At 46.0% G+C, this 64782-nt stretch overlaps 1 protein-coding gene across 1 annotated transcript; it reads right to left on the bottom strand.

Annotated features, from left to right (window-relative positions):
* Positions 1-26404: 26404 nt before the first annotated feature.
* On the bottom strand, positions 26405-47379 carry arrdc1a (arrestin domain containing 1a). The gene is made up of 8 exons (XM_084307844.1): positions 47236-47379; positions 41542-41652; positions 40192-40242; positions 38056-38210; positions 34905-35087; positions 33916-34092; positions 28075-28546; positions 26405-26588 (listed from the first exon to the last, which is right to left on the bottom strand). The coding sequence occupies exons 1-8, from the start codon at positions 47351-47353 to the stop codon at positions 26551-26553; spliced, it is 1305 nt and encodes a 434-aa protein (XP_084163970.1). The 5' UTR covers positions 47354-47379; the 3' UTR covers positions 26405-26550.
* Between the last annotated feature and the right edge of the window lie 17403 nt (positions 47380-64782).

Below are 64782 nucleotides of genomic sequence, written 5' to 3'. Positions count from 1 at the left end.
TGTTATAGTCATTATAGTACTACAGTTGGATAGTCGGTTTCTAATTAAAGTCTGATTATCTAGTTAGTGTGAAATAATTTAAAATAACAAACAAGCAGTTTTGATTTAAAAGTTGGTGTGGAAATTCATGCATGTGTTATTGTGTATTGTTTTTGCTAAAAGAAGGGAGATGTAACATACTGTGTGTTATCTCACTAACACACTGATGTGATTAGCTTTTCTGCATCCGTCGTGTCCCAACGGAGTTGCCGTAGGTCGCGACTGTCCATCAGAAATAAACTACACGTCTACAAGCTAAGTCGTGTCCGTGTCTGCTCGAGTACATTACACATGCCATCTTAAGAATGAAGTGAGCGTGTGTTATTGGAATGATTGATTGATTGGTTGAAAATTGTATTAATGTCCGCCTTGTTTCGAACTGGTTATGCGCATAGGGCCTCTTTCGAAGTCGGTTATAGCTTGTATAGCTTTACGCTCTGCTCTATTTGGAACTATCCCTTTATCCACTCTCTAAAATCTAAACTCTCTCCACATGCACACACCTATTACCTCCGCCTGGCCACACCCACATCCGCTCCTACATAAGTGGGGTTGTGGCCACACAATCAGCTCCTTCCCTACTTTCACCACCGAAAGTGTCTGTAACACACCACTTTAAGTTTAGTGCCGAAGTAGTTTGTTGGAGAGGAGCTACGTTGACATTGTATCTTTGTTTTTTCTCTCTCGCTATTTTATGAAAAAACAGAGATAATGTCTTCACCGTCGGAGGATCTAGACGACTACGCTACCCTCCAACAGCGCTTCACTATCGCCGCATCCTCCGTGTGTCGTGGGGCGTCTCTGATTCCACGGTCGTGGCAAACAGGTGCGCCTTGTCGGCGCCCGGAGGAGAGTGTGCTTCGCAGAGGGGCCGTTGAGCTCCCATCTCCTGTGAGGTGGTGGCCGAGTTCCGGCCCTGGTTCCCCCGCCAAAGGGCAGTCGGCCGATAGGCAGACAGTTCCTCTGGGGGCCGGGGATTTGCGTCGCAGACTCTTCGCCTCGGCTCGCTCTCGTCGTAAGACGGCAATCAGCGGGGGTGAACGGCCTGGTGATAGTGTTGTGCTGGAGCCGAGCGAGGGTTCTCTCGCCTCTTCTCCATATCCGATGGAAACTGAGGATTACATGGAGGGGGCGGGGGCTCTCTTGTTTGAAGGCCCAGGGGAGACGTGTCACTCTCCCCTTCAGGGTGTGGCAGGGAGTGCTACGTCTCCTTGGGGACCCTCGTACTCTGGGACTGGGTTAAAACCTCCACTCCGGAGACGAGATGCCCAGCTATCTGCCGCGTCGGACGATGGCGCCCAGTGCAGCCTCCCGTGCACGAGGGATGCGAGTGGCGTGGAAGAAGGTATGCAAGGGGAGTTGCTTGCCTTGTTCCCCGAGCTCATGGCGGCCGCCGCAGCCACTGCCGGCACCTGTTCCCGATGACATGATAGGTCATCTCTGGCAACGTCGTCCTGTGAGAGCGACAGGCGTCTGCCCATTCTTCCCAGCAATGGAGGCTTACGTGGCGCAGGGACAGGTAATATCCTGCATCGTTGGCCTTACCCCCGCCTACGTGCCAGTCACGCGAGTGGTGGGTTTGGTCCAGGGGCTAAAGGACGGGGTGCCTTGACTTGATAGCCCGATGGCATCTATCCTTTGCCCCGAGATGGTGTGGGAGCCGTTAAGAAAGCCAGTTCCCCTGGGGAAGTCGGCTAGGCAGTTGGCTTCGTGGAGTAACCAGGTGTACATCGCCTCGACACAGAGCCTGGCTGCAACCTCCAACATTGCGCAGCTGGCGCGCTACATGTCGGGGCTGATGGCGGGCGGGGCGGTACTAGATGACCATCAATGGTACCTCCACGCCCAGGCGGCTGGAGCCATCCTGCATCTGACTCTGACTCTGGCCACTCTCACCCAGCGCCACCTTTGGCTGGAGCAGGCGCGGGTGCCGGACCAGAGGAGGATTCCACTGCTCACGGCCCCCCTCTCCGATGCTGGACTTTTCGGGTCGGCCATGCAGCAGATGACGGCAGCCTGCAGGGAGATGGAGGAGGAGCGCTCCATGCTACAGCCCCATTTTCCCCGACCCGATGCCACCGGTGACGTGAGGAGGAGGCAACGCCGGCAGAGGCCTGCAGCCGTTGCCACCGTCACCACCGCCGCTGCTGGGCCTTCCGCGAAGAAGGCCAGGAGTGGAGGAAGTGCCGCTACCGCTGCAGCCAGTCGTCCTGCGCCCGGAGGGAACGATAGGGACCGACGTGACCAGGAGGCTCCTCGGCAAGACCGTCCCTCCGGGCCGGCTTCCCGTGAGGGCAAACGACGCTCTGCACACGGCAGGCGCCGCTAGTGACTCCCCTGTTTGCCCCCCCCCCCCCCAAATATGATTTTTGTTATTAAATAAAGGGTCCCTCCTGGTGAGGGACTGTTTTTTGTTGCAAAACGTGTGTTTATTCACTATATATTTGGGGATACGATGTAAACCCTCAACTACTGTTGGGGTTGTGTTCTTGCTTAGGGAGTGGGGCAGTTTTCTTTGAAAATAGTTTGGTCGCTATTATGTATGTGCTTAACAAGGCCTGTGGCTAACACTTGGTCGAGGACTTGTGTCTTCTCTCGTCATAAAAGACGGCATTCTTCTTGCAGTAGTAAGAGTGAATTTTTTGCCTTTTTTATTGTATGAAGGGGGTTGTGTGGTTCATGTTCTACGTTTAGGTAAACGTGGCATTGAGTCCACAGCTGGGTTGAGTGTTAGCCTGCAGAAGTGGCTACATATATAGCTATTATACTGAGGCCTTTGGACCCTCTCTTTGAGTCTGTTATTTTTCTTTACTTTAGGGTAAAGGTATAAAAATGCAGGTGGCAAGTTTTCGCACATGAGCCTAAGCCTTGTATAAAACCCGTTTTTTACACAAACGAGTTTATCGTCTGTGGCTGGCGTGCAGTATGTAAAGCTATTACCCTAACAGGTATATGCGCTTTCATGTAGCGCGCTAACGACTGGTGTCATGGCGCTGCTTGCTGTTGCATCGTATCAGGGGTGAGGGGTCATATTGGGTGAACTGATAAACCCCTCCCCCCTTTACTGATTGGCCAGAGGGTTGGCCTTCCTGTCCATCAGTCTCTCTGTGGGGTCAGCGCGTCACAGGGAGGGGGAAGGGGGGGGGGGATTCCCTGGTTCCACTCCATATTAGGATGGGTGGGTCACGGGATTTCCCCGGCCATGGAATACGTCACTGGGCGCATTTTCTATTGGCCATGAGACTTCAGTGAGTTTTTCAGGTTCTGTGCTGCAGACCGCTGTCATTGTCAGAGTTGGATGATGCGTTGCATTGAAAACTGTTTGTTTTTCTGCTCTGCTCTCTATTGAAATGTGTATTGGGCCTTTGGTCACTTGGCCCAATTATTACATATATCTTTTTCAATTGTTACTCACGTAGAGGTCTCTCTGGGGGATTTTCTGTCTTCCCCTCTTGTGTAAAGAGCAGAATTGACAGGGTTTGCCCTCAGACGCGTCATATGAGACCCGTATCTGTGTCTTATTGACCGGCTTCCTGCTGCCCGTCCCAGACAGCATGGAGGGAACGTTGTCTGGTGTTTCTTATTTGAATTCGCCATTGATGTGTTTTTGCATATAGCGCTGGCCCTGGGTGTTTTCAATGTGAAACCATGTTATGGGCTGGCGCGCCTTGGTTGCCCAATTCATAGAAACGGCGTTTTTTATACGGGCGGCTGGGAAGGAGATTTTATCTCTACCGAGCGCCAGTGCACTAGGTTAGACTCAACGGCTCACGTACATCTCCGGGGGGAGATGACGGAGTAGATCAATACATTGGCGGAGGGGTCTCACGCCCGTGAGGTGGGCCACCAGGAGCAATGCATTCGCATACTTGGTGGCGCCCTCTGTGGGGTTTTGGATCGACACGCACACCTACCCCCCTCTTAGGACTGGGGATGGCGGCGTGACTAGGACACGGGACTGGTTCTGGTCGCGCCGGACCAGGTCAGTTAACCCGTTGTCCGCCGGGGGCGCGCAGATCTGCTGTTCTGGTACCCCGAAGGACTTTGTGCTTTTCCGGGGGGGAAATGCCGGATCGGCCCGGGCGTCGCAGGGATTGATGTCATGGATGTGTGTGTCATGTGTATGCCACTACGAGTTACTCCTAACAGTGACGTGCTTGGTCCATACTGTGTTGTACCTTGCGCTGTGTTAGGGGGCCTGGTCCTTCTCCATTTGTTTCACCCCTCCCTCCCCCTGCTGGGCGGGGATGGGAGGGGGCTGTCAACGAGGTTGCTGTCAACCCCTCTAGGCATCCCTGTGTAGGTCCCGGTCCACCAGGCCCAGGTCTGTGCTCGTTCTCTTCAACCTGTTGGCCTGGGTTAACCCTTTGAAAACTGAAATACTTGTACTGCTTGTATAGCCTGTGTATACGCGTAGTTATGTTTCTGAGTTTTATTGGTCGGTTAAGGCAGTGGTTCCCAAAGTCGGGGTCGCGACCCAAAGGTGGGCCGCAAGCAGCCACGGGAGGGCCGCGAGATGATTTTCAAAAAAAATATATATAATCTTTTAATTTTTTTCTTTTAATGTCACTGAACTTAGAAGCAGGCCAGGACAGTGTTTCTAGTTGTAATCTAAAATTCTATTCTATTGTATTCTAAAATGTGACTATTATGGTTTTATATTAACTTAATAAATAAACAAAAACGAAAAATCTACTTATTTCAACGAACATTTCAAACTAAATAACAGATTATGCATATAAAACGCTGAAAACAACCGAAGCAACAATAGTATTTTAATGAGGCTATTATTATTATCATTATTGTTTTGCAACAAGTTAGCCCTCTCATAAATAGCACATATAAATGAATAACTAACTTGAACTAACTTAATAGGATTGAAGTGATATTTGGCTTAAAAAATCGGTCGCCTGGCAAAAAGAAAAGAAAAAAAAAGCCTGACGATGTGCATTGGGCCGCGGCTCTCCGACGCCTTATTTTCTGGGTCCCGGCCTGAAAAGTTTGGGAACCCCTGGGTTAAGGGAACAACCGCCCCCTGTTAAACTAAACATAGGGGGGTGGTTGGTTCCCCGGTGTGTTGGTAGCAGGGTCGACTCTCGGGTTGAGGCCGGGCTTGACCCCGTCTGCCCGAGAGTATGCCCCGCATCTTTCATGACGTCTGCCAATTGTGTCAGCCTCTTCTTTGAACCTCGACCCGCTAGATTGGGGGGTCGGGTTTGTGGAGGTTACGACATGGTGCACAGCATACCGAACGCCCCTTCCGCCGGGATACTGTTCTCGCAGTAGTCCCTTTAGGCGCCTGTCTAGTCAGCAGTGCTCCGGGCACAGGTCGAGTTCTGCTCTTGGGTCCTGTTGCCTGGATTGAGGGATCAACCTCCTTGGGGGTTGTCTCCCCGGCACGCCGGCTGGCCCCGCAGTGTTGTGGGGGGCTAGCCTCTTGAAGAGTGCTTCAGAGCAGCGTGCCAAGGGGGGAAGGGCCTGCTCTTGGTTTGGGCCCTGTCCGATACGCTGGCGATGTGGGGGGTGATGTCACCAGTGACCGTCTGGTGGGGTCCCGATGCTGCGGCCTCGTTGGCCTCACCAGGCCCCTTTTTTCAGGGGGTCCTAGCCCTTAGGTTGTCCTAGGGCTGGGACCTCCTCCGCACTCCACTGCTGCAGCCTTGCCACGGGTTGGGTTCTTGACCTTCACCCCGTGATGTTGGGGGCTGTGACCGGGGTGTTTTGTTCCTGTCCATTCCCTGGTGGCATGTGGGATGCACGCCCAAGAGTTCGGGGGTCCTTCTGAACGAAGGTAAGTCCCACGGTCTGCTCACCCTGTGCGTTGAGGTACTAAACCCTCTTCGCACAGTTGGATCCGATTCCCTCCCGTCCTCCTCTAGGGAAGACCGGGGGGCTCGGGTCCTCCTCTAGGGAAGACCGGGGGGCTCAGGTCCTCCCCGGTTATGATGGTTGTACCTCAGCGGGTACATCTGTCGAGCTTTTCGCTCTGCTCAGCTCCTGTGTTCCAAATAGAGCAGAGCGTAAAGCTATACGATCTATAACGTAAGGTTATCCTATAACCCTAGTTATATGAGTATAGCGAGCGCTCTGCTCTGACTCACTGAGGACCCCATGGTCTTCGCCTTCGGTGGTGAAAGACTTGGGAAGGAGCTGATTGTGTGGCCACGACCCCGCTTATGTAGGAGCGGATGTGGGTGTGGCCAGGCGGAGGTAATAGGTGTGTGCATGTGGAGAAAGTGTATTCATTATTAGAGTGGATAAAGGGATAGTTCCAAATAGAGCAGAGCGCTCGCTATACTCATATAACTAGGGTTATAGGATAACCTTACGTTATGCTTAGAGTTTATCTTTAGAGCAGGGCGATAGACCACCAGCCCTGATTCCAAACTCTAAGGCCATGGTTACACTGGGGTTTTTGTTTTTGTTGCTGAATGATTACGTTTGCATGTCCAAGTTAAAAAGAAACGCCGTTTTGGAAGGTGTTTTCGTTTTGGAAACTCGCCGACACTCGCCGACAATGGTGCCATGTAATCTGCGCAAGCCGGATACGGAGCCGTTCTGCCCAATGCCCATGCGCAGTAGAGACCCGCACGGTTATTTCCAGTGTTTACAGCAGAGCTGTCCCAAGTAGCTGCGGCTACCATGTGTTGTCAAGTTATCCGGCTCACATCCGGCTTCGACATGGGTGGTCGCATTTTAGGAAGCTCCCGGCTTAACCAACACAACAGAACAACAACAAAGTATTTTGCGCATTTTCTACTTTCCCTCCTGTGGATTATGGACTTGTACCTGAATTCACCACTCAAACAACAACTCCAGACAGAAGTTGAGGGTAGCGAAAACGCAAAACAGCAGTCCCATTGTGACTTCTACAGCGAATCCGGAACGCAAGAAATTACCCCAGACAGGCAAGTTTGATAGGAAATCAATGTTTCTATTATATTTGCTCATGTCGGGTGACATACACCAGAACCCTGGACCTGTAATGACACGGAACCAGAGACGACAGTTAGGTCTGCTGACCCATGAAGCGGCAGCTAGCATCGCTAGCATAACAAGACAACGGCTACCTACACAGACGGCGGCGGCTGGCGACACGATCAACGGCAACATTACTACCACCTCTACAAAAGAACCCAGGAGAGGCCACAGCGAGAAGGAATGAACCGGGGTTCACAATCGAGGCGCCCAGCACGTTGCGGGACCAAAACAGCGAGGCATCGCCCGATGCCCGTCGAGCTAGCCGGCGAGCTAACGGGGCTAACAACAATGGACAAAGGACCCCATCCCCCCCTCCCCATCTACCGCCACCCGGTCAACCAGACACCACAGACAATCAACACCTTGAACTCGACGACATAAACCAAATAACGAACACAAATGGACTTCATATATTTCACCTAAACACAAACAGCATGAGACCTAAACTGGCTGAAATCAGACAATTGTTTTTAAACGGTAAGGCAAACATATTAAAAATCAAAGCTAGACTCATCTGTACAGGATCCAGAGATTGAAATCGAAAACTATTCAATAGTCAGGAGGGATAGGAATCAATATGGAGGTGTGTATATTCACAAAGATACCAAAGTCATCAACCGTACTGACCTTAACCATGATGAATTTGAAACTGTTTGGATTGAAATCTTATTCGATAGGGCAAAACCAGTACTAGTAGGCACAATCTATAGACCGCCAGAACAGAGTGGCTTCTATGACACACTTGATGGGTGTTTAGCTGGGGTGGAGGGTGTAGAAACAATTCTTATTGGGGACTGGAACACGGATATGCTGTGTAAAGCAGCACCCGTCTTCAAGGCCTTCAGTAGGTTTTCTGATCTGCACGGTTTCAGCCAGCTAATCACCCTACCCACAAGGGTATGTGATTCAACACAAACCACCATTGACCTCATTTTGACCTCTGACAAGTCCATGATCTCCAATAAAGGGGTGATAGCATGCGGGTTAAGTGATCATTATATGATTTTCTGTACCCGCAAAAAGCTAAAACAGAAGGTCGGCTGTCACAAAACAGTCACATCTAGAGACCTCAAAACCTACTCTAGAGAGGCCTTTAACCAAGAACTGGAGAGCATGGACTGGTCAGATGAACTCAGTGGTACAGGTACACAGGTTGAAGAAACATGGCTTGGATTAAAAACCAAATTCACAACAATACTCAACAACATGGCACCCCTAAGAACCACCAGGGTTAAAAATCGCGCTGAGCCATGGATGCACACTGAAATACTGGCTGCTATGAAAACCAGAGACAAAAAATGCTCTGAACTTCATAAAAGTCAGACAAAGCTTTCCAAAAGCTCAAACAGTGAACCCCAAGCCCATGTGGTTGAACAAAAAATGTCATCAATGACAAAACTGAGGAAAACAAAAACAAACCACGTGAAATTTGGAAATTACTCAATAATCAACTAGGCTGCAGTAAAAAACTTAAAACCAGATTCTCAAACATAAACATAAAGACGGACAACACGCTCATCACAGACAAGCTGGATGTAGCCAATTACTTAAACATCTTCTTCACAAACATAGCCACAACACTGGTAAACAAACTACCCTCCCACTCAGGGCATTATGGGGTAGAACACATAGTAGCACACTACAAAAACCTAGGGCTCCGCAAAGATGACTTCAAACTAGAAATGGTAACAACCGATGAGGTAAAAACTGAGCGCCCTCCAACCTAACAAGGCCACTGGCCATGACAACATCCCCTCCAAATTCCTCAGAGACTCAGCAGCCGCCATCACCCCAGTCATCACACACATAATAAACCTCTCCATAAAACGTACGGTTATGTATATAACCATAGTTATATGAGTATAGTGACACTCTGCGTCATACTATAATACTCTTCCATATCAGTATTAGCACTGAATAAATTTTCACATGCACCTTTACACACCTCATCTGTCTGGCCACACCCCCATCCGCTCCTCTACATAAGCAGGGGTGTGGCCATACTAACAGCTCCTTCCCAAGTCTTTCACCACAAAGGCAAGACCACGGGGTCCTCAGTGAGTCCGACGCAGAGCGTCACTATACTCATATAACTATGTTTATATACATAACCGTACATTATACATCGTATAGCTCCGCTCTGCGTCATACTGTAATACAGGAGCTAAGCAGAGCGAGAGCTCAACAAATGTACCCGCTGAGGTCCCCCACAACCATCAGAACCGGGGAGGACCCGAACCCCCGGACCCCCCTAGCGGAGGACGGGAGGGTATCGGATCCGACTGTGCGAAGAGGAGTTTAGCAACTCAACGCACAGGGTGAGCAGACCGTGGGACTTACCCACGACTACACAAACACGCAACCCACACGCCACTAGGGAACGAACAGAAAGGAATAAACCCCTGTTACAACCCCTAATATCACGGGGTCAAGAGCAAAAGCCCAACCCTGTGGCAAGGCCGTAGCAGCGGAGCGCGAAGGAGAACCCAGACCCAGGAAGGGACTGGACCCCCCCGGAAAAGGGGGCCTGGAGAGGCCAACGACGCCGCAGCATCGAGACCCCACCAGGCGGTCACTAGTGACACCACCCCCAACATCGCCAGCGTATTCGGACAGGGCCCATCCAAGAGCCACTCAAAAGGCTACACCCACAGCGGGAGCAGGCAGCGCACCGGGGAGATGACCCCCAAAAGAGGTCGATCCCTCAATCCAGGCAACAGGCCACTCGACCTGAGCCTGGAGCACTGCGGACTAGACAGGCGCCAAAGGGGTCTGCTGAAACAGCACCCCGGCGGAAGGGGCGTATGCTGGCATGTTGTGCACCATGTCGCAGCCTCCACAAAAAAAACCTCGACTCTCTAGAGGGGCCGAGGCAGAGAAGGCTGACATGATTGGCAGACGTCATGAAAGGTGCGGAGGCACACTCACAGGTAGACGGGGCCAAACCCGGCCTACCCCGAGAGTTGACTCCGTTACCAACACACCAGGGAACCAACCACCCCCTTGGTTCTAACATGAGGCGGTTGTTCCTTTAACCCCCCAAGAAAAAACTCAACTGCGGGTATACACTGGCTATACCGCAGTACAAGTGTTTCAGTTTTCAAAAAGGGGTTAACCCAGGCCAACGGGTCGACGAAAACAATTTCGAACCCGGGCCCCGTGGACCGGGACGTACACAGGGATGCCAGAGGAGTTCTACAAGAACCACCTCAACAGCCCCCTCCCAGCCCTGCCTAAGCAGGAGAAGAGAGGGGCGAAAAAGAATGGAGAAGGACCAGGCTCCCTCAGCACAGCGCAAGGTACAACACAACATGGACCAAGCAACAGTGAGGGGTAACACGTAGTAACACAACCACGAACATCTTCATAACATCAAACCCTGCAACGCCCGGGCCGACCCGGCATTTCCCCCCCCGAAAAAAGCACAAGTCCCTCAGGGTACCAGAACAGCAGATATGCGCCCCGGCGGACAACGGGTTAACTGACCTGGTCCGGCGCGACCAGAATCAGTCCCGTGCCCTAATCACGCAGCCATCCCCAGTCCCAGGAGGGGGGTAGGTACGCGTGTCGATCCAAAACATTATATAGGGCGCCACCCAGACGGTCCCCTTCGTATCGCGCCCGGTGGCCCACCCCAAGGCCGTGAGACCCCTCTACCAATGCTTTGATCTATTCTGTTAACATCCCCCAGATATGAACGAGAATTCGTCAAGACGGACTCACTGAAGTCGTTTTTTTCACAGAAAAAAATACGGACATGGGTCCCATACGACACGGCTGAGGGAAAACAACACCCCGTCAACCATGCTCCATAAACGAGGGGACGGGGAGCGACGTACCTTATGACGGGGGGAATCCCATGACTCAAAAGACCATTATAGGCAAGGAGTCAGGGAACTCCCTAAACAATACCCCGTCAACCTGCTCCATAAAGGAGGGGACGGGGAACCCCCAGAGAGACTTCCCACGTGAGCAATAAATTGAAAAGCTTATGTAACATTGAGCCACGTGACCAAAGGCTCAAGATACATATATACCGAGCGTAGCAGAACTCTCGAGTTCCTATGCACCGCACCACCAACTTGACAATAACAGAGAACCACACATGGGGCCTGTAAAGAACTCACGGAAGTCGGCAACCAATAGAAACGCGCCCAGTGACGTATTCTATGGCGGGGGGAATCCCATGACTCAACCGACCATGACAGGCGAGGAGTCAGGGAATTCCCTACCCCCCCCTCCCTACCCCGTGCCGCGCTGACCAATCAGAAAAGAGGGAAGGAGGGGTTTATCCGGTTACCCCCTCATGATCCCAAACCCTGTATACGATAGTAAACAAGCCACGATGATACCTATGTAGCCAGCATGCTAATGGAACAGCGTATATCCTAACAGGATAAGCTAACCCAACGCACGCTAGCCACAGACGACAACACGTCTGCGAACAGGGTTTATAACAAGGCCGAGGTTTATGTGTGAACACGACACCCGTGTTTCATGTTTCAAGAAAAAACACAGAAGATCGAGAGAGGGTCTATAAGACCGTGGTACAAGCTACACACACGAGTACTTCTGCAGGCCAACACTCCAGTGTTGTGACTCAATGCCACTGTTTCAAATGTAACAGAACACACAACCCCCTCAGACAACGGTAAATCTTTACCACCATAGGAAGAAACATATTTCTTCAGGACGAGGAAAGAAAAAGCCTTTCGACCGAGTGTTAGCTACAGGCCTTGCTAAGCACATATATATGTAGCGACCAGCTAAAGACTAACAAGTCCTGCTCTCCTATCAACCCCACAACTAGGCGAGGGTTCTACACATCGTATCCCCAACATATGCAGTGAATAAACACACAGTTTGTAACAAAAAATAGTCCCTCCTTTTTATTATTGTATAAGAAAATCATATTTGGGGCGGGGAAGGGAACAGGGGTAATCAGGGGGGGGGGGTCACTTAGCGGCGCCTGCCGCGAACAGCTTGGTGTTTGCCCCCACAGGGAGCAGGCCCGGAGGGACGGTACTGGGGTGCCTGGTCACAACGATCCCTACCGTCACCTCCGGGCGTGGGTCGGCTGGCTGCGGCGGTCGAGGCACCCTCTCTCCTCCTGGCCTTCTTGGCCGAAGGTCCAGCAGTGGTGGCGGTGGCGACGGTCGCGGGTCCCCGACGACGTGGCCTCCGTCGAACCTCACCGGCAACATCGGGTGGGGGAAAATGGGGCTGGAGCACTGCACACTCCTCCTCCATGTCCCTGCAAGCAGCCGTCATCAGTTGCATTGCCGACCCGAAGAGCCCAGCATCGGAGAGGGGGGCCGTGAGCAAGGGAAGTCTTTTCCGCTCCGGCACCCGCGCCTGCTCCAGCCAAAGGTGGCGCTGGGTTAGAGTGGCCAGGGCGCGTACCTTCCCGGCGGCGATTGCCTGCAGCTGTATCAGGTGCAGGATGGCTCCAGCCGCCTGGGCGTGCAGGAACTGATGGTGTTCGTCCAGCACCGCACCGCCCGCCATCATCCCTGACATGAAGCGCGCCAGCTGTGCGATGTTGGACGTCGCAGCTAGGCTCTGAGTCGAGGCGATGAATGACTGGTCACTCCAGTTGGCCCTTGGGGAACCGGCTTCCGCAACGGCTCCCACACCACCTCAGGACAAAGGAGAGACGCCATCGGGCTATCAAGCCGAGGCACCCCTTCCTTCAGTCCATCGATCAAACCCACCACCCGCATGACTTGCACGTAGGCGGGGGTAAGGCCGGTGATGCGGGAGATTACCTGTCCCTGACGCACGTAGGCCTCCATTGAGGGGAAGAATGGGCAGACAACGCCCGTCTCCCTCACAGGACGACGTTGCCATAGATGACCTATCAAGTCATCGGGGACAGGTGCAGGCAGTGGCTGCGGCAGAGGCACGCCATTAGCGGCTGCGGCTGCCGCCATGAGCTCCGGGAACAAGGCACGCAATTCCCCATGTGCACCTTCCTCCATGCAGCCTGCGTCCCTCACATACGGGAGGCTGCCACTCATTGTGGTGCCACCATCCGATGCGGTTGATAGCAGGGCATCCTGTCGCCGAGTCGGAGGTTCTAACCCAACACCGGAGTACGAGGGACCCCAAGGAGACATACCACCCCCTGCCACACCCTGAGGGGGAGAGTGATGCGTCCCCACCGGGGCGTCAAACAAGAACGCCTCCGCTTCCACCATAAAATCCTCTGTTTCCATCGGACAAGGAGAAGCAGAAGCATCCTCGTCTGGCTCCAGCAGCTCACCCAAGCCAGGCCGTTCTCCCCTGCAGGCCACCCTCTTACGACGGGAATGAGCAGAGGCGAAGATCCTCCGCTACCAGAGGAGCCGTCAGCCTGTCGGCCGACCGCCCCCCGGCGGGGGATCCAGAGCTGGAACTAGGCCATCTCACAGGAGACGGCCTTGGTTCAACAGCTCCTCGGACAGGCAAACTCTCCACCAGACGCCGATCGGGTACGTCTGACTGCCACGACCGCGGAGTCAGCGCAGCCCCACGACGCACGGCGGAGGTGGCAATGGAGAACCTTTGGTGAAGGGTGACGTTGCGAGCGCTCGAACCCCCCGAAGAAGACATTATAACTTAGCTTTTTTCTCTTAAATTGTGAGAGAGAAAAAAACAAGAAACAATGTCAACGCAGCTCCAACTCCTTTCTTCAATATTTCAGCAGTCTCAAAGTGGTGTATAGAGGCACTTGCCGTGGTGAAAACTAAAGAAGGAGCTGTTAGTATGGCCACACCCCTGCTTATGTAGAGGAGCGGATGGGGGTGTGGCCAGACAGATGAGGTGTGTAAAGGTGCATGTGAAAATGTATTCAGTGCTAATACTGATATGGAAGAGTATTACAGTATGACGCAGAGCGGAGCTATACGATGTATAACAGGGACACGTCCCCAAGGACTTCAAAATTGCGAGAGTGACCCCTCTGCACAAAAAGGGCAGCAAATTAGACCCAGGCAACTACCGCCCTGTTTCTATTCTTACCTCCATCTCGAAAGTCATGGAGAAAATAGTCTACGAACAGGTCGAAAAGTACCTGGCGGAAGAAAATCTAATCTACGAATTCCAATCTGGCTTCAGAACATCCCACTCCACTGATACATGCCTTCTCTATTTGAACGACCACATCAAACAAGAGGTGGACGCGGGCAAATACTGCGGCATGGTCATGCTGGACCTACAAAAGGCCTTCGACACTGTCAATCACTCCATTCTGATTGACAAGCTAAAAGCAATTGGTTTGATAGTTTATCAGTGAGCTGGATGCAATCCTACCTGGAGGGGAGAGAACAGATGGTGGAGGTAAACGGTACTGTGAGCTGTGGTGTTCCACAAGGAAGCATACTAGGACTGCTACTGTTCCTAATTTATGCAAATGACATGTCGTCAGCTTGTGACTGCAACTTGTTCCTGTTTGCGGACGACTCAGCCCTGCTGGTCTCTGACAAGAACAAGTTGCAGGTTGAAAAAACCCTCAGCTCGGAACTAGGCAAAATCTGCATATGGCTCGCTGATAACAAACTATCATTACACATGGGCAAAACAGAGTCCATTCTCTTCGGTTCAAATAACAAACTCAGCAAGACCGACGGCTTCTCAGTTACAGTGGGTGACAATATTGTCACAAGGAAAAGATGAAATTATCTACCTGGGTTCCATCCTAGAGGCAAATCTTTCCTGTGACAAAATGGCATCCAATGTAATAAAAAAAGTCAACCAACGAACTATTCTTGTACCGGATCTCCTCTCTGGTAAACAAGAATACCCTGAAGACTCTGGCAGGAGCACTCATTCAAGGGTACTACTACGACTATGCTTGCACCTCATGGTACCAAAGCACCTCAAAGGTGCTAAAAACAAGATTACAAACATCACAAAACAAACTAGTCAGACTACTACTTGACCTTACCCCTAGAACCCACCCTCACCCCTGCACACTTTGACAACCTAGGATGGCTTAGAGTAGACGACAGAGTACAGCAACTTGCAATGGGCCTGGTCTACAAGATACACTATACGACTAAGGTACCCATGTACATGTCAAAATACTTCCCAAAGGTCAGTGAATACCACGACCACAACACCAGAGGAAGCTCAACAAATCATGTTAAACCCAGATTCGGCTCAAACAAGGGACTAAACACCTTTCGCAATTATGCCACATCAATGTGGAACGCCCTACCCAAAGCTGTAAAGGAATGTGAATCCCTACCCACATTCAAAACCGCTCTTAAAGAGCACCTACGGGAGGCTGCAATTCAAAACTGGCCACCGTAAATGTCCAAACCCCCCACCCCCACCCCCTCCTAATAGACAGTCTCCTCCCCACCGCATGTATATATTCTCTCCCCGCCGTATATGTATATTTCTCTCCCACCCACCCACCCCCTCCTAATGTACAGTCCCCTCCCCATCATATGATATACTCTGTCAGGATCTATGAGTAACAGTACTGTATATTTGAATACCGTATATGTCACAAATGTATCAGTACTAAATACCTATATGTCCCTATGCCATAAATGTCATGTATGTTGATTATGTCATAAATTTCAATATGAAATGAAAATGGGGGACCCTGATGTAAACAAGACAAACGTCTTTCTCTGGTCTGCATCCCCTTAACAATTGTGTGTATTGAGCCGTACTGTATTGTACCCATTCTGCAATCTGTTAAATAAAGTTTTCATTCATTCATACACGACATACAGATAGACAGTACTGCTACATCTATACATTTATGACATACCAGATTTGCAAATACAGTACTGTTTGTGATACAAAAAGAGTCCAGAAAAGAGAGTATATACATTTGACGTAGAAACTGTACATTGGAGGTGGTTGGGTGGGTGGGGGGGGGGGGGGGGGGGGGGGGGGGGGGGGGGGGGGTTGGGTAGGAGGGTGGGTGGGTGGGGGACACTGTACACTGTACAAGCAAAACTGTACATTGGAATATTGACAAAACCATACTTGGTAATTTACTGTACATTGGAGGGGGTTGGGTTTGGACATTTACGGTGGCCAGTTCCGAATTGCAGCCTCCCGTAGGTGCTCTTTAAGAGCGGTTTTGAATGTGGGTAGGGATTCACATTCCTTTACAGCTTTGGGTAGGGCGTTCCACATTGATGTGGCATAATTGCGAAACGTGTTTAGTCCCTTGTTTGAGCCGAATCTGGGTTTAACATGATTTGTGGAGCTCCCTCTGGTGTTGTGGTCGTGGTATTCACTGACCTTTGGGAAGTATTTTGACATGTACATGGGTACCTTAGTCGTATAGTGTATCTTAGGCCTGGACTGGCCATCGGGACGTTCGGGACGAATCCCGATGAGCCGGAAGTAAAGTGGGCTGGTCCAAAAATTAAAATTAAAAATTGTCATTTTTTTAAGGGGGGGGGGGTTCGACTGGCCCATTTAGTCCACTCCGATCGGCCCACTTTGGTAGGGTAGGGCTGAAAAAGTAAGATGTAAAAATGAAAATGGCCACAGAAAGATGCTTAAAAATAGCCTACTAGCTCTTGCAGTGATTTCAGTCATCTCCCAGGCTACATGGTCTGTACGGCGGGCCGGTGTGGGCCAGTGTGAGTCGGTGTGTGGGCCGGTGTGTGGGCTGGTGTGTGGGCCACTAATGTGGGCCGGTGTGTGGGCTGGTGTGTGGGCCAGTGTGTGAGTCGGTGTGTGGGCCACTAATGTGGGCCGGTGTGTGGGCCAGTGTGTGAGTCGGTGTGTGGGCCACTAATGTGGGCCGGTATGTGGGCCAGTATGTGGGCCGGTGTGTGGGCCGGTGTGTGGGCCGGTGTGTGGGCCAGTGTGTGGGCCAGTGTGTGGGCCGATGTGTGGGCCGGTGTGTGGGCCGGCAGTGGCGCCGGCAGGATTAAATTCCATAGTACGCATGCTTGCTCGCACAGAAACAGTCCGTCCAGATGATGTAGCCTACACAGCGCTCTACTACAGATACACTACCCAGAGTGCAACGACACACATAGGTGACAATAGTGTGTGTGTGCGTGTGTGCGCGCGGGCCGGAGTGACTCTGAACGTCTCAGGCTGAATTTGTGTCCCCTAGCCTATCCGTGACATCGAACGAGAGAAACTCAATGCCATTTGGAGCATATCAGTGTAGCCTAATTCTCCTAATTCTCTGACACCGTAGCCTATTCTCTGACAATATAAGCCTTCAGAAACGTTTTTTGTTGTCCTTTTAATGAAGGAATACTCTCCAAATCAGATAACACGGACGATTGCTTCTACTGTGCGAGCTGCCTGCCATTGCTGTTTGAATGAAGATTTGCTTCTGTGTCGTCTAAGGCTGCCCCCTATTAGTCGAATAGTCGACTAATCGATCGAAAGGAGCCGTAGTCGACTGCCAACCTCTTAGTCGAATGCAAAAAAAATAAAAGTTATTATTATTTTATCATTCTTTCCAAAAGAAAATAGGCCTAGAAGCGTGGCTAACACTAATGGCACGCATACCAGAGGCTAACTGCCTAATAAAACAGGCACAGAGGCACTGAGAGAGGATTTCACCCATCTAATGAACACACTAGACTAGACAAATATCAAGATGTATCCATCAGTGGACCAATTGCATGCTTTTGCAGAGGACAAGAAGCCTTTCGTCGACTCCTTCAGACATTAAGCACCCCCACAGCCCAAATGGAATGATAAAAAAAAAATATTATACTTTATTTTTTTCATAGTCGACTAATCGACTATCGGCTAATTTCGGCCAATCAAAGTCGACTATCCAAATCCTTAGTCGGGGACAGCCTTTGTCGTCAAATGTTGTGCTTAGTGAACAACGTGAGGCTGCCTGGAGATATAGCTCTAAGGTGGAAGAGCTGATCAGCAGAGGGAAGCAGTAATCTAACAACTGAGAATTTCAAACAGTATATCTTTCCTTCTTTCAGATTTTTGATACACTGTTTCTCCATCAAGAAAGCTTTTTCATAATTTGGATGGCATTTTACTAACTTCAGTGTCAATTCGAAATTGGCCCCTGTAAAAAAAGAAATGGTGGAGCTGAAAAGGCTAGAATTAAAAAACAAAAACAACAAGTGACTTGCTGCGAAACATGCTGGTGATGTAGAGTAGGACAGTTTAATTGGGGGAGAGACAGAGAGAGTGACAAACAGACAGACAGACAGACAGACAGACAGACAGACAGACAGACAGACAGACAGACAGACAGACAGACAGACAGACAGACAGACAGAGACAGAGACAGAAAGACACACAGAGAGAGAGACAGAGAGAGAGACACACACACAGAGAGAGAGACACAGCGAACAGGCTCTTGGAATGGGTGTCTGGTAGGAAGTGGGGGGTCTTTCGATGTCGATTAAACGGCAAGCAACTAATGTCATGAGTGCAAAATTAAAGGACAATAAATCGAATCTAACTGAAATTGTGTAGCACAGACCTTTCGATGGATCAAAACCTCAATATTATTATGGTGTAGTTAATACTTCATGTATCCTTAATCCCTAGGCTAAAAAAAATAAAACGTATGCCAATGACAGGAAGTAACGGTATATATGTGTGTGTGTGTGCGTGTGCGTCAGGGACGTGCACAGGACTTTAGAGCGGCAGGTGCTCAAAGGCTGAAAAGGGCACTACACTTGTGTGTATATATTAACATGTACTTCCGCGTTTCTCTGATTGGCCAGCGATCGGCCAGCCCTCTTTCCCCCTACGCCGGTAACGCGCGCATGCGCATTTCCTTTTTGACGGCACTCAAACGCCAAGCGAGGTTAATCGCGGAAATGTAATGTTATGTTCGGCTCCGTAGAATACATATTTATCAAAACAACATATTTATCAAAACAACTACCAGATTCACTCATAACGTTATTTCGCGTGACAACACAGCCCAGTGGCAACACAGCCCAGCTGTCAGAAACTGTACATTGTAACGTTATATAACGCAACGTTATATAATGTTATTTCGCGTTTTATTCATAACGTTATTTCACGTGACAACACAGCCCAGCTGTCAGAAGCTGTACATTGAGGCGGTTTGAATCACTGTACATTGAGGGGGTGCGAATCACTGTTTACACTCCCCACAACTGTACATTGTAACGTTATATATTTCGCGTGACAACACAGCCCAGCTGTCAGAAGCTGTAGCCTACATTGAGGGGGTTTGAATCACTGTACATTGAGGGGGTGCGAATCACTGTTTACACTCCCCACAACTGTACATTGTAACGTTATATAATGCAACGTTATATAATGTTATTTCGCGTTTTATTCATAACGTTATTTCGCGTGACAACACAGCCCAGCTGTCAGAAACTGTACATTGAGGGGGTTTGAATCACTGTACATTGAGGGGGTGCGAATCACTGTTTACACTGTCTATATGAATTGAAAATGGGGGACCCTGATGTAAACAAGACAAACGTCTTTCTCAGGTCTGCATCCCCTTAACAATTGTGTGTATTGAGCCGTACTGTATTGTACCCATTCTGCAATCTGTTAAATAAAGTTTTTCATTCATTCATTCATTCATTCATTCATTCATTCATTCATTCATTCATTCTTCATTCATTCATTCATTCATTCATTCACACTCCCGCCTTACTGTACCATGTTCTACATATAGAACCTCATCTCATGCACCGGTTTGAATCAAAGCCCTATCGAACGTACGCAAGCTCTACTGTCTTTAACTATAAATGTTTACACTCCCCACTTACTGTAGAACATGGTACATGAGTATATATAGGGATGTTGCACTTGAGCACCACAGGTTTCACAACGCAATTATTGTTATTATTATTTACAAGACTGGGCATTTATTTAAAAAACATACATACCCTAACCACATAACAGATATTTAAAAGGTAATTAACAGGCATGTTCTGCAACATATATCCACTCTTGAACAATGAAAAACTCCTTTTTCTTCTATTTACAAATAAGAGCAGCTCTGAAGGCTCACGTGTCCCATGGGATGTTGCACTTGAGCACCACAGGTTTCACAACGCAATTATTGTTATTATTATTTCTGTTATTGTCCTGTGATTTATTGTTGATTATTACTGTTACTGTATTGTTTGTCTTGTTTCATGTAAAAAAAAAAAAAAAAAAAAGAGAGTCACGTGAAACACTGCAGACCACTGATTGGTCAGAAGAGAGACTCGTCACTCGTTGGAGGCTCTCCACAAATGTCTCCGGCGTAGGGAACGAGCGTAGAGCGGCTGGTATTCACCAGAGCCCTAATTAGCGGCTGGTATTCACGAAGGAGAGCGCTGGCCAATCACAGCAACGCGGAAGTACATGTGCGTTGCCCAAAGTGTTCACGTGAGCGGGCGCGTGCTCAGTGAGTACATTGGTGTTCAACATGTGGGAGTCCTTCTTTTCAGAGGCAGTACCTTCATTCGGCCAGTGAGTGGCGCAGCATGCTTCGCAGTGATTCATGTTATAGCTTTTTATTTACTGTGATTCACTGTGACTGCACCTATACTCAAACGATTAAACGGACGTATTTAACTACGTCAATTAACTATATGTTCAATGTTTGATTACTATGTTTGTAAACAGTGCTTTTTGTATTTATTTAGCCTATTGTGTTAACGGTTTTGTTTTCAACATGTTCTTGTGTCAATGGTTGAGAACAATTGGAAATGACAAAAAATCATATAATCATCACAGACTAGTTGTGTTCAAATACACAGTGGCCTAGATCAGTGGTTCTCAAACCACTTTGTTATGTTCTGGCAACATATCCTGGCTAAATATGCCTCGTTTTATAACTGTGTATTAATAACATAGTGCAGTAATTACATTTTCTAATAAATATGCATGATCAAGTTCAACGTGTGGTTTTATTTTGATATTCCTTAAATCCACGTTGAAATTACACGATGTGGGGTCCCCAAAAAAAATCATAAATAAAATGGGGTCACAGTATGAAAAAGTTTGAGAACCCCTGGCCTAGATAACTAGATTAAGTAAATATTTTGGATGATTATATGTATTGCAGGCAGGAACACAGCTAAGAGTAGGAGGGGTTGGTGGGGGACACTGTACAACTGTACAAGCAAAACTGTACATTGGAATATTGACAAAACCATACTTGGTCATTTACTGTACATTGGAGGGGGTTGGGTTAGGACATTTACAGGGGCCAGTTTCGAATTGCAGTCTCCCGTAGGTGTTCTTTGAGAGTGGTTTTGAAAGTAGGTAGTGATTCACATTCCTTTACAGCTTTGGGTAGGGCGTTCCACATTGATGTGGCATAATTGCGAAACGTGTTTAGTCCCTTGTTTGAGCCGAATCTGGGTTTAACATGATTTGTGGAGCTCCCTCTGGTGTTGTGATCGTGGTATTCACTGACCTTTGGGAAGTATTTTGACATGTACATGGGTACCTTGGTCGTGTAGTGTATCTTGTAGACCAGGCCCATTGCAAGTTGCTGTACTCTGTCGTCTACTCTAAGCCATCCTAGGTTGTCAAAGTGGGCAGGGGTGAGGTGGGTTCTAAGAGTAAGGTCAAGCAGTAGTCTGACCAGTTTGTTCTGAGATGTTTGTAATTTAGTTTTTAGCGCCTTTGAGGTGCTTTGGTACCATGAGGTGCAAGCATAGTCGTAGTACCCTTGAATGAGTGCTCCTGCCAGTCTTCAGGGTATTCTTGTTTACCAGAGAGGAGATTCGGTACAAGAAACAGGGTTTCTGTAGTTATGAAGAAATACAGAAGAAATGTAATCTCACCAAGTCCACACATCTTTTTTTACTTACAGTTATTGTTATGTTTGAAGACTCAAGGTGTTCCATTAACGAAACCAATTGAACACCACAGATACCACAAATTCTTCTATGAAAGAGAGACATCAAGAGGTTTTGTTTCAGATTTTTATCATCAATTACTAACGTCCTCATATGAAACCCTCCACCTAGACTCCGTCTGGAGGAGGGATATACCAGACCTGGAAAGTGATTTTGATTGGCAAGAAGCCTGGGCAAATGTTCGACTCACATCAAGGAACCCGGACCATCAACAAATCAATCTTAACTATATTCACAGGACATACTTTACTCCTATAAGACTGAAAAAAATGGGTCTTATACAAGACTCCAAATGCTCTTTATGTACAAATGGGGACGAGGGGACGTTTATGCACATGTACTGGGACTGCCCACCAGTTAAGATATTCTGGAAAGAGGTGACCCAGCAATTATCAAATTTCGTAACATGGAATATACCTGTACACCCCTCTGTATTACTGCTGAATGATGTTTTTGAGTGTGCAGTACATCCACAGCTAAAGAGATTGGTTTTATCGGGTATCACAGTGGCTAAAAAGCTGATAGCATCACGATGGTTCCAACCGGAAAAAATTGCCGAAAGGTCTGGATTATTACATATCTCGATGTGATCTATCAAGAAATATCTACAGCAAGAATTTTGGGTCTCAATGAATCCAAAATGACATTGTGGGTAGAAGTGGTGGAGAAAATAAAAGCTAGCATATAATGGTAATGTCTGGTTAGGAGCGAGGGAAAATTTATGGATTATCCAATGGGGGGTCCGGGAGGGGGGGGTACGAGCTGGAGCATATGTGTGTAGGTTTTTAGATAACAGGTATTAAGGGTATATCCTATATATGACAATTAACTAAAATGTGATTTCATTGGATGTGCACTGTCAACTAATGCTTGTGTAACTTATCATGTGTTGTCATGTTTGTTTATGCGTTTGTTTAAAAAATAATAAAAAAAAAAAAAATACAAGAATCTAGTTCGTTGGTTGACCTTTTTTATTACCTTGGATGCCAAGATTTGCCTCTAGGATGGAACCTAGGTATGTAATTTCATCTTTCCTTGTGACAATATTGTCACCCACTGTAACTGAGAAGCCGTCGGTCTTGCTGAGTTAGTTATTTGATCCGAAGAGAATGGACTCTGTTTTACCCAGGTGTAATGATAGTTTGTTATCAGCGAGCCAGGTGCAGATTCTGCCGAGTTCTGAGCTGAGGATTTTTTCAACCTGTCAGAGACCAGCAGGGCTGAGTCGTCTGCGAACAAGAACAAGTTGCAGTAACAAGCTGACGACATGTCATTTGCATAAATTAGGAACAGTAGTGTGGAATGTTTGTGTAGCTGCCATCTTCCAACATAGAAAAAGTTGGAACCATTTGTAACCACTTTATTTTTATTTTTTATCTCTTTCTCCGATTTTCCTGTTTTCTCCCCATCCCAATTTAGTCGTTGTGCCAATTCCCCCCCTCCCCTACCTGGTTGTTGTGCGCATGTTCTCCTACTGGTCGGTACAAGGGAACCCTGAAGTATCCGCACGCTTCCTCCGACACGTGCGGCGACAGCCAGTGGCTCTCTTCTCACCTGGCAGCGAGGGCTCTCATTGGTGAAGTGTAACGCGTGGGAGGTCACGCTGCCTTCCTCAAGTCCTGCCTCCGCTGAGCAAGCGCCCAGACCTGACCTGTAGGCGTCGCTGTCCACAACGCCAGTTTCCCACCCACGGCTTCCCTCCCCCTAACCCAGCCAAAACGAGTTAGTATAGCGATCAGCCCAAGCCAAGGCAATGCTGACTCCGGGAGTCGAGATCGCAGCCTCTTGCATTGGTGACGAGCGCAATCTCCGCTACCTGACCGCCCCATTTGTAACCACTTTTGACAGAAAATAGCTAATTTCTGTGCAGTGGTGGAGTATGTAAAACATTGGAAAAGCTTATTACTGTTCTACCGTGACTTGTTTACCAGATCCAGTAATAAGACACTAAATAATATTTGATAATATATTTGTTTGTACATCTCATATATCAACACATAGCCTCTTCCAACATGAAGGACAAATGGGCATTTCTTCTAAACACTCTGTGAAAGGCCTCTATTGTCGACAGGCAGGGGTGTAAAAAGTACCCAGAAATTATACTTAAGTGAAAGTATGGGTACCATCTCAAATAAAATACTCAAGTAAAAGTCAGAGTATCTGGCTAAAAACACACTTGAGTAAAAATAAAAAGGTTTCTACTTTTAAATGTACTTAAGTACTAAAAAGTTAAAATAAAAACTTTTTTTCTGACTGTCTATTCTTCTGATAGCAGGTGTTTAACAAAGATCCCCACTTTCTATTCTTGCACAAGGACCAATCAGCATGGGTATGGGCTGGTTAATTTTCCATTGATTTGGAAATTCCATGGGGATTTGATTGGCTGTTTTTAAATAAAGTGCAGCGGCAGGATTAATAACGTTAACGTTAGTTCGGCCAGAGAAACAAATATACTAATTAAAATAGTTTGACCTGCGATATTTGTACTTTGTAGGTCTGCATTTTAAATGTAAGGAGTAAAAAGTGTTTTTTTTCTCTGAAATGTAAGAGTAAAAGTACAAAGTATACAAACCTAATAATACTTGAGTAAAGTACAAATACCCAAAAACAGCACTTAAGTATTGTAACGAAGTACAATTACTCAAGTACTTTACACCCCTGTCAACAGGCTACTAGTTCAGAACAGGCCAATTGCTTGACTTCCAGTATACATTGTGGAGACCCGCGGTATGGCTGCTTGCAGCGTTATCCAGAACCCCTCGTCCGATTGACTTCACGCTCGACACCGCACTCCCCTGGGTCGTCAGCAATACACCAGCCGAGCTTGAAGTAAATTGGACGAACGGTTCTCGGGATGTGCAAAGGACATACACACACTAAAAGCGCCACCATTTGCCCAAATGGCACCAAATTTGGCACCGGATTCCCAGGTCCTTAGCTATACATTCTCAAGAGTGTGACGCCGATCAGATAAACGGTTGTGGAGCTATGTGAAGGACAGACAGACACACGCAGACAGAGATTTCAATCTTTGTAGTTACTGTTGATAGGGCAGGAAAACCCAGGCCAGTTGTCCTGAGTCATCCTGATGGCTATCCAGCCCCGCCCACCAAGTAGCCTACCCGCTTAGACCGGTTTTATATAGTTCTATGGCTTAGAAAAAAGACAAAAACAAAATAAAAACATAATCCAGCCCTGACACCGAGACAGAGGGCCTTCAAACAAGGAAACAGACTGCTAAAAACATTGTAGTCTATTAACCCTTTCACTACCACACTACCAAAGGGTTAACCCTTTCACTGCAACAATACAGAAGGTTAACCATTTCACTGCCACGCGACAAAGGGTTAACCCTTTCACAACCACACTACAGAAGGTTAACCATTTCACTACCACACTACAGACGGTTAATAGTGTGGTAGTGAACGGTTAACCTTCTGTAGTGTGGTAGTGAAAGGGTTAACCTTCTGTAGTGTGGTAGTGAAAGGTTAACCTTCTGTAGTGTGGTAGTGAAAGGGTTAAGCAGCAGCAGTTCAATGTATACAAAATAAGTACGAGTAAGGTGTTACAATTATTAGGTTATGTGTCGAGAATAGGAAATAGTAATCATGAATTCTAGATTTATTAGAATAGAGGACAGCAAGTGTCCACAGGCAAACATTCAAACAATAAATAAACAAACAAACATGGGCAATAGTGTATTTCAACATGACATGACTAAACTAAATTGATCAAACAAAATTAAACTCTCTCTTTACAAACTTACTTTTAATTATGTGTTGATTGGATGATGTGAACTGCAATCTAAATTTTTTTAGATAATAATGTTATTTGCCCATAATAAAAAGGGAAAGGAAATTTAAATCAAACCAGGAACAGATACTAATGAAGATGCATATTCAGTAGGTGGGAACTTTCTAGAGGAAGATTGAGCTTAAATAGCATCTCTCTACACCGTCCTACTAGAATCACAATACAACTGAATGTAAAAGTAACAACATGATCACAGTCAATTGTCAACTGAATAATCAATCAAAAGGCTAAACAATCATGTCCTAGAGTCACTTAAGCCGTCACTATGCAACGTGAGTTCAACCCGTTGTCACAGCGGTAATATTTGCACGATTGCGATCCCGCCAATAAAAACCAAGTACAGTAAATCAAGTCAGGCTGCAAACATAAAAACACATTCCGTCACGTTTCAAACTTGACATCACAGATGCCATCTTTAGGAATTAAAATTCTGAATGATCCAAAACTAACTGTAAAAAGAAAATAAAACTAGACTCAAATTCCAAGAATTGTCAGCAATATCAGTGCTCTTAAATGAGAATCTTGGATCTCGTAAAAGCAAAATTTTCCAGGTGTTAAGAAAACAGCCAGATATTTCCATTACACATTATACAGAGTATTTGAATAGGTTCCATGGGCCCTAGGCCATGACATTTACTAAATATATATATATAAAAAAAGGTCCATGTCACCTTTCAATTCAAGACAAAAAAAAATACCTGAAAAGAAATCTAGAAAACTGGAGTTATAAGGTTCTCGGCCAACAACAGCACAATTACCTTTCGGTTAAAATAAGTGTTAAAAACAAATCAACAAACAAAGGGAGTGGTGGTTGACCATGGCTGCTGAGCTGTAAGGAGGTCCTGTGTGGAGGAGTGGACATGTTGTGTTCTTGTTCGCTGCGCTGCGCTGCTGCCAGTCTGTCTGGTCATGTGTTGCAGCTCTGGTTATAGGAGGGCGGGGCCTCTGCAACACACAGGATAATAATAATAATAATAATAATAATAATAATAATAATAATAATAATAATAATAATAACTTTATTTGTATAGCACCTTTCATACAGCGGATTGCAGTTCAAAGTGCTTTACATCAGTAATAAATAAGACATACAATCAGTGTAAAACAAGCAGCAAGAGCAAAGCATAAAGTGGGATAAAAATAATGCAGATATATTAATCAAATCATATCGGAACCTCACATTCCAATAGGCTTCTTGAATTTCTATAATCTGTTAGAAAACATGATAAAGGTCATAGTATGCACCCAGCGGATAGTGGGTCATAGAAATTAAAGTCAAGTCAAATAATAGCAAGGGTAAAATGAGCAGACATATAAAATCACAGTTTTTCACATTAGGATCTAACATCCCACCTTGTTTATGGTTTGATTCAGGTTTAGTAGAATAGGATGCTCATCAGACCGGCTGCCCGCGGTACATGACTCAATAACACTCACAGAAGTGTTCTCCAGGTAGGCAGCAGCACCTTCCAGTTCCAGATATGATAAGCAGTTACATTTACACACAGCCGCAACAGTCTTGGGAGAGACGACTCTCACTATGCTAGTCAGTCAGTCAGTCCACACTAGGGCTGTCACTTTTAACAAAAAATCAAATTCTAAATTCGTTGGAGAATTGTAGACAAGTTCGAATTTGAGTGTAAAAAAAAAATAAAATAAAAAAATACGTAAACCTAAAAAAAGCTTAAGCTATTTTCAAAGTTTTGGCAACTTTTTTTTTTACCATGGTATGTTTGGTATCATTCTTTTCAGCACAGTCTCACCTATATGACCTGACCGTTAAAATAATAAAAAAAAAATCTTTAAAATTAAAAAGCTTAAAATATAAAAAGAAAAGATTAAAAAATATCGAATTTCTCCCTTCAAGTTTGAATCTCATGTTTTATGTACATTTGAAATTCAATTTGAAAATAATGTGACAGCCCTAGTCCACACACACGTTTTTGATCAGACTCTCAAAGCCATGACTAAATCAGTGAAACTGCACAAACCACACCACACCCAGCTGATTGTCTTACACGTGTAATCTGCCTCTCGAAGTCCGTAACCTGGGCGTCACCCTTGACTCCACACTTTCATTTCACTCCCACATCAAATCCGTCACCAAGTCTGCCTTCTACCACCTCAAAAACATCTCCCGTTTCCGACCCTCACTCTCAGACTCTGTGGCTGAGACCCTGATCCACTCATTCATCACCTCCCGGTTGGACTACTGTAACGGAGTCCTGTTCGGGGTACCCAGCAAAGCCCTGGACAGGCTCCAGTATGTTCAGAACCAGGTTACAGACTTTATTTTGAATAAAGTCTTATTTTTTTCACGCGTATATAAAACTTGTATTTAACAATGCACATATTGCAATACAGATATCGCATTCTTTCACATTCCAATATTAATATGAATGTGATTCCTGAACACGGTGAGCAGACTGACCTTGTGGATAGGCAGAGTTGCTGTAGTCCGGGGGCAGGATGAGCGGGCAGGCGGTGGGCATGGTGGGCATGGTGGCACCGCTCTCGGAGAATGTGAGGCCCGGGGCGTAGCTGAAGCGGTGGGGGTTGGCGGCGGCGCTGGCGTGGGGGTGGGGGCCGGAGGCGCTCAGCTGGGCGTGGCTCTTGGTGGCTCCCGTCCCGCCCGCAGCCCCCCGGTGCTCCTCGGCCGGCGGGGCGCTGGGGGAGGAGGCGTGGTAAGAGGCCCTGCTCCTGGGGGCGGGTTTAGGAGCCGTGCAAGGGGGCAGGGTGGGGGTGGCGGGTGCGGAGGGCAGGGTGGGGGTGGCGGGTGCGGGGGGCTCGAGGTCAGTGGTCGACGGAGTCGGTCTGGGAGGAGGGCGTGCGTTTTTGTCCAACGAGATGTTCCCTATGTGGATGGGCAGCGTCAGCAAGACTTCCGGTGATTTTATACTGACCTATCAGGAAAGAGAGAGATTTTATACTGACCCATCAGGAAAGAGAGATTTTATACTGACCTTCATATCCTCACGCTTAGACTACTGTAACTCCCTGTACCTGGGGCTAAATAAATCCACCATAGCCCGTCTACAACTCCTCCAAAACGCTGCCGCTAGACTGCTCACAGGTACCCGGAAGAGAGCTCACATCACCCCTGTACTTGCCTCCCTCCACTGGCTCCCGGTGCGCTTTAGAATAGACTTCAAGGTCCTCTTATTGGTTTATAAAGCCCTAAATGGTAAAGCCCCTGCTTACCTAGCAGACCTCCTCACCCCTTATACCAACGCCAGGGCCCTCAGATCGGCTGATAAGGGTCTCCTAACCACTCGTAGGTCTAACTTCAAGTCTAGGGGGGGACGTGCTTTTATTTTTTTTAAACTTTGGCCATTCCCCTGGCTCTTTTATGTGTTTATCACATTTATTCTGGTCAAGGATGACCGACAGAAACAGGCTGAAAGGGTTCAGATGGGGGGAAGACACTCTGGGAAAGGCACGGCTGCAGTCCGGGATTCGAACTCGCTAAACCCCAGATCCGTGACGAGCACGGTTGTCCACGGCGCCGAAATAGCGCTTGCGGTAGGTGGTGAGCTACTGGAGCTCCCCTGGGGGGGGGGGGGGGGGCGTGCTTTTGCGGTCGCAGCCCCTGACCTCTGGAACAGCATCCCCATGTCCATCAAATCTGCCCCCTCCATAGAGTCTTTTAAATCAAAACTCAAAACCCACCTATATCGCCTGGCCTTCCCTGACTCACTTTGACTCTTGCCGTACTTGTTGACGTGTTGTTCTGTTTTTCCTTTGTCTATCCGTTGATTTTATTTTATTTTTCTGTTTATTTTATACTTTTCTTTGTACTTAGCTTAGCTACTGTATGTGAAGCACTTTGGTTGACAAGCGTCATGTTTAAACGTGCTATACAAATAAATTTGATTGATTGATTGATTGATCAGGAAAGAGATTTTATACTGATCTATCAGGAAAGAGATTTTATACTGACCTATCAGGAAAGAGAGATTTTATACTGACCCATCAGGAAAGAGATTTTATACTGACCCATCAGGAAAGAGAGATTTTATACTGACCCATCAGGAAAGAGATTTTATACTGACCTATCAGGAAAGAGAGATTTTATACTGACCTATCAGGAAAGAGAGATTTTATACTGACCTATCAGGAAAGAGAGATTTTATACTGCCCTATCAGGAAAGAGAGATTTTATACTGACCCATCAGGAAAGAGAGATTTTATACTGACCCATCAGGAAAGAGAGATTTTATACTGACCTATCAGGAAAGAGAGATTTTATACTGACCCATCAGGAAAGAGAGAGATTTTATACTGACCTATCAGGAAAGAGAGAGATTTTATACTGACCTATCAGGAAAGAGAGATTTTATACTGACCCATCAGGAAAGAGAGCGACGTTTCATCTAGGGATGTGCATGACTGACCAAAATCATTTTCGAATAGTCTACAGTTCTTTTTTTTTTTTTTTTAACTTACATTTTTTTATTAAACATTTATAGACAAACAACACGACATATACAATAACCTCAACAACACTATTAAACAGACATAAATAATAAAGAAAAAATGTAATACCCAAAAGACGAAAAATAAAAAATACTGACTTAAGCAAATAAAAAACATAAAACAGTTGTCATACCTTAAACAAAAATAAAATTAGAAAACATTAAGTGTGTGACATGGGTTCAGAGACCCTCTTTGAACCTCTTTCCTCCTTTACCCTTCGCCCTCTTGTGGTGTATTTGGTTCTTCCTCTGTGATGTCGTTTTCGTTCCCCTTGTAATCCTCCCACTTTCCCCATCTTTCTCCAAATTTCTCTTCCTGTAACCTCAGCATGTGTGTTATCCTCTCCATATCCTGTATCTCTTCCACTATTCCTACCCATTGTGCTATTGTCGGTGGGTCTTCCTTGTACCACAGTCTCGTTATTGCTTTTCTGGCCGCTATCAACATTATCTTTATTAAATATTTGTCCCCCCCTTGTATTCCCTCGTGTGTCAGGTCTCCTAAGTAAAGCACCAGTCCTGTTTGTGGTAACCCGTATCCTAATATTCTGATCATTGCCTCCCCTATCTCCTCCCAATACCCCTTCAGCTTCTGACATCCCCAGAATATGTGCGTGTGATTTGCCCCCTCCTTCCCACACATTCTCCAGCATGCTCTTTGTGTTGGTGCATATTTTCCCTTCAGCTCTGGGGTTATAAAGAATCTGATTATGTTTTTCCATCCAAACTCTTTCCATATCCTCGATCCTGTTGTTGAAGGTTGCACCTCGCATATGTTCCCCCATTCCTTCCCTGTTATTTCTATCTCTAGCTCTATCTCCCATTTCTCCCTTATGTAATCGGTCGTGTGTCCCTTGCTGTTCATTATAGCCCGGTATATTGCTGATATTACTCTTCCTTGCCCCCCTTCGTATGCCCATACTATCATCTTTATTATTCCATTCTGTTCTTCGTCTTTGGCCCCCCTTATTTCTTTGTTGTAGTAGTCTCTAACCTGTAGATATCTGAAGTGGTCCCTGTTTTCTAGTCCAAATTTCTCCTTTAATTTTTGTAGTGTCTGCATTTCCCCCTTCTCTATCATTTTGCATATCGCTGTTGCCCCCCCCCCTCTCCCACCTTCTGAATCCATGGTCTAACCTCCCTGGTTTGAATCTCTTGTCATGTGCTACCCATCTCAGAACCCCTGACTGCTTCTCCAATTTGTGTGTTTTTACTACTCTGTTCCATATGGTCAAGGTGCATTTGGTGATTGGATCTAATAGTCCCTCTTTTTCTTTAAATAGTTCCCTATCTCCCACCAAAGCTTCCCTCTCAATGTCCCTCTCAATGTGGCTCATATGTTCCAATGTCCCTCCTTCCTCCCAAACCCGTGTGTGGTGTCTTCTGTGTACCCCTTTTTACTTTCTTTTCCTCCTCTCTATTTTCTATGTGATGTCCATTTATCCCCTTAATCCCTTCCAACTGTGTTACTCGCAGCGTGTGTCTATGTATTTGTTTCAATATATTCTGTGTTCCGTCTATCATACCTAATTTTATTTCCATTTATTTCCTCCATCATCATGTGTATTATGTGTCCATGTACACGTTATGTTCGTTCCTATATCCTGCCTCTACCTGGGAATGTGTGTTTATGTATATGTTATTTCAGTTTCTATATTTTGTCTCTATTTGGATAGTTTTTTCAATCTCTTGTGCGTGTACTCATCCGTTCGTCTCCTCCCGCCTCCTCTCCTCTCCTTCTCCGTCTCTGGCTTCCTCGTCCGTCTCCGCCTTCGGTCTGTCACGTCTCACCTCGGCCTTCTCCTCTCTCCTCCCTCCTCTCCCAGGTTTCGATCTCCTACTCTGGTCCATCTGCGTGCTTTCTCCAATCTCTGCTGCAGGCTCCGCGTCTGGCCCTCCTGTCCCCTTCCTTCTCCGTCCTCCGCCATCTGCATCCCCCGTCGCCTCATCTCCTCCGCCGCCTCCCACGCCGTCGCGTACGTCACCGTCCCTTCCTTCCAGTGAATCCTTAGCGAGGTCATGGGTGATTGGAATTTCATTCCGTTTTCTTTCAGAATTCTCTTCAGTCCCGCGTAGGACCTGCGTGTTATTGCTACCGCTGTCGAGTAATCGTGATCAAACGACAGTCTTTTCCCCTCGATTTCTATCTTCTTGGTCCACGCGGTTCTGAGTATCAATTCCTTAATCTCAAATCTCAGAAAGTTAATAATCACCGCCCTCGGAGGTCTGTCCGGTTGCGGTCTCGGAGCCAACGCCCTGTGGGCCCTCTGTATCTCAATTTTTTCCAGTCCCGTCTCCTTCAGTTGCTCTTTGATAAGCTTTTCCACATATTGGATCACCGATTCCCCTTCGACTCCTTCTTTCAATCCCCATATTCTGATGTTATTTCTCCGTGACCTCCCCTCCATGTCCGATATCTTTGTCTCCATCTGTTCTTGTTTTTGAATCGCACACGTTAACACCTCGTGTATCTCTGTGTTCCATTCCTCCATTTGCGCCGTTCTAGTCTGTACCTCTGTTACGTTTCTGTCCTGTTCCGCCATCTTCTCATCCACCCTTTTGAGTTCTGTATTCATTTCACCTCTGAAGTCCTCCTGTTCCTTCCTCAATTCCTCCCGTAACTTCCCAATATCATTTCTTATCGTGTCCGAGTTCAGTTTTATGGTCGCCTGCATCGTGTCCGAGTTCAATTTTATGGTTGCCAATATCCCGGCCTGCATGAGCACGGCCCATCCTGGCATTTCCTTGTCCGTCTCAGCCGAGACTCCCCCTTCCTCCGCCTGCTCCTTCTCGGTCTCGCCTCGGGGGTTCTGCTCCATCGAACTCTCCTCTTCCTGTGAGTTCTCCATTTCTCTTTCCTTCATATTTGTTTTCTCCTCCTTCCTTCTCGTTTGCATCTTGATTTTTTATCTCTTTTCGGGTCTTTATTTTTTCCGTTTTTCGCTCTTTTGACCAGGAGCCTCACCGCATGCGTGCTACTCTTCCGCTCTCATACCGGAAGTCTCCGAGAAAACACTGCTTTAAGGAAAACAGCTTCTCCCAGACTTTCGACAGGATTTTAAAGCAAAGGCTACGTGTCTTTTTGTTCTCCACCGACAAGATACAGCATTTGTTTTCTTGAAAAGTATAGATATTACTACGCTAACATAATCACGCTGCTGTTATACAGCAACTTGGACAGTAGTTGAATCTAGTCTACAGTTCTTAACCCTTTCACTGCCGCACTACCAAAACGGTTAACCCTTTCACTGCGACAATTCACAGAAGGTTAAGACCGAATTGTTATCTTCTGTTTCAGTTTAAATTCAGTTCAAATGTTCAGTTTCAGTTATTCTTTTTAAATAGAATGGATCACTAAAATCAAAGGGTATTGCACCTAAATAGGCACTTCAGAACGTTCTCAGCTGACCGACAATAAATCAAAATGACACCATTCACCATCGTAGCCTATAATAATAACAGCATTGCATTGGCCTATCAGCCGGTTTTAATGAACAAACAGAAACAGTAGCATGTGCATCTTTTAGATCAATTAGGGTATGAAAAGTAGACTGCCTCTAAATATAAAAATGTATTAAATAAGAATGGTTTGCTTCACTTTAAAAAAATAAAATCTATAAACATTTTAAATATTATATAATCTTTTTTTCGACTCAGACATGAAAATCGAATGTGGAGACTGGCACTCATCCCTAGTTTCATCAAGCTTAGTGTGGAAAAATACAGCCGCGTACAAATTATACCACAGCTTTTTAGCTTTAAACAAATCTAGTTTGTGGTCAATTACAGTCGCTTACTTTAATATAGTACTCCATCTTTATGAGATCACAGCCCGTTAGGGAGGATTGGGGCAGAGCAGGGACGATCATCTGTTCCTTCCACACCGCCTGCTTGCCGGCCTTCACTCCAGATCCCTCCACCTCCGCTATAGTCCTCTCGTCATGGGTGGGCCTCTTGGTCTCATAGGTCACTCTCTGGGGGACACACACAATGTACCTATCTCAAGCTCCACCCTCTTTTCTTGATCCTCCAATCACAACTATTTCTTCACTCGTTCACAACATTTGTCAGAGGAAACAAGCAACGGTTGTGATTGGAGGATAAAAAAAAGGGTAGGGCAGGGTTTGAATTTCAATAAAAAATGTCAGCATTAATGTTCTTTATTTTTTTCTAGGGCTGACGCCTATTAGTCGACTAATCGGTCGAAAGGAGCCGTAGTCGACTGGCCAACCTCTTAGTCGAATATATATAAAAAATAAAATAAAAATTATAATATCTTTTTTTTTTATAAATCTTTTGTATCATTCTTTCCAAAAGAAAAGAGGCCTAGAAGCGTGGCTAACGCTAATGGCACGCATACCAGAGGCTAACTGCCTAAGAAAACAGGCACAGAGGCATTGAAAGAGGATTTCACCCATCTAATGAACACACTAGACTAGACAAATATCAAGATGTGTCCATCGGTGGACCAACTGCATGCTTTTGCAGCCTTCAGTCGACTCCTTCAGACATTAAGCACCCCCCACAGCCCAAATGGAATGATAATTTTTTATCATTTATCATGAGGCTGGCCACCACAGTGCCACCCAGTGGCTGTACCTGCATGAGGCTGGCCACCACAGTGCCACCCAGTGGCTGTACCTGCATGAGGCTGGCCACCACAGTGCCACCCAGTGGCTGTACCTGCATGAGGCTGGCCACCACAGTGCCACCCAGTGGCTGTACCTGCATGAGGCTGGCCACCACAGTGCCACCCAGTGCCCGTCCTCCTCCCCAGTGGTTGTACCTGCATGAGGCTGGCCACCACCGTGCCCGTCCTCCTCCCCGACTGGTTGTGGATGCTGGTCGTCAGCTGGATGACCTGGCCCGGTGTGTAGCCTCTCATGTCGCTCGCAGCCTCCAGAAGGACAGTACCGGTCTTCACCAGCAGGTAGGTGAACTGCCTGGTCACCGCGGAGGAGCTGGGTTCCTGCGGGGGGGAGAACGAGGTCGTGTCAACAAGGTTCACCGGCGTACAGGTGATCGTCTCAAGAGGCCGCTGCCGACCATTTAGCCAGACACACGTCAGACCCACTGAACGTACGCGAGCTCGCTCCGTAGGGTCTGGAAGCGGCGCGTTGAGAAATAAACAATAGAAATGAACAACCCCCTCCTAATGTACAGTTTTTCTTCCCCCTCGAATGTATATAATTATTTTCTTTTAGGATCTCTGTTAAACATTACTGTATATTTGTATGTCATAAATGTAACAGTACTGTATCCGTACTGACTTACACAATCTGTAAGTCGTGTATGTCGTAAATGTCATGATATATATCTGTATATCTGTATGTTGTGTATGTCATAAATGTCATGATGAATTGAAAATGGGGGACCCTGATGTAAACAAGACGAAAGTCTTTCTCTGGTCTGCATTCCCTTAACAATTGTGTGTATTAAGCTGTACTGTATTGTACCCATTCTGCAATCTGTTAATACAATGTGTGGCAGAATAGTCCCCCCCGCCCCCCTCAAACAATCCCCCAGCCATGTTTCAACCCCCCATTCTATTACCATTCACCTTTTCTCTCTCACCTTCAAGCCCTGACTGATGCACCAACTCGCCAAGTACCCACCTGGCTACTTTGCATAACAATAGCTGAGGTCGTCAGGTGTGTTCAAATACGTTCTCAGATACATTCACACAAAACGTGTGAATGAAATGTGTTACATTCCATTCCTATAGGCAATTAGGCACTGTCTTTAGTCTGTGCGTATGCGAGGGAACATTTATGCGCATGCGCGGGAGCGCGCCCCCGGGAGCGCGCGTGCACGTGGCGTCATTAAAACACCGTGCAACCAGCTTTGAAATCAGCAACGCACCCCTGGATAAGACTGACGTCTCACTGGATTCTGGAGCTCACCTGGGAACACACCAGCTTGATTGATTGAAAACTTTATTAACAGATTGCAGAATGGGTACAATACAGTACGGCTCAATACACACAATTGCATATCTTGTATGTCACAAATGTAACAGTACTGTATATCTGTATGTCATAAATCATGATATATATCTGTATATCTGTATGTTGTGTGTGTCATACATGTCATTATGAATTGAAAATGGGGGACCCTGATGTAAACAAGACGAAAGTCTTTCTCTGGTCTGCATCCCCTTAACAAGTGTGTGTATTGAGCCGTACTGTATTGTACCCATTCTGCAATCTGTTAAGTTTTCAATCAATCAATCAATCAATTAATGCAGACCAGAGAAAGACTTTCGTCTTGTTTACATCAGGGTCCCCCATTTTCAATTCATCATAAAGCTGGTGTCCTTGTTGGATCATCCAGGCTATAACTCTTGATTTACCTGTACCTACTTCGGTATATTAAACCCGTGTTTACCAAGTCTATCTTTGACTATCTACACTCATTGATCCGGGAAGATTTCCCCTCACACTTGCCAGCGGAAATGGTCATCAATAAAGTCCATTTGAGTTAACATGTTAAAGATGATTTTGTGCCCCTCTCTGTACCAACAACAGCAACAAGGCACAGCTCGTACATGAAAGCCATTCTAAACTTTATTATACAACAGGTAGGTCCGACCACGCATTGTGATTGGTCGAGAGCGTTCTAAGCCGCGAGTATATTCATGATACACTCACGGTTAAATCACCATGAATATACCACTGTGCTGGCTTTAGAATGTTGTAGAAAGTTTCAACTGCCATTCATCAAACGTAAACTGTCAACATGACTCCTGCGGACAACGTTACGTTTGATTTAACGTACCCGTTAACTATAAACGAGTGGATATATATAGAGGAGTCTAATGCAAGCGAAAGTCAGAACGTCATCAGCACCTCGGACAGTTCCAGTTCAATGCCCAGGCCGTGGACTTGGTGGTTTTGAAGGATTAATTGCGCCGCGTCCAGCTCATCTCGTTGGATTGGCACGTCTAATAATGCTGTTTTTATGAATACCGTTAGATGTAGGCCCGTCCTCTATATCTATCCACTCGTTTATAGTTAACGGGTACGTTAAATTAGACTAGTAATACGTCGTTGCCAAGCTGGTTGATAGCCTACTCCATTTGAAATTCCATAGCAACGATACATCTTTAGGAACTAATTTTCCACACCAAGTTCACTGAAATCGATATAAAAGACCCTAGAATTATCTATATTGATCCTATATTTTTCCAGACGGTGCAACTTGCTGTATAAAAGCAATAATACACTCGAACCAGTGGGATATCAGGAATATTGCCACGGCTGAGATGCCCCCACCCTGAATGCTCGAGTGGCGTAGGCAGGCATGTGTTGCTCATGGGACGACTGGTTGCACTATGTTTTAATGACGCCACGTGCATGCACGCTCCCACGCATGCGCATAAATGTTCCCTCGCATACACAGACTAAAGACAGTGCCTAACGAATGGAATGTAACACATTTCATTCACAAGTTTTGTGTGAATGTATCTGAGAACATATTTGAACACACCTGACGACCGGCCGTATTGTTATGTACGTAGTTGATGCGAGTTGGGGCATCAGTCGAGTGCAGCGCATTCCTGTGTGCACGCGCGTGCACATTCGTGCGTGCGCGTGCTTCTGCTCACAGACTGGTTGCACGGCATGCAACCCCGTCCCATGAGCAACGGATGCCTGGGCGTAGGCATCACAGTGGCAAAATTCTCAATATATTTCTCAGTGTGCTGCTTTCAGAGCCAGAGTTAGACCCATGGAACACATGCAAGCCAAAGGGTCAGGCTAACGGGTCAGGCTAACGGGTCAAGCTAACGGTTCAAGCTAACGGGTCAGGCTAACAGGTCAGGCTAACAGGTCAGGCTAACGGTTCAAGCTAACGGGTCAGGCTAACGGGTCAAGCTAACGGGTCAGGCTAACGGGTCAGGCTAACGGGTCAGGCTAACTACCACCCAGCTTCCTCACCAGTATGTTGGGCACTTCATTTAGGTCGAGGAGTCTCAGCAGGTAGAAGGGCTTCTCCATCTTGTAGTCCTTGATGAACCGCGGCGTGTCGACGAAGGCCCGCACTCTGTATACGATCTTCCCATAGTTCCCCTCGAAGGAAGTGGGAGCAGTGGCTACGAGAGGAAAAGTTCTATAAAGTCAAAAGGATTCAATGTTCCCAATGACATCACCGGTGGTGTCCATATTCAAAACGAATTTACTCTCAATGACTGTTATTTCAGTAATTCAATTCAAAAAGCGAAACTCTCTCTAGATTATAGATTCATTACACAAAGTGAAATATTTCAAGCCTTTATTTGTTTGAATTTTGATGATTATGTCTTATGAAAGCCCAAAATTCTGTATCACCAATAAAAAATACAAAATAGATGTATTTTTCTTTTGTATATAGAAATGTCGGCCTTCTGAAAAGTTCATGTATGTGCACTCAATACTTGGTTGGGGCTCCTTTTGCACAAATTACTGCATCAATACAGCTAAATATATAGTCTTTTCCACGATATTCTAATGTATTGAGCTGCACCTGTACTGTATGTCCACAAACTAACCCAGAGAGGTCACAGTAATGAAATCAAGGGGTTTGGGTGTCGTTCTTCATTTCCCTCGACTATTCCAAAGGTTTTTCCATAACGTTTCATTAATCTTTTGTGTGTTTTATGTGAGACCAGAAAACAGATCGAGACATACACGTTTATTAAAGTGTCACTCCGTGAAGAAATAACGGATACAACTTTGAACAGACCACTCTATAAAAAGAGTTGAGACACTGTACACATTTTGAAAAACAAATACGACAATTTATACAATGATTTCACCAAGATTAAGCACTCTCACTTTAGAAAGCCTCAGAGGCATTCAGCAAGTTAAAGCAAATACTGATGAACGATCAGACTACAGCTTAACCCTTTCACTACCACACTACAGAAGGTTAACCCTTTCACTACCCTACTGTGGTAGTGAAAGGGTTAACAGTCTGTAGTGTGGTAGTGTAAGGGTTAACCTTCTGTAGTGAAAGGGTTAACCCTTTGTCGTGCGGCAGTGAAAGGGGTTAACCTTCTGTATTGTCGCAGTGAGAGGGTTAACCCTTTGGTAGTGTGGTAGTGAAAGGGTTAAAGCCCCAATCCAGAATTTCTTTGGACCACATTTTAAGTACCATTTACATTTTAAGTATCTATTTAAACATGTTCTTGAAGAGTTTGACCTTCAGGTGGAAAATATGCTTTTATTAAATCATTATAAATAAACCTTTACAGCTAGGAAGTGCAGTAAAGTTTCAGCTTTAGCTGTTGAATTCCGTTGTTCCTGGTCATTCAATTTGAGAGAGAGAAAAAAAATCCTCCAATAGCCTACCATGTTTAGATTTTCAGGTGGTGAGGCTTACCCCTTTTGTTTACGTTTGGATTACGGATAGGGACTTTAAGATGATTCAAAACAGTGAAAAGGACCGGTTGGGTTGGTTTTCTGTGGTATCGCTGGTCACATTGTGTAGAGCTTTATTTGAAACAAACTCCTCCAAAACAAGTGTAAATAGACTATATCAAAAGGCTACGGGGTGGGTGGGTCTCACTGTAATGAGTCCTTGTACTGAGAAGTGCAGTCTTTTGTTTATGTTAAAACAAACAAAAAACACAATTAATTAAGTCTGACTCATAAAGTAAGTAGCTTTTTTGTGTGTGCAGAAACAAACAGACACACCGCTCGACACCACTCATGTGGTCGTCAGGAGACAGACAGGTGGTGTTGGTAGTTGGGAGAACCTGACCCACTGGTCTCCTCCCCCCCAACAGGAGGAGAATGAGACATCAACAGCAAGAAAAGCTCTCTTCTCTACTTTCAGTTGTGCCTGGTGCTCGCACACAAAGAAACACTACCCTGAACGGGGGAACCAGCAACATTCCCACGGCATTTGCCCCATAGACGCATGAATTATGCAAAACTCCCTGGGCTCTAGTTGGCACTGTACCATGTCAGAAACCAGGGTAAATATGAACATGCCGGGACATGTCTGTCTAATAATACAATGAAATAGGAAAACGCAGAGGGGAAAGAATGTGCTGCGACAGGTGCGAAAGCCTCGTTACTCTGCACTCTTACCTGGTATGAGGAATTTGAAGGGAAAGATGTGATCTCCCGCTTTCAGGGTTCCTGGGAGACGAGGAACACAGATACACACACGTCAGAGGCCTAGGAAACGGCAACAATGGCTTTGTTGTTTCCCCCCCGCTAGGAATAGAAAGCTACCCTCTGGGCCATGTGTAGACTACACACAGTGACTTCATGGAAGAGACAGTAATCCCGTTTCATTTTGAGGAATGTGTGTGTGAGTGTGTGAGTGAGTGAGTGAGTGAGTGAGCGAGTGAGCGAGTGAGTGAGTGAGTGAGAGAGAGAGAGAAACATCTGTGATGAACTGATCATCTCTTCTGTCTTCAAATAATTAGGCATTTCTTTAAGGCTTTGCTTGGACATTTTTTTAAAGGTATTAATCTACTATTAGGTTCCCAACCTCGACAGACCAAGTGCTCAAATTGAGCTCAGGAAATTCCTGTGACTATAACATGGAAATTATATTGTTGTATTGAATGAAAATTGTATAAACCAAGCTGGTTGACTGGTTGAGGTAGGGTTGGGTACCGTTCACATTTGAACTGATACCGGTACCTGTGAATAGATACCGGTACCCAACGGTACCTTTTTCTGTACTTTTGTCTCTAAAAATGTAATCTACCTATCTCAGTTGTGAAAAATGAGTCCAAACTTTTAATTATTTATTATCATTATTATTTATTTAGAACAATTTGTTAATATATATATAATATTGCAGCGAGCGTTGTCTGCATCTAGCTTTGTGTAACCACACTTGCGACTGTGTCTTCGGCTTGCCATTTGCCCCGACTGCTTTGTTGTTGTTGAATCAAGTCAAATCCTAGGTAAGCGTGTATTGTGCGCATGAACGTGCGGCACACTTCATAGGTTTCGTTTCGCGGTAAATGAAATGTTGATGTCATCGGACTTATAATTTCTTTTTGTTTTTTCATTAACGAAATGCGACACCGGTGGATCTCACGTGAATCGGTACTCAGTAGTACCGACGTGATTCGGTTGATACCCTTAAAACAAAGTACCGGATTCGGTCCCCATCCCTACTCATAGGCAGTGTGGCATTTATGGCTTCTGTACAGTCCAAAAAACCACCGGAATGAGTTTTAATTTCAAAACAATATATAATAAAAGTACAATATCAACTTTTCAAGAGACTCCAGGTTTATATCAAGGAAGGAACCCCGTGTGTGGGATTGGAACTCCAAGATTAAGAGAGTATGTGTGCTACCATTTCAAGAGCTTCCTCGTCGCCAGTTTGAGTGAGAAGTGAGTGTGTGAATAATAATACATGAGCTAAAGTGAACGTGTGCTAAACTAGGTAATCAGTCAGTCAGTCATCAGTACCTTTATCAGCCACAGAGACCGTGCTGTTGAAGTACTGCTCCTCCACGGTCCAAGATGTGTCGTTAACCTTGTTGGTGACGCCACAGAAGCCATTGCAGTTCACCTTGATTACTGTGTGTGGGGGGGGAACAATACATACATCGATCATACACTCGTGAAACTATTGTGAGAACTTTTACACCAGGCAGTATACAGTGGCACTATATATATATATATATTTTTTTTAATGTATTTAACCTTGATTTAACCAGGAATCCCATTGAGATATACAAGATCTCTTTTGCAAGGGAGACCTGGCCAAGATAACAGCAAAAACATTTGCGATTCATCACACATTTTGCAGTGGGGACCCGACTACAGAAAGCAGCGACATTCTTCTTTTTTTTTATCCACTTTTTCTCCCATTTTCTAGATTTTCTCCCATCCCAATTTCGTATCATCCAATTCAACCCTCCCGTCACGGACGCTGTTTCTTGCCTCCCACAAGCCGGCTGCAATGTGGACTAAGTCATACATAGCACAAGTCCCCTCCGGTATTTGAGGTAACAGCAGTCGCATCTTTTCACCTGCGCAGCTCGATCTCTCAGTGGCGAGGAGTAACGCGTGGGAGGCTCACGCTGCCCCCGACACTTCCTGATTCTACTGCGCAGGCGCACCAACCGACCTGTAGGAGTCGCTGTCCACAACGCCCGATCCCCACCCATCAGTTTCCCACCCCCTAAATTCGGCCAATGTGTATTAGTATGAACGACCAGCTAAACTGAAAGCAATGTGGAGCGCTGGGCTCGAACAGGCAAGCCCAGCGTCTCCAGCATTTGTGGTGAGCGCCTTGCCCACTACGCCACGTAGCCGCCCACAGCAGCGACATTCTTCTTGTAAGAAGTTATGTAACAGAGATTTAAATTAGCCGAGAGAGACCAGGGTGTCTTTAGGATATGGTCCTGTCCAGGGAGCGAAATTAAAGCCCGCCAAGCGCCATTGGCGGGCAGATTTTACGTTTGGCGGGTGGGACTGAGAGGTCTGTCCGCCATGTGGCGGGCAACGAAACAGTCATGTGAAAACCGATTGAATAACATGATCCAATTCTTAGCGGAGTTCTCACTCGCTGTCAAGCACACAGACATGCAACGCGCTGCTCCTCCCTCCTCCAGCCCCTCCCAACCCCATGTAAACAGAGAGGCTAGAGTCTAACGTTAGCTACCGTTACAAAATGACCCAGTCAACTATTCACTTTTAGTTTAATACTGAGGCATTGTCCGTTATCTAGCCGGCTAGGTACTGATAGCTCCCGATATCAACAAATGCTCCAGCAAGTCTAGTAGTGCATAATACCTCCGTTGGATAGGTAGCTACCTAGTACACGTTAGCTCCAGTAGGGCCCAGCTGCAGCGCTGGAGAATCCTTGCTGGAGCTGGAGGCTACAGTATAGGGTCCAGCTGCAGCGCCGGAGAATCCTTGCTGGAGCTGGAGGCTACTCGAGTATACACAGACAGTGGAGCTGTTTGCAGATAGCGAGCATTTTGACTTGTTGCGTGGTGGCGATGTCTCGCAGATAATACAACTACAAGTATGATTATATAATATATATATTTTATAAAAAAAATAAAAATAAAAAAAATTGGCTGGTAAGAAATATGCTTGGCGGATAGATTTTTCTCATCTACCAGCCACTGGCCGGTGAGTGAAAAAGTTAATTTCGCTCCCATTCCATGTGCAAGGTGCGAAGCGAGAAAAAGCTGTCCTTCCTAGTTCAGTGTGTATTCTGGAAATATATATTAAGAAATATTAAGACTGACAGGGGGATAGATAGGCGTCTGATTTGTTCTTATTGCTTTTTTTTTTGCCAGCAAAGCAAATGACTTTGAAAGAAGTTATGCTTAGTTGTAATCCAATGGCAGTAATAATGATCATCTAAAATCTGCTTGAGGCTAGTCAAAACTACCTGTCTCTTCCCCATGTTCTACAACATTGGGAACCTGTGGATATCTGTATATACCTTCCCAGTAGGTGCAAGTGTGGACGTAACTTCAGCAATGCTAAGCAAGTAAACAAACTCTTCAAATGCATTGAAGCTACATTGTTGTGCCACTTTATTGGCTGAACATTCAGTCCTCTGCCATCCTGCTCAGCATCCCATGGCTTAATTAGCTCAGCAAATCCATGTATAGCAATGCATGGGTTCTTGTTTTTTATTGAGTTAGTTTGTATGTTTGTTTGCAAGCTCATTGTGTAATGGAACTGCATATGGGAAGACCAATAACTCCAGTGCTTTTCATACAACTGTTTTTGTGGCAGCCGACCACAATAGACTGTTCGCCGTTTACAAACATACCGTGTTCGAGCCAATCAGCAATACCAACTGAGTCATGTGACTAAGTTGCCCCGGACCTGCGCAAGCTGTAGCGCCAAAAGAAGTACAACGGGGCTCTATGGAGAAACCAGGACACTCCCCTGACTAACAGTATAATGGGGCTCTATGGAGAAACCATGACACTCCCCTGACTAACAGTATAATGGAGCTCTATGGAGAAACCATGGCACTCCCCTGACTAACAGTATAACGGGGCTCTATGGAGAAACCATGGCACTCCCCTGACTAACAGTATAACGGGGCTCTATGGAGAAACCATGGCACTCCCCTGACTAACAGTATAACGGGGCTCTATGGAGAAACCAGGACACTCCCCTGACTAACAGTATAACGGGGTTCTATGGAGAAACCAGGACACTCCCCTGACTAACAGTATAACGGGGCTCTATGGAGAAACCAGGACACTCCCCTGACTAACAGTATAACGGGGCTCTATGGAGAAACCATGGCACTCCCCTGACTAACAGTATAACGGGGCTCTATGGAGAAACCAGGACACTCCCCTGACTAACAGTATAACGGGGTTCTATGGAGAAACCAGGACACTCCCCTGACTAACAGTATAACGGGGCTCTATGGAGAAACCAGGACACTCCCCTGACTAACAGTATAACGGGGCTCTATGGAGAAACCATGGCACTCCCCTGACTAACAGTATAACGGGGCTCTATGGAGAAACCATGGCACTCCCCTGACTAACAGTATAACGGGGCTCTATGGAGAAACCAGGACACTCCCCTGACTAACAGTATAACGGGGTTCTATGGAGAAACCAGGACACTCCCCTGACTAACAGTATAACAGGGCTCTATGGAGAAACCAGGACACTCCCCTGACTAACAGTATAATGGAGCTCTATGGAGAAACCAGGACACTCCCCTGACTAACAGTATAACGGGGCTCTATGGAGAAACCAGGACACTCCCCTGACTAACAGTATAATGGAGCTCTATGGAGAAACCAGGACACTCCCCTGACTAACAGTATAATGGAGCTCTATGGAGAAACCAGGACACTCCCCTGACTAACAGTGGTTTCAAACGAAAACGGCTGGATGTCATTTAGCCAAAAAATCAGCACGGCTGTGAGTGAGAGTCTTTCATCTTTTACATATCTATTGGCAGGAATTGATTGTTTAGATTGCTAGCATGGCTAACAACAATGGCACGGGCGACAGTGGCTCGGGAGGTAGAGCAGTCGTCTGGCAATCCGGAGGTTCACGGTTCGATTCCCGCTCCTCTCGGGCAGCGTGTCGATGTGTCCTTGAGCAAGACACTTAACCCCTAATTGCTCCCGATGAGCAGGTTGGCACCTTGCATGGTCGCCTCCGCTATCGGTGAGTGAATGTGTGAGTGAATGGGTAAAATGTGAGGAACAAATTGTAAAGCGCTTTGGATAAAAGCGCTATATAAAAAAGGAGCCATTTACCATTTATAACAAATGCAAATATATTGTAGTCTGCCCCGTTGTTCTGACCAGGAGTACGTTCTGTTCTGCCTCGGGTCTGCGTGCGCATTATTTGTCATGACGTCGTCGGCGAACAGTTCTATATCAGACAGGAGTCATCACCGCAAGTAGATTTCCCAAAACTGACAACACAGTAACAAGAGTTTCTCGTGTTCCTTTCCACTTCTCGACGATGCTCGATGCACCTTGCCCACCCTAACTTACCACCACCACCACCAAGTAGTAGTAACAACCCGTGGAAGAGGCTCAACTCCCAATACACAAGTGTGAAAATGCTAGATTTTGAAAGGGGAAAACTTCTCGCACAATCTCACGAGCCATGAGAGATGTTTCATAACCCAACAATGATTAACACTGTTGCCATTGAGCACGAGTCAAGCTGCCAAAGGCCTGACCAGCTCTACCTGAGGAATGTGAGCAAACCAGAGCCACAACACAGTTAAAACAGAAACCCTTAGCCACACAAAGGGGAGGAGGGTGTTAAATTCTTTCCACTTAGAAAAATGATCTTGGCAACAATGTTTTCACCTAAACCCAGAGGTTACCCTACCGATCATATTCCTTTGTGGAAAGACTTCTCTTTAGGCTAAAAGGATTAAGCTATATAAACGTGCAATAACCTTTGTTAAAATATTTTTAAATGCCCCCATTTGTTAAAAAAAAATTGTGCAACAGAGGAGGAATTATTAGTAGTGAAAGCATCGCAGCCCGTTTATTTCGTGACTGTCATGACTCATGACCATTGTTATTTCCCATCACTGAGTGTCATCTTGTTTGACGTTACTGCAGATTTTGTACAATGACCATCGTTTCCCTTTTCCTGGCAGCCGTTTCCCTGCATGCGTTTTGTTGTTCTGCAGAACTAGGAAAGGAGTGTCCTTGTGTTTCAAAACAGGAACATACTGTATTGCTCTGAAATCGGACACACCTTTTTATTGTATTTCTACTATTATAAACTAATACAACTCCACCTCCGAGGGGAGTAACCTACCGGAATCCACGCCATACCAAATCAATTATATCACTTAATCTTATTTTGATTTTTGACCAGACATTATTCTGACCAGACAATACAACTGAATGGTAAACGTCGTGCAATGTTTGGATTGGAATTCTGAGTAGCCAAATCACTTAACCAAAACAGTGCCTTTGTACTCCCACCAGCAAGTTCTGGTGACAGGGATTGATGGATTGATTGAAATTTGTATTAACAGATTGCAGAATGGGTACAATAATACAGTACGGCTCAATACACACAACTGTTAAGGGGATGCAGACCAGAGAAAGACATTCGTCTTGTTTACATCAGGGTCCCCCATTTTCAATTCATAATGACATTTATGACATATACAGTACTGTTTTTTTTTTACAGACAGAGTTTCTAAAAGAGAATAATACATTTGAGGAAACTGTTTGGACATTTACCGGGGCCAGTTTCGAATTGCAGCCTCCCGTAGGTGCTCTTTTAGAGCGGTTTTGAAGGTGGGATGAAGAGGGACACCTGTCTGCCATTTTGATACAAGGACTGGGGATGGAATATGGCATTCATCCACTTCCAACTGTGGATTTAATTTCAAACAACCATCTCGACACATCACACTGGGATCGTGCAACTCAATATATATATATATATATATATATTAATATAGGCCTTCAAAGCTGAGATTCTCCATCCCAAAACAATCAGACAAAAAAAACAAGGAACAAACAACGAGAATATCTATTGTTATCGCAGTGCATTGTCCATGACGGGTATCACACGTCATCACACCTCTGATCCCCACGTCCTTGTTGAGCGGCGGCGACAGCGTTTCTCTCGACAGGTGCGAAAACCGCAAACAATCAGAAAATCTTACCTTTACATTGCAGCGCTTGTGCCAGTATGATTTTGAGCGTGCCTGAAATGTATTCTCCCGGGCTGTAGAGAACCTTATTCGTGTCAAACGTAATCTCAAACTCCTGAAGTTTCCCCATGTTGTTGTTGTTGCGGGTGGCACCGACTGACTGACTGAGGAGCTTCACCTGTGCGCAGCCGCAGTGCCGCGCCGGAGTGTTGTCGTCAATAGTATGCAGCTGCAGAGGCGCAGAGCCAGCGGCGCTCTCAGGGCCGCGCTCTGACGGCCGCTCGGCAGCGCCACCCACCCAATGGCTGAATTGGAGTATTGCACTGTGCGGGCACAGCTGTGAGATCCGCGCGAGGCCAGATATCTTGAATGAATGCGTTTATTTATTTCGAACATAAATTGAAAATAAATAATAATAAAAAACTAGACAATTCCGCTCGGGGAAATTGTGAAAGTGTGGGTGATGCCTGTGCACCCTGGCCAAAGGGAGAGGGTCTGTCTCTGTATTGTCTCGGCAAGGCACCTTGGTTGAGAAATGCAGGCTTCAATCTATGTTGTTTAGTCTATCTGTTCAGTACGGTTTCAAGATGCACAATGAGATCTTCTGAGAGAATTGTTGAATAGATACACAAATGTTCTAGAATGTTTGATTATGACATCATACTGTGACATCACAAATGTTCTAGAATGTTCTATTATGACAAAGTAAATAAGTCAAGAACAAAACAAGAACACCATAAAGTCCAAAAAAAGTTAAATAAATATGATTCCACAGACATAACTTTAACCACAAGACCACCTGACATAGCCACATTATAGTGTCTTATGTAGTCTTATGCATAATTGCACATAGTTCATGTATAATATTGTAAAATAGCTTAGACATAGCCTACTTGCATAGAATAGTCATGTATAATAATGTATACTATTGCTGGCTGTACAATACTGCTGTACAATACTGCTGTAGGCCTATAATACTGCTGTTCATATCCAGTATACACATATTTACATTAAACATAAGATTCACCATTCCTTAATTACCATCATACCCACATCAGATACACTGTAGTATAGCATAGCAAAAGTATACCGTTACCTGGCCCATGGGGACATTAACGTGTGTTGTCGGGCCTTAAAAATACATTTGATTTTGATTTGATTATCAATAAGGTAGGATATCTGGAACACACAAACACAAAAAAATTGTAATCACATGCCATGAAACTCGGGGACCAGGCTGAATTTAAGACTGCACAAATCATCTTTAAAGCACGAAACAATTCACTCCCGGGTAACATCCAAAAATTCTGTTATAGAGACTCAGAGGGTGTAACGCTTCCCCCTTGTCCTGTGGGACCAGCCGGCAACCCTCCGCCCGGTTCGGTTGGTCCAGGACTCAGACACTCACAACCCCCCTTCAATACACTTCACACTACAACATTGGCAACCGGTGCTGAGCCAGATGTGGCAGATCTGGCATCAGCTCACGCACCTAATTAACATTGTCATCTGCCATTTATGTTTGTTATGTTCGTTGTCTATGTTGTCGTTGTTGTTTCCATTTAGTTAGATTTGTGTTCCCCTGTCTGTGTTTTGTAAATGTGTTTTAGTCTGTTGGTCTCAGTTTGTTCTATTGTTATTGTTTTCCCCTGTGTGTTCTGTGCTCTGTGTTCTGTTAGTTTTGTCTACCACACCTGTGTCCTGTTTGTAATTACCTTTTGTCTCTAGTTAGTGTTTGTATATTAAGTGTCTGGACCAGCAGAGACTTGCTGGTTCATTGTCTAAATGTTACCTGTGTATGTCAGTCATGTATCCTGTCTTGTGAGTAAAACATTGTTATCGTCACCACGCCGTCTCTTATTTGCTCATTTCAAGCTTTCTCTCGTATTCACTCTGCTATCTGGGTTCCAATCACCATGCAGAGTAAGCACACTTGTAACAGAGGGGGGTTACAATTTAGAGGAGAGTCTAACTTCAAGAAACAGGCTGTTCATTCAACAATGTATGTATATTTCAGTTTGTGGAGTGAATATGAGTTGCATAAGATAATAGAGTGTGAAGGTATACTGAATACTGTCTATCTGTATGTCGTGTATGTCATATGTTATGATGAATTGAAAATGGGGGACCCTGATGTAAACAAGACGAAAGTCTTTCTCTGGTCTGCATTCCCCTTAACAATTGTGTGTATCAAGTCAAGTCAAGAGTTTTATTTGTCACGGCATACAAGTATACAACGAAATGCGGGGGGTCTTGCCCGCAACGATGTGCATAATACAATAGTAATATATAATAGAATCAATGCAATAAAACAAGTAAACAAAGCTAGGGCATATCGGTATGTACATGAGTTATTTACAGAGCATGGTAGGACATGCTAGGTCCTGTGGTAGTGCAATACACTGTTAGCTACGGATGAAACACTGGGTCTTTATGTACATTGCTATTTTATACAGTCTCAAGTTATACTAGGGCCTACTATTCTTTTTTTTTTTATTAATTTTTTTTATTATTATTCACATGAAACAAGACAACACATTAACCACAATCACAATACATAGAACTTCACAAGAAAATAACAAAAACAATAATAATACAGACTAACAATTTATACAGACAAAGAGAAAAGAAAACAGTTCAACCTTCTAAATTTTAATTCCAAGGGGTACTATCTAATAAATGGTCTTTCCCAGTGTTCAGCCCCGATTCCCGGCCGTGTGACCCTATATTAATAAAACGTACATCTCCAATCCACCACAAGGACCATTTTTTGAGAACACAACCCGAAAACAGAGCAATGAACCTTCATGAAAAAACAAAAACCTGTAGAGGTGTTCCATAGACTCACAGAGACCGTGTAAAAGTGGCCAAACAGTGAAGAAATAGTTAAATAGCTGCCCCCCCATAATATCCCCAGCTAAACTCAAGATGACAAGACAAAAGACAAGACAGACAAAACATTTCCTCCTCCCCCTCCCAAGAGACCGCCGGACTCACCCGAACATGCACCTCAACCCCGCTCAGCCGCACACGGCGGTCCTGACCTTTTCGGCTGCTGCAAACCACAGGTCAATACCTGCCTGTCCCACCCCAATCACCCGCGCCGTGGATATCTCCAGATAAATCACATCCAATAGTGTTAGGGACCAGTTCATCACTGTAAGCTTCTCAGGCTCCTTCCATCTCATTGCTATTAGCTTCTTCGCTGCTGTGACACCCGCTAGGACAACCCTTTTTAGTTGAACGGACGCAGGTAGTGTCGTTATATCGTTCAGGACTAGCGTAACAGCTGTGAATGGGATAGTTAAGCCACACAGATCTGAAAGATTGTCCGTTATTGTCCTCCAGAAGCGGGCCACTGGTGGGCAATCCCAATACATATGCATATAAGTGCCAGTGGCCTTTTGAGAGCACAAAGTGCACCGAGAGTCGGTTATCAGTCCCATAGCAAATAGCTTCCTAGGTGTAAGATAGGTCCTATGAATATAATTAAAATTAATTTGCTGGTGATTGGGGTTGCGGGAAGACAATGCCACATTTGCCCAAACATCATCTCAGTCAAACTCGGGGTCCAACTCCGGGATATCCACACGCCAGATTGTATCCAATGATAGATTTTTATACGTGGATTGAATTAAGAGCGTATAAAAGTCTGAGACAAACCCTCTGGAGGTCGTCCTGTCCACTATGAGCCTGAGGAAGGGGTGTGGGTGCAGATAAGATAAAGAAAAAAGGACTCGCCGGGAAGATCATAAAATTCTCTTAAGTCCTGAAACGCACGGAGGCCGTTCTTATCATAAATATCCTCCAGAGTATGCACCCCCCTCCTTTGCCATTGAGGAATATTAACCGGCTTGTGCCCAACAAGTAATTGCTGGTTATTAAAAATTGGAGAGTCCAGGTGCCATGGGCATTTAACCCCACACGACCTCTGTACATTACGCCACGTTTGGATCACGTGAGTTATGATCGGTCCATACCTCAGCCGGCATTTCGAAATAGAGACAGTGGAGTACACCACATCCTGCAATCTTAGCGGTGAGACCGCCGCCGCTTCTAAGGAGCGCCAAGATACAGCATCTACAGGGTCTAGCCAGCACATCAGAGGTCTCAGTGAGAAGGACCAGAAATAATGCTTAAAATCAGGGATTGCGAGGCCCCCATCTTGTTTCCTACGTTGAGTAGTAGCTCTTTTGATTCTCGGGCGTTTGTTATTCCAGATAAACTTAGATACCATCGATTGTACCTTGCGCCAGTGGTCTATTGGAGGGGGCAGGGGGAGCATTGAGCTAACAAAATTTATCCTAGGCAGAACGTTCATTTTGATTATGGAAGCTCGGGCTTGTAAGGAGTTAGGAAGGGACGACCATCTGTCTAGATCCTGGCGTATTTTATCATAAGTACCCGTGAAGTTGTACTTAGTAGTTTGACTCAGCGTGGGGAATATCTCTATACCTAAGTATTTAAAATGTTCCACTATGGGGATATCAGCTGGTAGTCGCACCACCTTGGCCAGCTCATTAAGAGGTAGGCAGGCTGATTTGTTCCAGTTAATCTTAAAGCCTGACAATTTACCAAAGTCGTCGATTATTCCCAATAATTTTGTGGCCGACCGGGAAGGGTCATCCATAAAAATCAGTAGGTCATCCGCATAGAGAGCCATTTTGTGTGGTGTATTGTTGATCATTATGGGGACGATGTCCTCTGATTGCCTAATAAATTGGGCCAATGGTTCGAGGGAAAGTGCGAATAGTCCCGGGCTCAGAGGACAACCCTGTCTAGAAGATCTGGAGACTGGGAAAAGTGTGGAACAGTTTTTGCCTGTCAGTATCATTGCCGACGGCGAGGCATACAGGACTTTAATCATATGAATAAAATTCTTTCCCAGACCCATGACCTCAAGTACCTTCCACAGGTATGACCATTCTAGTCTGTCAAACGCCTTCATGGCATCCAAAGACAGAACAGTGGACGGAGCTGTATTGTCTTTACTGTTATCGACTACATGCAACAGCCTCCTAAGATTATCTGCAGCCAGGCGCCCCGGGATAAAACCAGTTTGATCGCAGTGTACCAATACCGTCATAAATCTCTGCAGGCGGCGGGCCAGCACCTTGGCAAACACTTTTAAATCGGCCCAGAGAAGACTCAAGGGCCTATAGCTACCACAATCATTGGGATCTTTGTCCTTCTTGAGAAGTAAAGAAATCAGTGCCATGTTGACATCTCTTGAGAACTCCCCCTGTTCGATAGCGTAATTGATCATATCGAGCATCAATGGGCCCAGTTGGTCCCAGAAAGCTAAATACACCTCGGGTGGAATACCATCCCAGCCTGGTGCCTTACCCCTCTGCATTTCAGCGATCGTCTCCCTTAGTTCCATAAGGGTGATCGGTTTCCCCAGTTCCTTAGCCTCTTCCTCAGAAATGTGGGGTATCTCAAGCCCGCCAATGAACGATTCAAATTTAGAGTCGTCGAGATTAACCTCTGAGCTATATAACTGTGAGTAAAACTCTTTAAAAGTGTCGTTGATCTTTTTCGAATCAGTAGTGATTGTACCCTGTCGCGTCTTGATCGAGGGGATATCCGAGAAATGATCATTCGAGCGTATTTTCACTGCCAATAGATGGCTAGGCCTGGAGCCATGAAAGTAGTGGAGTTTATTTCCTTCTTGACTATCTTACGTTGTGTGTTTAGTCGTTCACTATAGTTAGTTTGCAAAGATGCGTATAGATCCGCATATAATGTTTCCAGTCCTTCTAGTTTTTTTGATCAGGATTTATGTAAGTTGGAGGAGAAAAGTGTGACATGACCCCTGATAAATCCTTTCAGTGCGTTCCATAGGACCCTGGGGTCATCGACCGTGCCAACATTGATCTGCAAGAATTCAGCTAGTTTACTCCTGAACTCAGAGCAGAAATCATCGTTCTTTAATAAGGTTGAGTTAAAACGCCACCTGGGAGCTCTCGTGGAGAGCCTGCCAAAGGTTGCCACAAGGAAAATCCCCTTGTGGTCCGAGAGAGCCAGGGGAACCAATGAGACGTCGAAACTATCAAACAAATTAGGGGATGCGAATGCATAGTCTATTCGAGAGAAGGTTTTGTGTCTGGCAGACAGGTGAGAGTAATCCTTGAGGGTGGGATTGGATAAGCGCCATAGGTCTGCGAGCCCAGTGTCCTGGGCCCACATCCTGAGGGCCTTAGAGGACCGTTTTTGGTCGCTTGTTTCAGAGGATCCGGACCTATCCATCTCCGCATCCCAGCACGCATTAAAATCGCCACCCACAATGAGAGCGTATCCAGTAAGTTCCAACATATTCTTCGTGATTGTATTATAGAACGCTGAATCAAATGTGTTAGGGGCATACAATGCTATTATTGCCATCTTCCTATGAGAGAACTCAACTTTTGCTATAGTAATCCTTCCCTCTGTGTCCGACCACACATCCAGGACTTTGATATCAAGGTTACGTCTTGTAACTATGACGACTCCTTTCGTCTTATCATCGGCTGAGGATGAGGAGATAACATGATATTGTCGATTTGCTAGCCTTGACACATCACCCACCAATAAATGCGTCTCACTAAGGAGAGCAATGTCAATATTTCTTCTCTTCAATAACCAAAGGACACTGGCACGCTTGTGTGGGGCGTTAAGACCTCCTGCGTTCCAAATTAAAATATTCAATTTAGCCATGGTCGAGTTTGTCTAAATGCGTAGAGAACATACCAGTGCAGCCAGGCTGAGTACAGAGGCGCTGATCCAGGCGGGCCCAGACGGTCAGTCCCAGGAGTTCAGAGGAGGAACAATTACACACATATAAGACAACAGTACATAAAACACATAAAAATCCCACCCCAGTTACAACCCCCCCTCCTTCTACTCTAAACCCTAACCCACCCGTCCTATTATAAGTCCTCCTATACCCACTCTCCAATACCCTCCCTATGCCCCATCCACTAAGGATGGTCATCTTCCTTTTTTTTTTTTGATCCACTTTTTCTCCCATTTTTCTATATTTTCTCCCATCCCAATTTCGTATCATCCAATTCAACCCTCCCCTGTCACGAACGCTGTTTCTTGCCTCCCACAAGCCGGCTGCAATGTGGACTAAGTCATACATAGCACAAGTCCCCTCCGGTACTTGAGGTAACAGCAGTCGCATCTTTTCACCTGCGCAGCTCGATCTCTCAGTGTCGAGGAGTAACGCGTGGGAGGCTCACGCTGCCCCCGACACTTCCTGATTCTACTGCGCAGGCGCACCAACCGACTTGTAGGAGTCGCTTGTTCACAACGTTCGATCCCCACCCTTCAGTTTTCCCTCCCCGTAATACGGCCAATGTGTATTACTGCGGACGACCAGCTAAACTGAAAACAATGTGGAGAGCTGGATTCGAACACGCGAATCCTAGCGTCTCCACATTGGTGGCGAGTGCCTTGCCCACTACACCACCTAGCCGCCAGGATGGTCATCTTCCTATCATTTCCCACCGGAGTCATGGATTCAATAAGACGCTCCCCACTCCGACCCCCCTCTAGATAAACCCCTGATTAAACCCCCACTAGTCCAATAAACACAATTAATAATAATAATAAAAATAAAATTCCAATAAAGATATCGGTCGAAAACCACCTGAGCCTTGGCCCTAACATGAGATAACCATAATGGAAAAAATAGCCATTATTATATAATAACTCAACATCACCCCTGCAACCATCTATTTCCGAGTCTGCGCATCAACGTCGCAATGTTATAGCACAAATGGATAAAGGAAAATTCAAAACAAAATTAAATTAAAGCATACCAGCATATAGTCTAAGGCAGGATCGGATCACAGGTAAATTGTGCAGACAGATGTCATTTAAACAACGACAATAAAAGAAAGGGAAAAAAGGGGGATTATGGTCAAAGTGCACACCTGTAAACAGCCCCTCTGAACAGGCACAACGGTTGGAATGACATAACCTATGTAAGAATAGAATTAAACACATTCATTAACCCGGGGATGGTAATGCAATACCTGACACAACCTGTTATCATATATTGTTTCAATAAAGATATCGGTCGAAAACCACCGTGAGCCTTGGCCCTAACATGAGATAACTGTAATGGAAAAAATAGTCATTATTATATAATAACTAAACATAACTTATGTAAGAATAGAATTAAACACATTCATTAACCCGGGGATGGTAATGCAATACCTGACACAACCTGTTATCATATATTGTTTCAATAAAGATATCGGTCGAAAACCACCGTGAGCCTTGGCCCTAACATGAGATAACTATAATGGAAAAAATAGTCATTATTATATTATAACTCAACATAACCTTTGTAAGAATAGAATTAAACACATTCATTAACCCGGGGATGGTAATAAACAATACCTGACACAACCTGTTATCATATATTGTTTATATATATATTCAAGCGATCTTCTCCTACCGGAGCCCAAAGCTCAAAACAGCCTGGATATAAAAATAAAAGCATACAAGAAGTTAGTTAGGGACCCGATCACCGTTGAATTGTGCGAACCGATGACACTTAAACAGCAACAACAACCAAAGTGCGTAAATATTAACGGGTCTCGAATGTATCAGCGCAGACGTTAGACGCAGCCCGCTAGCTAGCCCGAGGCTAGCGCGTAAGCTAGCCCACAAGCCACAACCAGCCCACAAGCCACGGCAATGGGGGGGGGGGGGGTCTGCTGCTGATGGAGACTCAGTGTTCAGGGTAACAGAGCATGAGGTGAGGCGGACCTTTAAAAAAGTGAATATCAGGAAGGCAGCAGGACCGGACGGCATCCCCGGCCGCGTCCTAAAAGTCTGTGCCGACCAACTGGCCCAGGTATTCACTGACATATTTAACCTGTCCTTAGAACAGGCTGTCATCCCCACCTGCCTGAAGAAGTCCACTATTATCCCTGTACCCAAAAAATCCAAGCCTGCTTGCCTCAACGACTACCGCCCTGTAGCTCTCACCTCCATAGCCATGAAGTGCTTTGAGAAGCTAGTAAAGGGCTACATCTGCTCCTCCCTCCCCATCAACATGGACCCCCTGCAATTTGCATACCACCCCAACAGGTCCACGGAGGACGCCATAGCCCATGTGCTGCACACAGCAGCATCACACCTGGACAAGAGGAAGGGGAACTATGTGAGAATGCTATTCATCGACTACAGCTCGGCATTCAATACCATAGTCCCCTCCAAACTCATAGCCAAGCTCAGGGACCTGGGCTTGAACTATGACCTCTGCCAGTGGGTCTTGGACTTCCTGACGGGCAGACCCCAGGTGGTGAGAGCAGGCAACTGCACCTCCACATCCATCACCCTCAACATAGGGGCCCCCCAGGGCTGTGTTCTGAGTCCCCTCCTCTACTCCCTGTACACACATGACTGTGTGGCTCAGCGGAGTAGCAACACAATCATCAAATTCGCTGACGACACAGTGGTGGTGGGCCTGATCTCTGCCAACGACGAGAGGGCCTACCTGGAAGAGGTCAAGGTCCTGGCGGGATGGTGCCAGGAAAACAGCCTCTCCCTGAACGTCAGCAAAACAAAGGAGATGATTGTGGACTTCAGGAGGTCGGGGGTCAAGGACTACAGCCCCCTCAGCATCGACGGGGCACCGGTTGAGAGAGTCAACAGCTTTAAGTACCTCGGAGCCTACATATCCGAGGACTTGACATGGACCACACACATTGACAGTGTTGTGAAGAAGGCACGACAACGCCTCTACTTCCTCAGGCGCCTAAGGAAGTTCCAAGTCAGTCAGAAGATCCTTAAGAACTTCTACTCATGTACAATAGAGAGCATCCTGACTGGCAACATCACCTCCTGGTTTGGGAATAGCACTGCACAAGACCGAAGCAGACTACAAAGAGTGACACGTTCAGCCGAACGCACAATCGGAGGGGGGCTCCCCACCCTCCAGAACATTTACAACAAGCGGTGCAGGGGCAAGGCTAAGAGAATCATTAAAGACTCCAGTCACCCGAACAACTGCCTCCTTGAACTGCTGCGGTCAGGCAAGCGATACCGGAGTCTCAAGGCGAGCACAGAAAGACTCAGAAGAAGCTTCTATCCCCAGGCCATCAGGCTGCTCAACGAACAATGAACACTACACAACAACAACCATCAAACGCACATAGCACACACATCCACACGCACACACTCACTTTAAACAAACACACTGTAGCACCCACTCCCCACACTTTATAGCACACACTCACTTTAAACAAACACACTGTAGCACCCACTCCCCACACTTTATATTTATTGATGAAGGATTGCACTACAACTCGTACACCTTACTGTAAATTGTACCTAAATTGTACCTCATCCCATTTCTGCTTTGCACTATATAGTATTGTACATTAGTACACTGCATAGTATTGTATATTATATGGTAACTCAGTTACGTCTATTCTGCATCGAACATTGTACATATGTCTATACTGAACACTGTGACCTCATTTTCTACTTCTAATTTACATGCTATACTATGTTATTTGATACTATCTTGTCTAGCACAGTCTCTGGAGCGTAACAGTAAGAAGCATTTTGTATGAAAGTATTCTGTACTTCTGTATGACAACTATTAAAGAAACTTGAAACTTGAATCCGGATAGCACGTTAGTCTATTATGTACATTGTTCAGCTAGCTCGTTAACTTCCAAAGAGGCGATACACAAGTACGACCATGAGGTCAGCTTTAGCAAGTAACAGAAGTCATTGGGAAGCCCCACTAGTTGGATGGGCAGTTAGCAGTTAGCATGTCTGGGCATGACAGCAAGTGTTTGTGAATAGCCGGCCCTAACAATGTATTCCGGCCCACATCGCCAAGTCACTCACCCGATATAGTTATCAAGCTACAGTCTCGGGTATCCCCTCGAGATATTCCTTCGCTTTAGCCAACGACCAAAATGAACGCCGACCATCGACCTTATCCAACACAGATAATTTCGCGGGAGCGAATAGCGTGGGCCTCAGGCCTAGTTTCCATAGCCTGTTCATGACCACTTTGTATTCGCCTCTCTGTGCTTGAACCTCCGGTGTAAAGTCTTCGAAAATGGCCACTTTGTGATCGCCAAGCCTTAGATTACCCCTTCTGGCCCGAGCCGACCGCATGATGAGTTCCCTCTGCTGAAGCCTGTTCAGCTTGACGATGATGGGCCTCGGCTCCTTGTTCACACCAGGAGTGGACCTGCCCGCTCTGTAGGCCGACTCACAGACGGGAGGGGGGGAGAGGACGTCATTCCCCAGTATTTTTTGCAGCAATTCCGGCATGGTCTCAGAGAGACGGCCTTCCCCGTTGCCCTCCGGTACTCCAACAATCCTGATGTTGTAGCGTCTCTCCCGGGACTGCATTTCCACAATTACCGACCGTAGTTTGGTAACTTCAGCCTGCCTAGCCAGCAGGGAGGACTCTATATCCACCATCTTCTCGCCCTGTAATGATACCTCCGTCGATAGCGCAGCTAGTTCGATAGCATTAGCCGAGGAGACAGCGTGCAGCGACTCCATCTTGTCTATCAGCGGGACGACCGCCAACCTTATTTCTTCTGATATCTCTCGATGAAGGTTATCACAAAAATCCGCCAGCACTTTCTTTTGTGCTTCAGCGAAGCGTGTCTCAGATTCTGCATGGAGCTTGGTCATGACCAAGAGCACAGCTTTGCTTATCTCACCGACACCGGGCGATGGTGCGGCCAGGCCCGGTGGTGGTTTGCCGGCTGGGGCGCTCATGGATCTGGTTTCCACCACCGACATCGCAGAAAGTCGAAAAAAGTCGACTACAGTATTTGAAACACGACGACTCAACAAGCAGACAAAAAACAAATAAAAATAAAATAAGGACTAATGGGGAGAAACGTATATTCTGCACGGTAGAAGGGAGCTCACATGAAACACGTCTACTCCATGATCGCTCAGCCTTATCCCCACTAGGGCCTACTATTCTTAAAGTGACCTTTCCTTTTGTAAAGTGACCATAAGTGTGAGCGTGTGCAGCATGAGTGTGTGTTTGCTCATGTTAAAGTGGCTGCTAGTGTGTGAGCGTGTACAGTGTGTGTGTCGTGTCACTCGTGTGTGTGCTCATGCTTGTGTATGGAGAGTTCAGTGTTCAGGGCTCTGATGGCCTGGGGGAAGAAGCTGAGCTGAAGTCTCTCTGTCCTAGTAGCTGATGTTCGCAGGCGTCTGCCCGACCGCAGCAGCATGAACAGGCTGTTGTTGGGGTGGTGAGGGTCTTTCATTATTCTGCAGGCTCTGGATTTGCACCTCTTGTTGTATAGGACCTGCAGGGGTGGTAGTGCAATACCCGTGGTACGCTCGGCTGAGCGCACCACTCTCTGTAGGGCCTTCTTGTCCTGTGCCGTGCTGTTTCCATACCAGGCAGTGATGTTTCCAGTCAAGATGCTCTCTACAGCTCCGGAGTAGAAGGACTGGCAGTGGTGTGTTATTGAAATCATCGGGGGTTGCACGCACCACTATTGATATGCAAATAGCGAGTACTTATCTGGGGTGGCACGGAGTGCAACCCCGTCCCATGAAGAACGCATGCCTGAGGACTGGAGTATCTTCCCAGATACTCTGAACTTCTTTAGCTGTCTCAGGTGGTAGAGGCGCTGCTTCGCCTTTTTTACGACTGAGTCTATGTGTGTTGTCCATGTCAGATCCTCTGAGATGTGGACCCCCAGGTACTTGAAGCTGCTCTGGCCTCGCGCGGATCTCACAGTTTTGATAGTCTATCAGTGAGCTGGATGCAATCCTACCTGGAGGGGAGAGAGCAGATGGTGGAGGTAAACGGTACCCTATCCCCCCCCCCCCCCTCACAGTAAGCTGTGGTGTTCCACAAGGAAGCATACTAGGTCTGCTACTGTTCCTAATTTATGCAAATGACATGTCGTCGGCTTGTGACTGCAACTTGTTCCTGTTTGCGGACGACTCAGCCCTGCTGGTCTCTGACAAGAACAAGTTACAAGGTTGAAAAAACCCTCAGCTCAGAACTAGACAAAATCTGCATATGGCTCGCTGATAACAAACTATCATTACACATGGGCAAAACAGAGTCCATTCTCTTCGGTTCAAATAACAAACTCAGCAAGACCGACGGCTTCTCAGTTACAGTGGGTGACAATATTGTCACAAGGAAAGAAGATATTACCTACCTGGGTTCCATCCTAGAGGCAAATCTTTCCTGTGACAAAATGGCATCCAATGTAATAAAAAAATTCAACCAACGAACTCGATTCTTGTACCGGATCTCCTCACTGGTAAACAAGAATACCCTGAAGACTCTTAGTGGCAGGAGCACTCATTCAAGGGTACTACGGCTGTAACTGAGGGGTACAATTCCCTGACTGTATTGATAAGTATGGTATCATTAAACCACTACCGTCTTATGCACTTTAATTACTGGCCATACAGTACATGATATATATAATGATGAACACTTCCCACAATGAAATCGGTTCCACACAAAGTTGTAATTAAGTATTTATTGCAGCAAAAGGTACATAATATACTTCTCTATTTCACTTTGAATGCGCTTATAAGGCAAAGGAATGTGCGTAGGCAAATCAATAACGAATGTCCATTCTCTGGTTACGCAGGAGGTAATTATACAACCTGAATCTTAGGGAATTATATCTATGGTACACTAGTAATATATAGCGGGAGATACTGGAAGGGTCCCCCCGGTTGTAAGCCAGCAAGGGTAGAGGATCTGTCGGTAATAGAGTCTGGGTCAACGATGATAAGGAGACTCCGAGTACGGGAGACGGTGCAATAAGATCTTGATCCACAGACGAATACAGCCTGCCTCAGGCTTCTGAGGGGCAGACTCGACGTGGCTCCTCACAGGGTAAATCCCACACACTTGTGGGCGTCGGCGATTCTCCGCTCCATTAATCACAGGACCAAAAGCAAATATAATCCAGCCGTAAAGGGCTATGCAGTCGTCGGGTAGATAATCCAGTGTACATGTCCACACGGTCCTCGTCTAGGGCTCCTCGGGTGAAAGCGCCATGAAAGCAGCCCAGCCTGGATAAGCACTCTAGCTGATACGAGGAAAACGTTGGTGATGCTGGTCACTGTAGAACTTTAGCCGCACGATACACTATACACAATTAGACTATTACTGACTTAATAGAATATGTCGCACTCGACGGTATAGCGCCAAACTCTGACACTTCAGTTATTAATTCGCACGCGGTCTCAATGCTCTATTTGGGGCCAAACAGGCCATACTTCACCGCACGTAGTATCGTGGGTGAGACTTCAACTTATTGGGTAACATACTTCTGTATTCACCTGCGCCGTATTTATACGCTTAGATGAATAAACTAGTACCAGCTTTATTCCTGTCTCATATCCTTGCGCAATACCATTCATGTCCAGGCATGTCCCCGGCGGTGACTTTGAACCTGACTTTGGAGGCATGGCCTTGGCGCCTGTGGACCACTGTCCAATAGGAGAATGAAATATTATGGTCTGTACTAGGCTAAAGGGATATTCCGTGTATATGTACAAGGAATATACAAGGGATATCAAACGATATACAAATATTATGCAATATATATCAATCAATAAATATATATATTCGGTTTAATCTGATCCTTTGTAACAACGACTCTGCTTGCACCTCATGGTACCAAAGCACCTCAAAGGCGCTAAAAACAAAATGATGTACTGGTCAGACTACTGCTTGACCTTACTCCTAGAACCCACCTCACCCCTGCCCACTTTGACAACTTAGGATGGCTTAGAGTAGACGACAGAGTACAGCAACTTGCAATGGGCCTGGTCTACAAGATACACTACACGACCAAGGTACCCATGTACATGTCAAAATACTTCCCAAAGGTCAGTGAATACCACGATCACAACACCAGAGGGAGCTCCACAAATCATGTTAAACCCAGATTCGGCTCAAACAAGGGACTAAACACGTTTCGCAATTATGCCACATCAATGTGGAACGCCCTACCCAAAGCTGTAAAGGAATGTGAATCACTACCCACTTTCAAAAACACTCAAACACCTACGGGAGACTGCAATTCGAAACTGGCCCCTGTAAATGTCCTAACACAACCCCCTCCAATGTACAGTAAATTACCAAGTATGGTCTTGTCAATATTCCAATGTACAGTTTTGTTTGTACAGTTGTACAGTGTCCCCCACCCACCCCTCCTACCCAACCCCCCCACCCCCACCCACCCAACCACCTCCAATGTACAGCCCCCCCCCCCCCCCCCCCCCCCACCTACCCAATCCAATGTACAGTTTCTACGTCAAATGTATATACTTTTTTTTTCTGGACTCTCTTTGTATCACAAACAGTACTGTATTTACAAATCTGGTATGTCATAAATATATAGATGTAGCAGTACTGTCTATCTGTATGTCATGTATGTCATATATGTTACGATGAATTGAAAATGGGGGACCCTGATGTAAACAAGACGAAAGTCTTTCTCTGGTCTGCATCCCCTTAACAATTGTATGTATTGAGCTGTACTGTACTGTACCCATTCTGCAATCTGTTAATAAAGTTTTCAATCAATCAATCAATCAATCAACAGCTGTGCCCGCACAGTGCAATACTCCAATTCAGCCATTGGGTGGGTGGCGCTGCTGAGCGGCCGTCACAGCGCGGCCGTCAGAGCGCGGCCCTGAGAGCGCTGCTGGCTCTGCGGCTCTGCAGCTGCTTGCTTCTCGTTGTTGTGGCGACTTTCCACCCAGACCCCTGACATGACGTCAGTGACCTAATTGTGCAACGCCTCCCTTGACAACAATAATGTAACCCAATCAATTGGAATAAAGTGTGTTTTAATTACACGAGGTTTGCAACATTTATTTTACATTACACAATTATTGACCTTGTATTCAGAACTTAATTTATGTACACATTTTGGGTTACCCAAATTTACCTTTCATAGTAAAATAACAGTTTATAGGATAATCAACACCATCACATCATGTGTAAAAGTTACACGATGACAGAACATCTTTTGATAGATATCTAAATTGATCAATTAAACATTTATATGGAAAACATCTAGACATACACTGTGTAGACCATTTGTAGGCTAGTGTATAATACACAATTCCATGTTACTTATTAGTAGAGCCAATGCATGGACTGGCTGTGTAGTTATCTTTCCCCCATCATGGCCGCCTGTTCTGTATCACACTAGCTCCCGCTCTGCGTCTCATTGCATATATCTCGCTTCAGCATATATACACTGAATACATTTCAAAATGTACCTTTAAATGCCAGCATTCATCTGGCCACACCCCCATCCGCTTACCTATATAAGCAGGGGTGGTGCCACACACTCATCTCCTTCTCAAATTTCATCACAAGCAACGTGTTGCTATATGCCCACTTGACGTGGAGAAAAATATTTACTCTGAGGAAAGGAAGAACAAGGAGATACGTTGACATCATATCTTTATTTTCTCTCTCACTATTTGAGAAAATACGGCGATATTGTCTTTGTACTGGAGTGTCTGGAAGATGATGATCATTCTAAAATCCTCCACCGGTTTTCGTATTGGGAGCACGCCGCTGCATGCCTCTCAACTGCAGTTCCTTGCTGTGTTGGTTGGGGTGAAACCTTTCAGGGCACAGCTGAACTGTAGGACGCGCCGCTATTGTGAGAAGCGGTGGGTTTCAGGTTGGGTGAGTACTGTTTGCTGGCAGGCTCCACTTGTCTGTTAGTGCTATGGGGGCTAATTGACAATGTTTATGAAAACCGGCCCCAGGCTAGGGTCCTTTGTTCAGCCTCTTAGGAGACAGAAGACCTTGGTCTGAAGCCCATTATAGTTTTAACTAGTGGGCCGTGACCATTAACACTGGTGATCCCTGTGTTTTCTGGACGAGTGGATATCTCTCTGTCACCGTGTAGCCCCTTCTTTCATATCCAAATGAGAGTATTCCTTCACGAGGAGATATGGGCATAGATGTTCGATAGCGGAAGATCTATGTTCAAGTCAGCTACACAGGCCAGTTTGGGTATTGTGCTGGCTCCGTCGGGTGTTGGTAAAATCACCGTTGTAAAGCTGTGTTGACATCTTGTTTCTCTTTTCTCTTAAAAAGTGAGGAGGGTTTCAGAACAGCGGCCTGTCTGGGTGAGTGTTATATCATTGTGTACAAGTTCAGGTGATAGCTGCTTAGCTTACGGTTAGCCAGTCAGCTGTTAGCTGCGGCGTTAGCCTGCTGTGATCACTGCATGGCCTACATAAGTTGGGCCTACTGTTAGCCAGTCAGCTGTTAGCTGCGGCGCTAGCCTGCTGTGATCACTAGGAAACGTTAGCTTGCTGCTATCGGCCAAGGCCCAGCGCGGGGTAGCTCCGGATCCTTGCGCGCCGCCGCGAGCTCCCCTCTGGTCGCGTGCGCCGTTCGCTCGGCGTCTCGCGGGCAGGCGCAGTAGCGACCGACGGTTGGAGCGGCCGTTAGCTTAATGCTACTCTGTTGAACGTGCTTTGATTATAACATGTTTTAAACACTCTTGACTACGATGTCATCTTTGACAGAGGATGTTCGTC

This window comes from Notolepis coatsorum (assembly GCF_963971535.1).
Source record: "Notolepis coatsorum genome assembly, chromosome: 2".
In the NCBI taxonomy this organism is placed as follows: Eukaryota; Metazoa; Chordata; class Actinopteri; order Aulopiformes; family Paralepididae; genus Notolepis; species Notolepis coatsorum.
This window is presented reverse-complemented; position numbering and strand designations above follow the sequence as displayed.

What these genes read in the sequence shown, in the direction of transcription:
- arrdc1a (XM_084307844.1), bottom strand. Translation starts at nt 47,353, where the DNA reads ATGGGGAAACTTCAGGAGTTTGAGATTACGTTTGACACGAATAAGGTT. An exon ending in ACAAGCGCTGCAATGTAAAG is followed by an intron (nt 41,653 to 47,235) that starts GTAAGATTTTCT and finishes CCCCACACACAG; the next exon opens with TAATCAAGGTGAACTGCAAT. An exon ending in TGGTGGCCAGCCTCATGCAG is followed by an intron (nt 34,093 to 34,904) that starts GTACAACCACTG and finishes TGTGTCCCCCAG; the next exon opens with AGAGTGACCTATGAGACCAA.